Below are 59,910 nucleotides of genomic sequence, written 5' to 3'. Positions count from 1 at the left end.
CTGGGAAGGCTCTGGTCAGCTTTTCCTCCCATCCCCCGCCCGGCGGCTCAGGGGCTTGACCGCGAGCTGCCTGGTCCTCTGGCAGCCCTGTGGGCTCAGAAACTGGCACCATTACCCCGGCCACCCTGGTTGCCTCCGTCCCAGATAGCCGATCTCAGCTTCTCCCTTTCGCCCCTCTGACTCCCAGCTGGGACCTCGTCCCTCCTCCACATTCTTGCACCCCGTTTTAAAACCCAATCTTGCTCCAATTCCTCCTCACTCTCACTGGCCCGCCCAGATCTCCTTATTCCTCCAGGCTTTCCTCCTTTGGGACCCTCCCCCTAGGCCTGGAGCCTCCTCTTCTCCCTCTTTCTCCCACCGTTTCCCGGATTCAGGCATTTGAAACTCCGGGGTCCCATTCTGCAAGTCCTAAGCCCAAACTCCATCTCCCTTCCATCTCTAGGAAGACCGTAACTCCGCCTTTCTGGGGACCCCTTCCCAAACCCACACCCTGCTCTGGCCGGGCCTGGGTCCTCCGCCCTCGCCCCGTACCGCCTTCCTCAAGGACCCGGCCTCTGCCGTCCCCAGCCCACGGTCGCTGCGACTGGGACACGAAGCGTGCAGTTTCCCACTCCGGGACCCTCGGACCCCGTCCTCCGGGATCGCCAGGCCCAGGTGTCCCTGCATCCCCCATAGCCGCCCGAATTCGGGCGTCCCGACTGCCAGGATCCCACCACCCCTGGAGCCCCTCGGGTCCCTTGTCGCCCCAAACCCGGCTCGCAGACACCTCGAGGGGCGCCCCTTCTTCCTCCCAGGACCCTCCTCTAGCGCTCACCTCGCTCAGGGCTGGGCGGACGCTCCGGGCCACGGGCCCCGCAGCCGCATGACCGGCCCCGCGGCTTCCCCCGGCCGCCGCCGCCGCCGCCACCGGGGTCGCCGGTGCCCGCGCCCCCCGCCCCCGCCCCGGAGCCCGGCGTCCCGGCCCCCTCCCGGCCTCCCACCCCCCACCCCCCGCGCCCGCGGCCTCACTCGGCGGACGGAGCCGGGAGCAGGAACCGGCGGCCGCTCATTGGCTACTGCGGAGGAGGGGAGGGGCGGGGAGGGAAGGGGGGAGGGATGCAGCGAGGGAGGGAGATGGGCCTTGAGGATGGGGGAAGCAGAGAGGGAGAGAGAATAGAAACAGAGGCAGAGAGCCCGAGAGGGGCAGAGGCACAAAGAGAGACAGGGCAGAGAGAGAAAGTCACGCCGAGACCTTGAGGCCGAGAAATCCAGGAACTCAGGTCTGGAGACTGAAGGAGACACAGAGACAGAGAGAGACAAGGAGGGAGAGAGACAGAGTTTAAGACCACCCCTCACCACCTAGGCGCAGAGATTCTGAGGCCCGGGAAGTGGAGAGGTCAGAGACCAGAAAGAGACAGAAAGAGACAGGGGGACGCCCAGAGGCCTGGGGCTGAAAGATGCTGAGACCCAGAGACCTTGAGCTTGGAGAAGAGACAGAGGCAGAGAGAGAGAGAGAGAGAGAGAGAGAGAGAGAGAGAGAGAGAGAGAGAGAGAGAGAGAGAGAGACTCTGAGAAGGAGAGACAGCAGGGACAATCCTGGGGGTCCCCTGACGGGGACTGGGGCTCTAGCCAGGCCTGGGGCGGAGCCTGGGGTCTGGACGACTGCAGGAAGCGGGAGGGGGCGTCCCGGGCCGGGGTCTCTACAGCAGCGGGCGGGCGCAGAGAGGAGTCGGGTCCTGCAGCCGCCGCGGAGCCGGGAGCCGGGCCAGCCCACACCCCCTCCCGCCGTGATGTCAGCGGGGCCACTCTTAAAGGGGCAGGCCGCCCGCCGAGGGTCGGAGCGGGGGCTGGGGCCTGCGGGCACGGGATGGGGGTGTCGCGGCGGTGATGGGGGAGAGAGGGGAAGCCCCAGCATCCAGCTGGACCGGGGCGTGGAAACCCAGGAGCCTGCAGGGAAGAAGAAGTGCCCGGGTGCGCAAGGAAGCCTGCGAAGCTTTGGGGCTCAGTCCCCTCTAAACACACAGACAAGGCACTCCGCTCCGCTGGTCTGGCCCTGTCCGGAGACTACATTTCCCATCAGCCCTGGCGGCGAGGAGCCGCACTTGGGGGAAGGGTCTGCCGCGAGGCCTGCTGGGAAATGTAGTGCATCTGCACCGTCTCCGGCACTCCCCAGACTCGCAAGTGGGTCAAGGGAAAGAGGCCCAGAAGGTGCGTCTGCCTGCCGTGTGCCTCCGTCACCGATCCCTAGGCTCACGGGTTCTGGCTGGTTTTGGTTGCTCTGGAGTGGGGGTCTCTTCCTCTGATCGGGTCTCTACGTCTCTCAAGAGGAGGCGAAACTGTCATCTCCCCTCTTGGGAAGGACTTCTCCCCAGTGTCTGAACCTGGGTGTGCATGTGAGCTTGCGTGGCTGCTGTGGCGAACACGGACGCGCTGGGTCTCTGAGCCAGGGTCGCTACCTGGCACTCTCAGTGATCTCCGTGCCCTCCCCCCCCCCCCCCCCCCCCCCCCACTGTGCACTGTCCACGTTGGTGCCCTCTGTGATATTTTCTCTTCCTCTCTGTCCGGGTCTCCTGCCTGTGTGTGTGCGCGCTTCCCTGCTTGCTCCCTTGTTGTGGGTGTCCCCCTCTCACTTTGTAGATCTCCATGCTTTCCTTCTCTGTTTGTTTCTATGGACAGTCACTGTCCCGCCTCCACACCCCCTTCATTCTCCAAGCTTACAAGAAAATATCCAAACACTTCAGCATCAGCATCCCAAATTTATTCTCCAGCAGCTGTGGCGGGGTGGGAGAGGCTAAGGGAAAAGGAGGAGACGAGGAGAGTCCCAGAGAGTGGCAGGCACTGGGGAGGGTTGGGGTCGGTCCGAGCCAGACAGGAGCCATGCACGGCAGGCGGGCTGCGGGGAGCAGTGATGGCTTCGGGATGGGGAAGTCTAGAACAAAAGCTGATTGGGAGCCGCTGGGGGAAGAGTCCTCCATATATCCCAGAAATCCCCAGAGAACAGCAGCGGGACGTACTGGAGGAGGGGGGCATGCCTCCCACTCATCTAGAACTGGGGTGGAGGCGGGGGGCGGGGGGGCCTCAGAGCCTGAGGGTTGTTCTGGAACCTGAGTCTGGAACAGCCAACCCTGTGAGGCTATTTCCCCAGGGGCGGGGTCTGGGGGGAGGCAGAGAACTACCAAGATGGAGTCTCGAACCCCATGGAGTTGGGGATGGTTGGTGGTGTGGTGGTGTCTCTGGACCCGATTGGGGCAGAGTCCAGAATGCTAAGGTCGGGGAGAATATCGGGCTCCGCTCAAGTCTTGAACGCGGGACGGCTGTAGAGGCTGTATGGAGTTTAGAAGGCCAGGAACGCTCGGGAGGGGCGTCTAGAACCCGCGGGGGCAGAGCCGGAATGCTGGGGTGCAGGATCTAGAATGGGGCAGGAGGTGTTGAAGTGGGGGCTGCTGCCGGCACGGCGGAGGGGGCGTTGGAGACACCTAGTGGTGGCGGGTGAGATTACATGACGGGCACAGGCACTGGGCTGGTGGGGCTGCGGGCATCCGGATGCACGAAGTCGGGGTTCACGTAGGTAAACCCCTGGAAATCGGCCTGGTCGATGCTGGCCAGGACTAGGCGGTCTGGAGGGGTTAGCGCTGGCGCCGCCCGCGTGAAGAACTTGTCAAAGTTCTCGCCGCTGCGGCCACACTGTGGGAGACGTCGGGGAGGGAAAGTTAAGCAGCTCCGGGGGTTCCTCGGGTGCCCCTCTGTGTACCCCGGTCTCATCTCCTGCCTCGTGCAGAATCTCTATGCATGCTTCATGGTCTCTGCACCTCCCTTTGTGGGGGGCGGGAGGGCTCTGCAGAGGGAGCCCCACCCCCACATACAGGTATATTGAGGCCCATGGGAACCCCACCCCATCAGGGACCAAGTTTTTGTTGCCTGGAGGGTGACTGACCGGGCGGGGTCTGAAAGGAGGCGGGATCTCCAATCGTTCCAGCCGTTCCCAGTCAATCCAGCGGAAAAAGCCATGTGCACGGATGGTAGGTTCCCCATCAGGCCCTGAGCCCAGCCGCTTCCCTGGGTGCTTGGTCAGGAACTGTGGGAAACACAGAGAGAGACAGACAGATAGACAGACAGACAGACAGACAGAGTCCCTGACAGGGAGACCCAGAGAATGAGGAAGAAATAGACAGAGACAGGCAGATGGAGGAACCAAGAGACACAGGCATGAGACCCAGAGAGATAAGAACAGCCAGGGGAAACAGGCAAAGGGAGGGAGGAAGGGAAAAGAAAGGGGAGAGAAAGAGAGAGAGAGAGAGAGAGAGAGAGAGAGAGAGAGAGAGAGAGAGAGAGAGGAGGAGGAAGAGGAGGAGGAGGAAGAGGAAGGAGGAGGAGGAGGAAGGAAGAAGAAGAAGAGAGACAGAGGCAGAGAGAGGCAGAGAGAAGAGAGGAAGAGGGACAGAGAGAGAGAGGAAGAGAGACAGAGAGAGTGAGAGTGAGAGAGAGCGAGACAGAGAGAGAGAGGGAGAGGGAGACAGGAAGAGGGAGGATACGTGACAATGGGAGTAGACAAAATTCATACCCAGAGACCCAGGGACACAGAAACAGAACAAATCAGGGTGTGAGGTTGTGAGGGGCAGAGAATCCAAGAAAGAGGAAAGATGTGGGGAGGATCCCAGAGGGAGAAGGAAAGGAAGAGAATGAAGGAAATGGAGAAGGGGAGAGGGAAAGGGGGTAGGGGGAGAAAGGGAAGAGGAGAGGGAAGAGGAGAGAGGGGGTAGGGGGAGGGAGGGAAGGGGAGAGGAGACAAGGGGAAGATGGAAGGAATGGGGAAAAGAGGTTGCAGACCCAGAGAAAGGGGCAAATAGAAATTCAGAGGGTGGTATAGAGACCCCAGGTGAGAAGGCAGAAACTCAGAGAAGGGAGGAGACAGAGGAGACCCAGGGGACAGAGATTCAGAGAGACAGAAGGATAGAGACCCAGGAAACACACACCCAGAGGGAGGAATAAAGACCAAATGTGGGGACAGAGACCCAGAGAGAGGGGAGGACAGAAAGCCAGCAGGAGAGGACGGTGAGATGCAGTACGTGTATGAGAGCAGACACAGGAGGGAACAGAGACGGGGAGGTGGGGGGGTTGGACAAAGGCCCGAAAGTGTAGATGGAGATACAGGAGACAAAGAGAAAAGGAAGAAACACAGAGAGCCCCATCGTATGCAGATGGAGGGGAGGTATGAGGCAGAAACCAGAGAGAGACCATCAGGGAGATACAGAGAGAGCAGCTAGATGCAGAAGGTGCTGAGATGGGCTGAAAATCTGCTATGGGCCAGATGCTTGCTTCTGTGTCAACTCCATAACCCCTGAAGAGAGTTAAGCTCACAAAGTTTTGGTGAGTCACCCAAGATCCCACAGGAAGAAAAGCTGCAGAAGTTGGGTTTACCTGACCCACCCAGTTCTGGAAAGACAGACCCTGGACTTTTGGCACTTCCTGCAAGCGGGGAGCTGGGGAGTGGGTGTCACAGAGAAGGATGGGACAGAGGCCATCTCCAGGCCTGGTGGCAAGAGGGCCATAAACCATTGTTCTAACAAAACCTGTGTATTATATCAACTTTTCCAACAGATGGAAATAAAGTGACTTCAGGAATGAGAGCCTTTTTCTAATAGGCACAGAGACAGCAATGGGGTGTGTGGATTGTGAGCCCAGAGAAGCTGGGAGTCAGGGGGCTCTCACCCCCTTGCAGATGGCCACGGCTTCCCGAGAAAGCGACTTGGGGTAGGTGACAGTTTGTTCCATGATGGCCTGAAACAGCTCTTCTTCATCCTCCCCATCGAAGGGAGGCTAGGAAAGTGGAGAGGATAGAGAGTCAGAGACTTGCCCAACTGCCTTTCCTCAAACCTTCCACACCCTCCTCACCCCACCGTGAACATACCTGACCCATCACACCCCCACATACACACCCGACCACACCCTCAGGAAAGACCAAACCAAACCACCAAAGCGTGATCTCTCTCCTTCTCGGGTTCTCTCATTTCCTATCTCAGATGCCACAGAGCTCTGTGCATCTCTGTACTATTCTGCCTCTCTTTATCTGCTATGTAAATCGGCAGGGTGCTAATTATGCAACATGTCAGTTAAATAGAAGAGAGGAAAAACCGCAGGAAACACTCTAAAAGCATTCTCCTGGTTGGATGAGTGGTTCACAGTCTTCTGAGGTTACAAAAAAGTGATACCAAGGCATTCTTTTTTTTCTTTCCTTTTCTTTTCCTTTTTTTTTTTTTAAGTAGAGACGGGGTTTCACCATATTGGCCAGGCTGGTCTCAAACTCCTGACCTCAAGTGATCTGCCCACTTCGGCCTCCCAAAGAGCTGGGATTACAGGTGTGAGCCACCATGCCCGGCCAAGTTTTTTTTTAACTTCTAACTAAAATTTAGCATTCCCTTCAGTTATGAATGCAGGCAGCAGCAGTGCTTGTAGCTTCATTATCAATAGAAATCACAGGTATTTTCTCATCACATGAGAGTTGCAGATATTTCAAATTATTAGTCATTGCTACTTCAAAATTACTGTGAGAGTTCCTTTTCACTTTATTACCATTAGAACCTACTACTTAATGAATTAATAAGAAACTGCACATATGTCCATATTCCAATTTAAAATATTTAGACAACTGTATACATTTAATTTAGTTGGTTGTTAGATTCAATTAAATTTTAAAAGTTTTGGTGACTATCTTTCAAAATAATTGATTTCTTTTTTTTGTTTGTTTGTTCTTTTGAGATGGGGTCTTGCTCTGTTGCCTGGGCTGGAACACAGTGGCATACTCATAGTTTAGTGTAACCTCGAATTCTTGGGGTCAAGTGACCCTCCTGCCTCAGCCTCCGCAGTAACTGGGACTATAGGTGCCCATTACCATAGACAGCTAAGAAGATGATCAAGAGGGTGGCACCCACTCTTTTTTAGCTTTAGTACACTCAGCAATCCAGGAATCCAATCAAGCTGATTTAGAACGTATGTAATTGTCTAAGCTCACACAGCCAGTAAGTGGCAAAGTGAGGATTTGAACGTTGGTTTTCTGTGTATGTATTATTCTATTTTGTGCACTGAAAAACATGCTTCTGAGAAGGGATCCATAGGCTTAACCAGACTGCTACTTTAGCATCTAGGGAGAAAGAATCCATGGTCCAAACAAAACAAAACAAAAAACTTGGTCTACAGTAAGACAACACTTCAGAACCATGGACAGCGCTATTCGGGCACAACCTTCCAGGCTCCTTTCTAACCCGCTCCTCCTGAGATCCAGGTGCCCCACTCTGCCTCTTTTAGCCAAGCCAGCTTCTCCCCACCTTCCCTTACCTGTCCTGCCAACATCTCATAGAGCAGAACTCCAAAGGACCACCAATCGACAGACTTCCCATAGGGCTGGTAGGCAATGATCTGGGGGAGGCGGAAGGCAGGTAATCACGATGCATTCCTTAAGAAGCCTAGGACCCCTCTGGCCTCAACCCCTGGGAGCGCTACCCACTTTAAGTGCTTTCAGCACAAGCTCTTCCCACTCTGAATATTTATTTCATCGGGTGATTTTTTTTTTTTTTTTTTTTTTTTTTTTTGAGATGAAGTCTCGCTCTGTCGCCCAGGCTGGAGTTCAGTGGCGCGATCTCAGCTCACCGCAAGCTCTGCCTCCCAGGTTCAAGCGATTCTCCTGCCTCAGCCTCCCCAGTAGCTGGGACCACAGGCACCTGCCACCACTCCCAGCTAATTTTTTTGTACTTTTAGTAGAGACGGGGTTTCACCGTGTTAGCCAGGATGGTCTCGATCTCCTGACGTCGTGATCCGCCCGCCCCAGCCTCTCGATCTCCTGACGTCGTGATCCGCCCGCCCCAGCCTCTCGATCTCCTGACGTCGTGATCCGCCCGCCCCGGCCTCCCAACGTGCTGGGATTACGGGCGTGAGCCGCCGCGCCCGGCTTGCCAGGTGATTTTTTGTTTCATTTTGTTTTTTTGACAGGATCTCACTCTGTTGCCCAGGCTAGAGTGCAGTGGTGTTATCACAGCTCACTGCAGCCTCAACTTCCCAGACTCAGGTAATTCTTCTACCTCAGCCTCCCAAGTAGGTGGGCTACAGGTGTGTACTACTACACCTGGCTAATTTTTGCACTTTTAGTGGAGAGAGGACCTCACTATATTGCCCAGGCTGGTCTCAAACTCCCGGACTCAAGCAATCTGTCTGCCTCAGCCTCCCAAAGTGCTGAGATTATAGGAGTGAGCCACCAGGCCCAGCCTCCACTCTGAATATTCTGGCCAGGGATCTACCTTTTGGAATATTCTGGAAACAAAGTATACCTACTTCAAACATTCATTTAGCCTCAAATAGAAACACTACCTAAGGGCCAAGTCACTAGCTGCAACCACTTAGAATATTTGTGTCAGAGTCAGGAATATGTGTGTAGTTTTTTTTTTTTTTTTTTTTTTTTTTTTCCTTATTTTCTTTGAGACAGAGTCTTGCTCTGTCACCCAGGCTGGAGAGCAGTGGCAGGATCTCAGCTCACTGCAACCTCTGCTTCCTGGTTTCAAGAAATTCTCCTGCCTCAGGCTCCTGAATAGCTGGGATTACAGGCACCCGCCACCACGCCCAGCTAATTTTTGTATTTAGTAGAGACAGGGTTTCACCATGTTGGCCAGTCTGGTCTTGAACTCCTGACCTCATGATCCACCCGCCTCAGCCTCCCAAAGTGCTGGGATTATAGGCGTTAGCCATCACGCCCGGCTATGTGTGTAGTTTTCAAATTTTCTTTACTTTTTTCCTTTTTGAGATGGAGTCTCACTCTGTAGCCCAGGCTGCAGTGCAGTGGTGCAATCTTGGCTCACTGCAACCTCCACCTCCTGGGTTCAAGTGATTCTCCTGCCTCAGCCTCCTGAGTAGCTGGGATGACAGGCACACATCACCACGTCCAACTAATTTTTGTATTTTTAGTAGAGACAGAGTTTCACCATGTTGGCCAGGCTGGTCTTGAACTCCTGACCTTAACTGATCTGCCTGCCTCAGCTTCCCAAAGTGCTGGGATTACAGGCATAAGCCACCATGCCTGGCCTCAGTTTTCAAATTTTCTACAGATGATTCTGATTACCAGCCAGGTTTTGTGATCACTGACATTGATTATTTGGGCACAAGTCAGGCACGTCCTCCCAAGTAGCTGGGACTACAGGCATGTGCTTTATCCATCTATATGTACGTTCAGAACATCAGCCCCTCCCTTTTAACAAAGTCAGGTAATACCCCACCCACTTAAAATTAAAATACTCGTAGGACAGCATCTGCTGTCCCAGAACCTTAGGGATTTCACCCTTCCCTTTTTCTTTTGTTTTTTTTTTTTTTTTTTTTGAGACAGGGTCTCACTCTTGCCCAAACTGGAGTGCAGTGGTGTGATCTCAGCTCACTGCAACCTCCACCTCCCGAGTTCAAGCAATTCTCCTGCCTCAGCCTCCCAAGCAGCTGGGATTACAGGCACTCACCACCACGCCTGGTTAATTTTTGTATTTTTAGTACAGACGGGTTTTACCATGTTAGTCAGGCTGGTCTCAAACTCCTGACCTCAAGTGATCCACCCGCCTCAGCCTTCCAAAGTGCTGGGATTACAGGTGTGAGCCACCGCGCCTTACTGATCCTGCCCTCTTAAAAAATGCAGCACAGAAGTCCAACCCACTTAGATCAGAGAACCACGTACAACACTTAGGAAATAAGCTTCCATCCAACTGAATACTCCAGGGAGAGCCCTGCCCAGTTAAGAGTATTCAGGACATAGTCTGGACATGTTCAGTGTTGGCAGGGGACAGGCCACACCCACTCAGAGTACACTAGAAATCATTTGCACCTTGTCAGAAGGGTCCAGGATCAGGCCCTACTCGGAATTCCTACGAGCTGGTCCCTCTCTCCTGGCACGTTCACCCACAGGTGCCGCCCACCTTACCTATTTAGAGACCCAGCTGGGCCCACCTGGCAGGCTCAGTGCACAAGCTCACCTGTGCTGCAGGCTGAAGGAACACCTGGCTGGGTAAGAAGGCCACAACTCACGACAAGGCCCGAGGGTCAGGCCTCCCCCCGCGATGAATACGGGACCATCAGCCACACCTCTCTAAGGAATCTCAAAGCGTGGCCAGACCGGCAGGGTTGGGGTTACCTCCGGGGCTATGTAGTCCGGGGTCCCGCAGAAGGTGCGGGTTGTCGTCCCGGGGAAGACGTTCTCCTTACACATGCCGAAGTCAGTGATCTTGATGTGTCCCTCAGCATCCAGCATCACATTGTCCAGCTTCAGGTCCCTGGACGAAGCGGGGCGGGTAGGGTAGGAATTGCAAGAAGGATTGAGTTCAGCAGTCTGGAGCCGCATATTCAAATCCCTCCCCTTCCAGGGGCGTGATTTCCTCCGTGGAAAGTCCTGAGGCTGCTCACCTGTAGATGATGCCCTGATTGTGAAGGAAGAAGAGGCCGATGGCGATTTCTGCTGCGTAGAACCTGGAGGACGGGGTGGGTGAGGACGTCAGAGGGTCAGTGGCTGGACCCTGCCCCCTTCCGCCACCCCGTCCCTTCTCTGTTGGCCGAGACTCACGCTGCATGGGGCTCCTTAAACTTGCCCAGCTGTTGAATGTGGTACATCAAGTCTCCCCCCGTGACGTACTCCATCACGAAATACAGGCGGTCCTGCAGAGGAGTGCATGGGCTTAGAGGCGGGACTCATCCACCCGGGGTAGGAGAAGTTCTTTCCTGATCACTCAGGACAGACGTGGAAGGTTCCGGATGTACCCAACCAGAAACCAGAGCACCTAGCCACATCCCTGGAAGGGCCCTAAGGTGCTAACCCTGCTACCTCAGAATCTCCACCCGTCAGACCACCCCCAACTATCAGACCACCTGTTCTGGCCCCGTCTTCTCAGAATGAAGACTGAAGCCCACCTTTCGCTCGAAATCGGGGACACCAAAATCTCTTTCCACAGCCACTCACACACATATGCAATTCTGGCTTCATACCAAGGCTCAGAGTTGCGGCCGGGTGTGGTGGTTCACACCTGGAATCCTAGCACTTTGGGAGGCCGAAGCGGGATCACGTGAGGTCAGGAGTTCGAGACCAGTTTGACCAACATGGTGAAACCCCCGTCTCTACTAAAAATACCAAAAATTAGCCGGGCGCAGTGGCGGATGCCTGTAATCGACAGAATTGCTTAAACCTGGGAGGCGGAGGTTGCAGTGAGCCAAGATCGCGCCATTGCACTCCAGCCTGGGGGACAAGAGCGAAAATACGTCTCAAAAAAAAAAAAAAAAAAGGGAATCAAAGTTGCTCATATAGAAATTTTAATCCAGGTAGCTAGGCACGTTCACTCAGAGTCCCTGGAAGTAAAGTCACGCCCTCTCAAAATCCTGCAGGTTCTGACTCTGTTCTTACGTCGCAATCCTAGGGAAATGCCCTGTTTCTGATGTGTCCTTCAGTCAGAATCCAAAAGTGATGACCCCGTCACTCGGAGCCCAATTCTGGGCAGGCCCACTAGGAAGGCGCTTTCCTCCACTGTGCTCCTTTGCTCAAAATTCCAGAGCACTGGCTACACCCAATTAAGACCAAGCTCCCCAGGGGAACAGGCATCTGGCCACTCCCCCGAGGAGCCCATCCAGCTGGCCACGCCCCCAAGGAGCTCAGCCACTTCACCTTCGCAGGATCCATCCACCTGGCCACGCCCCCGAGGAACCCACCGCCTGGCCACGCCCCTAGGAGCTCATCCGCCCGGCCACGCCCTTCGAAGAATCTACCTGCCTGGACACGCTCATTCATAATGTCATCTGCCCGGCCACGCCGCACAAGGGGCCAATCTGCCTGGCCACGCCTATTAATGATCCATCGCCTGACAAAGCCCGCCCCGCCAAACCCCCGAAAGAGTTCATCCGCCTGACCACGCCCCGCGAGGAGCCCCACTGCTTGGCCACGCCCTCCGCCTGGCCACGCCCCCAAATGGGTCCCTCCGCTTGACCACGCCCACCGAGGACCCCTCCACCTGGCCACGCCCCCGATTAGTCCCACCGCCTGGCCACGCCCCTCGAGGGGCCCATACGCCTGGCCCTGGCCCCCGAGGAACCCGTCTCCCTGGCCTCGCCCCCTGAGGAGCCCATTCTCCTGGCCTCGCCCACTCAGAGAGTACAAGGTTCTGTTGCCTCGCCCTAAACTCAGAATCCCGACGCAGATGCCGGATCTGTCCAGAACTGGATGAGGCAGGGCCCTGAGGCCAGCCTCCGCCCTCTCCATCCTTACCGGGGTCTGGAAGGTGGAGTGGAGTTGGGTGAGGAAGTGGGGCCGGCCGCCAGGACCCCGGCCCCCCAGCGCCAGCACGCGTTTCTCCACCAGCGTGCAGTCCACGTCGTCGTCCTGGACGATCACGTCCTTTTTCAGGATTTTGATGGCGTAAAGCTCATCAGAGCCCCTGCGCTCGGCCAGCATCACCTATGCACACAGTTCCAAAAGGGCCAGTCCATGCTGGGAACCCAGTGGTACAGGACCTGCCCCCTCCCTTTCAGGGACGCAGGGAAACGGGATCCCAGGTCCTCCCTCCATCTCTTAAGGGGCTGACAGCCCTGACTTGCCGCCCGCCCCCTCAGGGAGAGTGTCCGCATCTGTAAGCCTCTCCTCTCCTGGAACCTGAACAGCCCAACCTAACCATATTTGAAGATGCAGGAGCCCAGTGTCTTCCCAGCCCTACTTCCTCCCTAAGAACTAGAAATCTGACCTCCCCCCAGACATCCTCCCTTTCCCCCGGAACCCCAGGAATCCAACCTTCCCAAAACTGCCTTTTCCTAGAACCATGAGGAAGCTGAAGTCGGAGATGTGCAGACGTCCTGGGCTTGCCCCGAAGAAGCAGCGCTTGGGGTCGGTGGGACTAGGGGAAGGGGAGGGGATGGGAGAGGAAGAGGGGCCCATCCGCACCCGCTGTGGAAAGGAGAAAGTGCCAGAGGCAGTTAGACCTTATACAGCGATAAGGGGATGCCCCCAAGAGAGACAGCACCCAAGAAAGAAAAGGATGAGACTAGCTAGAGAGAGGAAAATGGCCACCCTCCTGCTCCATCCTTGGCTTAATTTTCTCTGACTCCCATAGCCTGGAGGGTTTATTTATTATTTAACACTTAGCTCTCTCTCTCTCTCTCTCTCTTTTTTTTTTTTTAGTAGATGGCTTATATGCTATCTCCAGAAAACCCTGCTATCATTTCCATTTTACAGAAGAGGAAATTAGCCCAGAGACGTTAAGTAACTTGCCCCAAGTCACACAGCGGGTAAAGAGCAGAGCTAGAAACGAAACCCAAGCAGTTCAGCTCTAGAGTCTGGTTGCTCTTAGCCTCTAAGCCAGAATCGCCTAGAGGGTTTGGTAGATTGCTCGGTCCCAATGCCAGATTTTCTAACTCTATAAATCTGGGGTGGGACCTGAGAATTGGTATGCGTAAAAAGCTTCTGGGTGACATGGGTGCTGCCAGTCCAGGGAGCACTCCTGGCTTTCAGCTAAGGTCCCTACTCTACCTTTTCCTGCCTTGGCCCCCCAGGGAGGGGGCCCACGACTAAGCCGCTGTCACAGCTTCCACACTTGTCCCTCCACATGGACGGCTGCCCTTTCTAATGCATTCTCTACTCGGCAGGCACAGGAGCCAATTTAAAAATAAATAAACCAGGTCATGTCTCCCTTATGCTTGTAAACCCTTTAACTTCTCTCTCTGTGTTAAGATTTTGTTCCATGTGACTTGCAGAGCCAGGCTGTGACTGACCCTGCAGGTTGTTGTTCTCTCTCCTGGGGGCTCCATAATCTAGCCACCCTGGCCTGACACACACTGTCCTCCCTCCCTCCTCGCGGCCTCTGGATTTGCTGTCAGGTCTTCCTGTAAAGCTTTCCCCTCCCCTTCCCTCCTAGTTGCCTCCCAAACACCCTTTAGACCTTGACTCAAGCATCACTTCATAGAGGCCACGCCTGACTTTTTAAACTGGGTCAGATGCCTCTCTTACCACCCCTTGGTCACCATGGACAGCACCTTCCTGGCACTTTTATTCTTAGTAATTTACATCTATCTGTGTGACTATCTGCTTTCTGCCTGTGAGCTCCCTAAGGCAGGGGTCTGCTTTGTTCGCTAAGACACAGTAACTCTGCCTACATCATTGAGGCTACATAAATACTTGTTGAGGGCCAGGTGTGGTGGCTCACCTATAATCCCAGCACTTTGGGAGGCTGAGGTGGGCAGATCACCTGAGGTCAGGAGTTCAAGACCAGCCTGGCCAACATGGTGAAGCCCCATCTCTACTAGAAATATAAAAATTAGTAGGACATGGTGACACATGCCTGTAGACCCAGCTACTTGGGAGGCCGAGGCAGGAGAATCGCTTGAACCCAGGAGGCGGAGGTTGCAGTGAGCCGAGATCATGCTACTGCATTCCAGACTGGGCAACACAGCGAGACTCTGTCTCAAATAAATAATACAGAATAATAATAATAATAATAATAATAAGGGCTGTTTCTGTTTGCTGTGTTGTTAGCCCCGTACCTAGCTCAAGGTTTGGCACATAGTTGGTGTTCACTGGTAATATTAAGTGGTGCCTGCTGAACTGTGGGAGAGCACTGTCAACCACAACAGGCACACATTCCCTGCCTCTAGGCCTTTGCCCACCGTCTGCCCTGCTGGGTTTCTTGGGTTTGCACGGGAGGATCATCCCCGCTGATCTCAAAAGACTCTACCTCTTTGGCTCAGAATTTCCTCCCGCTGGTACCCTTGTCTCCTGCAGAGCCTGTTCTCAGACTTAACTTTGCAAAAGGATCACCTGAGAAATTAATTTAGTATGCAGACATTTGAGGCATCAGAGAGACCCTCACTCAGTAGGTCTGCAGAAAGGCCGGGGAATATGCTTTTACAAGCAAGCACTCTAGGAATTCTGATGCAGATGAACCCCCACACAGAACATTAAAAACTCTGGTGAAAGTTTCTGTAAGAGTCCAGGGAAGACTATAGCATGTTGTTGCTGTTGTTGCTGTTGTTGAATCTTGAAGATTCTTGTCTTTCTTTTCTTTTTTTTTTTTTTTTGGGATAGTGTCTCCCTCTGTCACCCAGGCTGGACTGCAGTGGAGCGATCTTGGCTCACTACAACCTCTGCTTCCTGGAATCCAGCAATTCTCCTGCCTCAGCCTCCCGAGTAGCTGGAATTACAGGCACCTACCATCACACCTGGCTAATTTTTGTATTTTTAGTAGAGATGGGGTTTTGCCATGTTGGCCAGGCTGGTCTCAAACTCCTGACCTCAGGTGATCTGCCCGCCTTGGCCTCCCAAAGTTCTGGGATCACAGACACAAGCCACGGCGCCAAGCCTATCATATGCTTATATATTTTGTTTGATATCTTCCTCCCGGTGTAAATCCCGTGAGGAAAGGAACTTTTTTTTTGTTTGTTCTTTCCCTGCTCTCTCTATATCCCCAGTGAGTAGAACCACGCCTTGCACACAGAGACGCTCTGGAAAGTATTTTTTGAAAGGGTAAATGAGGGAGAGAGCATTACTTCCTTCTGCCTGAAAATCTGGTCTCTCCTTTGGGAAATCCCGGCCTTCCACCAGGTCTCATCTCTCTGGGAAGCTTTCTCTGACTCAGGCTGTGCCAGGGACGCCCCAGTGCCTGAGGCTATCTCCATTACAGCAGCATTGCTCCTCGTTGTGAATGTCTGGGTTTGTAACTTTGTCCTCCACTAGAAGAGGAGCTCCCCCAGGGAACGGCCTGATTCTATTCCCAGAACAGGGTCTGGCTTATGACACCCTAGAAAATGGGTATTCGTCTGGGCGTGGTTGCTCACGCCTCTAATCTCAGCACTTTGGGAGGCCAAGGTGGGCGGATCACTTGAGGTCAGGAGTTCGAGACCAGCCTGGTCAACCTGTTGAAACCCCATCTCTACTAAAAATACAAAAATTAGCCAGGTGTGGTGGTGCGCTCCTGAAATCCCAGCTACTCGGGAGGCTGAGGCAGGAGAATCACTTGAATCTGGGAGGCGGAGGTTGCAGTGAGCCGAGACTGCACTACTGCACTTCAGCCTGGGTGACAAAGCGAGACTCTGTCTCAAAAAAAAAAAAAAAAAAAAAAAAGGCATTCGATGAGTGAATGAATGAATGGAGAGATTAAGGTCATCACGCTTGATAGATTTTTTAAAACTCAAGAATCAGCCGGGCGTGGCTCACGCCTGTAATCCCAGCACTTTGGGAGGCCAAGGCAGGCGGATCACCTGGATCACCTAAGGTCAGGAGTTTGAGGCCAGCCTGGCCAACATGGCGAAATCCCGTCTCTACTAAAAATACAAAAAACTTAGCCGGGTGTGGTGGCGGTCACCTGTAATCCCAGCTACTCAGGAGGCTGAGGCAAGGGAGTTGCTTGAACCTGGGAGTTGGAGGTTGCAGTGAGCCGAGACTGCACCATTGCACTCCAGCGTGGGCGATAGAGCAGGACTCTGACTCCAAAAAAAAAAAAGCACCTCAAGAATATCAATTCAGGTGTCACCTCCTCAGGGAAGTCCTCCCTGACCACCCTCCCCGAGGCTGCATTAATGCCTCCTCTAGGCCTCTTCAGTGCCCTGGGCTACCTCTAATTTAGCACATCTTCCTGTATTTTAAGTATCTGTGACTGTCCCTACCTTGGGGAGTTGCTTGAGGGTCAGATTCACCTCTGGATCCTGGATTATTCAGCAAGCACAAGACAGACCTAGCACAAATGTGTGCTCAACTCGTGTGTGTGGAATTGAAGACAGAAGTCAGAGGAGGGATAAGAAATCAGAGACGCAGGCTGAAACTGCCTCCATTCAATGCCTTGGTTGTTCTACTCACCTCATACAATTCCAGGGGGTAGTTACAAGCCTGGGAGGAAAGAAAGAGAGAGTCAGGGTCCCAGGAGAGGCAAGGGATCGCCCTAGAGCAGGGGCTGGTGGCCCCTAGTACCCTCAAGCCATGGCAATGGATAGGAACTATAATTCCCAACAGACCCTGGGGCTCGAGTCCCCTAGAAGAGCAGAGGAGGGAGTCCTAGGGTCTTCTGGGAACTGTAGTCCCAGGACCAGCAGGCACTCAAGGGTGGAAGGAAAGGCCAGCTCTGAACTATGGGAGGCTGGGCTGGGCTCCCCTGAGGAAGCCGGGGTCTGGGTACCTCAAACTTCTGGAGGAGGCTGCAGTTGTCAGCATCGGCCACCGGCACATTGTAATACTCGCCCTCCTCCTGGTTCAGTAACTTGTACCTGACATACAGACGGAGACCAGAGGTGGGCAGCGGGGACGGGGCACCCATGGGAGAGGCAAAGACATTGGAAGGGAGGAAAGAGACACAGAGAGACGGACACAGAGATGGAAGAGAGAAAGAGTGAGATAAAAAGAGAGGGAGAAGGAGAAAGGGAAGGGAGAAGGAGAGAAGAAGAGATACAGAGAGAGAGAGAGAAACAGAGGGGTGTGTGTGTGTGTGTGTGTGCGTGTGTGTGCTGGGAGGTGGAGGGAAGGACAGTGGCCTGGAGGAGAGAGACCACACACAGATGGAGATGGTAATATTCACTCCATCCCCAGGCCCCAGCCCTGCTCCTCACCAGCCATCCACTGGCGCCTTGAGCAGCTCCGAGACGCCAAAAGACATGGCACCCATGAAGTCGTTGCGGGAGGTCCGGTCCCAGTCCCACACCTCCACGCTGAGCCGGCGCTCCACATCCCCAGGCTTCAGGTTGCTGCAGGAAGGTGGGGTGAATGGGGTGCGGGGCCAAGCTCATGGATCCCTTCGGTTCCCCATCCTTGGTGCTGGAGGTGGGGGCAAACCCAGCCAGCTGGGGTTCCTCTCTTGCTTTGTCTGTCTCCAACCTCTGACCTTCCCAGTGGGGCTCTCTCTCCAGCTAGGGCTTTGGGGCCCGAAGTAAACCTAGAGAGCTCTTCCTCTCCCTTCCTCCTGCATTCTCCGCCCCTTCCCATCCCTGTCTCTTGTCTCTTGAGATCTCTCTCTCTCTTGAGTCTCTGCACCTTTCTCTCCTCTCTGGGTCTCTGTCACTCTGTCTTTCTGTCAACTGACCTCTGTCTCCCTGCCATCCCTCGTCTTCTCCCCTCCCTCTCCCTCTGTGTCTCTCTTTGGGTTTCTGCCTCTTCTGAGGCTCTCTCTTCTCTCTCTCATCCCTGTCTAACTCTAAAGTTGGGGGCTTCAATGGAGACTAATTATACAGTGGTTTGGCTGTCTCTGTTTCTGTATCTCCATTCCACTCCCTCAATCACTCTATTCCTTTTTCCCACCATCTTCTTCTGCCCTTTTCTGGGTTCCCTCTATCCTAACCCCTCCCATCAGCTGCTCTCTGGGGGCCACTAGGACCCTCAGAGCATTCTCTGTCAATGATCATTGCCTTCCCTGCACCCCAGACTCACAACACAAAGGTCTCATTCCACACAGGATTTAGCGTGGCTTTCACCGTTCGGGTTTTCTGTTTCGTCAGATTCCGAGGGTCTGGGATGAGCTTCAGTTTCACATAGGGATCAGAGAGACCATTGGGGTCCATAGGAATAAGGTTACGGGCCTCGCCAACTAAACGGGAAGTGAGGAAGAGTATGATGGGTTAGAGATCCAGGAAGGGGCTCCCAGCCCTCCTCCAGTCAGCAATCAGGAGTTTCAAGCTCTCAGTCTCATTTCTCATGACTTCTTACCTCTCCAGTACCCAGAAGAGACGGCATAGAGCCCTTTCCCCAAACAGTGACCCCGAAATCAGACCAGAGCCCTTCTCTCCATTAGGAACCAGAGTTTGGACCCTGGCCATGTCACCAATACTGAACCTCAGGCTACCTCAGAACCAGGTACTCACCCTTCTCAAGATGCTTATACCCAGAAAGCCATTGCTGGGTGCAGTGTCTCACACCTGTAATCCCAGCACTTTGGGAGGCCGAGGCAGACAGATCACCTGAGGTCAGGAGTTCGAGACCAGCCTGGCCAGCACGGTGAAACCCCGTCTATACTAAAAATACAAAAATTAGCTGGGCGCAGTGACACATGCCAGTAGTCCCAGCTACTTAGGAGGCCGAGGCAGGAGAATTGCTTGAATCTGAGAGGTGGAGGCTGCAGTGAGCCGAGAGCGCCCTACTGCACTCCAGCCTGGGCAACAGAGTGAGATCCCGTCTCAAAAAACAACAACAACAACAAAAATAGCCGGATGTGGTGGCGGGCGCCTGTAATCCCAGTTACTCCGGAGGCTGAGGCAGGAGAATCCCTTGAACCTGGGAGGCAGAGGTTGCAGTGAGCCAAGATTGCACCACTGCACTCCAGCCTGGGCGACAGAGCAAGATTCCGTCTTAATAAACATAAAACAAAAACAAGAAAGAAAGCCATTGGCCAGACGCGGTGGCTCACACCTGTAATCCTAGCACTTTGGGAGGCCGAGGCGAGCAGATCACCTGAAGTCAGGAGTTCGAGACCAGCCTGGCTAACATGGTGAAACCCCGTTTCTACTAAAAATACAAAAACTTAGCAGGGCATGGTGGCGGGCGCCTGCAATCCCAGATACTCGGGAGGCTGAGGCAGGACAATCGCTTGAACCCGGGAGGCGGAGGTTGCAGTGAGCTGAGATCGCTGCTCCAGCTTGGGCAACAAGAGCGAAACTCTGCCCCCCTCAAAAAAAACAAAGTCAAAGTCATTAACAGGCGCTGAAAATTGCAAGAGGCCAGGCTGGTGGGGGAGCTTTGAGCCAAAAGGGGTATGGCGGGGTGTGCAGGGCCTTTGGGGTCGGGTCGGAAGTGTGGGCGTGACCATTGAGAGAGGCGTGGCCCCATCTTTGGGGTGGGGCTGGGCCAGCACAAGTGCCTTGGGTCAACCTCGCCTCACACTTGGGGAAGGGGCGGGGCAAGGCGAGGGGGCGGGACCTCACCCGTTATGTGGATCTCATCTGCAGTGGGAGCCCGGATCTCTAGCTGCAGGCGCCCGCGGCGCTCCGTGTGGTCCACACCGCACAGGGAGGGCACGCTACGCACACAGCGCCGGTGCACGTTCATCTCGCAGCCTGCGGGAGAAAGCTGCGGGTAGCACCTCAGGCCCCGCCCCCAAGCCAAACCTCCACACCCCACCCCATCCCGGGCATTTCCCAGAACCCAGACCGGGCGCTTTGGAAGGGCCCTGGCAACGCCCAGTTCACTCACAGGAGCATTTCATGCCCTGGTGCACAAGCCCGTACAGGAGGGAGCCACAGTGGTCGCAGAAAGTAGGGCTGCTGTAGCTATGCAGGCGGAACTTGTGCTTGTTCCGGGGGTCCTGGGAGCAGAGAAGACTGGCTTAGGGGACGTTGGGAGGGTCCTAAAACCCCAGGGGAGGGGCCCTTTTATCTTTTCCTCCTGCCTTACTTTCTAGGTCATCCTGAGGCTCCATCTCCTTCTCTCCATGTACCAATAATCATTGAACACCTGCTGTGTGCCCAGGGACCGTTCTTGGTGTGGGGACCCAGCATTAAACAAATGAAAAAAAAAACCTCTTTGTCACATGGAGTTTACTTCCTAGTGGAGGGAGACAGAATGTAAACATGGTAAATAAATAAAACATATAGTTTGATGGTTGGTAATGGGTGCTCTGGAGAAAAATGAGGCAGGGATGGGGACCACCAGAAGTTGGGGGATTGAAATTTTAAATACGGTGGTCCTGGCCGGGCGTGGTGGCTCATGCCTGTAATCCCAGCACTTTGGGAGGCCGAGGTGGGCGGATTGCCTTGAGCTCAGGAGTTCGGGACCAGGCTGGGTAACATGGCAAAACACTGTCTCTACTAAAAATACAAAAATTAGCCGGACATGGTGGTGCACGCCTGTAATCCCAGCTACTCAGGAGGCTGAGGCATGAGAATCGCTTGAATCTAGGAGGCCGAGGTTGCAGTGAGCCAAGACTGTGCCACTGCACTCCAGCCTGGGCGACAGAGCAAGATTCTGGGTCAAAAAAACAAAACAAAACAAAACAAACAGTGTGTGGTGGGGAGGCCTCGCTGACAAAATGATATCTGGGCAGAACATGAAGGAGGCAGGAGCTTCCAACATCCCATAGTTCCCATCCCCCCAACTCCCACAAGTTATTATTTGAGGACTTGTGGGCCACCCTGAACCCCAGCTCATTCACTGGCAGCTTCTGCCAGTGTCCACATGGTATGCTTTCTCTGAGCTCCAGGTGGAATGGAGAATATGACCTCTCAGTTATAACAGGAACCCAGCAGGCCTAAATAAAATAATTGGTGTACAAAACACAGCTGTGCCTACCATGTTAGATGCTCCCAATACTATTACTCTTCCTGTGGTTATTATTAGGGATTTTATTGCAGTTCCTACATAGCCCTGAATTTAAGTAAGAGCTAGGCCACTTCTCAGTTGTGTGATTTGGGGCAAGTTCGTTCCTAATTTTGAGCCTCAACATCCTCCTCTGTCAAGTGGAAATAAGTAATCTATATTTTGAAGCAATGCTAAATTTTCAGAGTTCCTTAAGCACGAAGGCAGGACATCAGTGAAGCTGCTGCTTTTCCCCTGCCACCCTCTACCCCTGGGACAATATCTGCTTGTTAAATAACTTGATTCTAAGAATCCATTAAAAGGATTATCACAGGGTGAAAATTTAGGCCATTCTTGGATTTTCATTTATGTTAGCGGGGTTTCTAGTTTGAATATATATTTGGGTAGAGGAGGGTGTTGGCAGTTTCCAGGATGCCTTTCAATGTGCTGAGCTTTTAAATATCTTCCACTGACCCTAACTCAAAGGGTTCCTGCTGCACTAAATAAGATGCTGTGTATGAAGGCTCTCAACAGGGTGCCTGACACACAAGCCATCCACAGACAGAGGCTGCTGTTCTTATTCTCAAAAGTGAAGGTCGCTGTTAAAAATGAGACAGCACGGAGGCCCTGGTTACATACATCAGAGTTCAAATCTTGCTTCTATCCCCTACCCAGCTAGGTGGCCTCACCACACCTGCCCCTTTTCAAAGCCTCAGGTTTACCGTCTGAAAAGTGGGGCCATGTGCCCTCCCTGAGGACTAAATGAAATCATACTTGCCAAACCCTTAGCACATCTTAAGCTCTTAATCCATGTCCTTTTTTTTTTGAGATGGAGTCTCACTCTGTCGCCCAGACTGGAGTGCAGTGGTGCGATCGCCGTTCACTGCAACCTCTGCCTCCCAGGTTCAAGCTATACTCCTGCCTCGGCCTCCCAAGTAGCTGGGACTACAGGCTTATGCCACCAAGCCCGGCTAATTTTTTGTATTTTTGGTAGAGATGGGGTTTCACCATGTTAGCCAGGATGGTCTCAATCTCCTGACCTCGTGATCCACCTGCCTCAGCCTCCCAAAGAGTTGGGATTACAGGCGTGAGCCACCGTGCCCAGCCGAGGCATGTTATCTTGTTTTTTTTGTTTGTTTGTTTGTTTTGTTTTTTGGTTTTTTTGAGACAGAGTTTTGCTCTTGCTGCCCAGGCTGGAGTGCAAGTGTGCAATCTCAGCTCACCACAACCTCTGCCTCCTGGGTTCAAGTGATTCTCCTATGTCAGCCTCCTGAGTAGCTGGGATTACAGGTGAGCACCACCACGCCCAGCTAATTTTGTATTTTTAGTAGAGACGGGGTTTCTCCATGTTGGTCAGGCTGAACTCGAACTCCCAACCTCAGGTAATCTGCCCACCTCGACATCCCAAAGTGCTGGGATTACAGGCATGAGCCACTGCGCCTGGCCTGCATGTTACTTTTAAGAAGATCAACTGCTGGCAATGAATCACTTGAACCCCGGAGGTGAAGGCTGCAGTGAGCAGTGATCGCACATTGCACTCCAGCCTGGGCAACAGAGTGAGACCCTGTCTCAATAGTAAAAAAAAACAAAACAAAACAAAACAACCAAGTGCTGCAGAGGAAAGATCTCCTCCTCACTATTCACTTGTTTCCTCATTGGTCATAATAATAATTTTAACAATAACAAAAAATAATATTTTGGCTCTTGCTGTGTGTCAGAAATCATCCCAAATGTCTGACTCACTAAATCTTCAAAACAATCCATAGTGAGCATAATTATTATCTCCACTTTACAGACAAGGGATTCCAGAAGTGCAGAGAGGTAAATTAACTCAGGAAATGTCACAGAACCAAAAATGGTGGAGCTGGGATTCCAACCAGATAGGGACAGGAAAAAGACCTAACTTAACCACATAAGCTGTTGTGTGGATCCAATCCTATACTGTATACAAAATACTTGAGGCCAGGTGCAGTGGCTCATGCCTGTAATCCCATCATTTTGGGAGGGTGAAGCAGGAGGATCGAGTGAGACCAGGAGTTGAAGACCAGCCTGGGCAATATAGTGAGTGAGACTCCATCTCTACAAAAACATTTTTTTAAATTAGCTAGGCGTTGTGGCTTGTGCCTGTACTCCCAGCGACTTGGGAAGCTGGGGCAGGAGGAGAACTTGAGCCTGGAGAATTCAAGGCTGCAGTGAGCTATATCCCATCACTGTACTCCAGTCTAGGTAACAGAGCAGGACCCTGTCTCAAAAAACCCCAAAAATCAGCTGGGTGCAGTGGCTCATGCCTGTAATCCCAGCAGTTTGGGAGGCCAAGGTGGGTGGATCACCTGAGGTCAGGAGTTCAAGACCAGCTTGACCAACATGGTGAAACCCTGTCTCTACTGAAAATATAAAAATCAGCCGGGCATGGTGGCATGTGCCTGTTCTAGTCCTAGCTCCTCGGGAAACTGAGGCATGAGAATCGCTTGAACCTGGGAGGTGGAGGTTTCACTGAGCTGAGATCGCACCAGTGCGCTCCAGCCTGGGCGACAGAGTGAGACTCCATCTAAAAAATACCCCAAAAGCAAACAAAAAACAAAAACAAAAAAATCTTTTTTCTTTTTTCTTTTTTTTTTTTCTGAGACAAAGTCTTGCTCTGTCGCGCAGGCTGGAGTGCAGTGGCGTGATCTTGGCTCACTGCAACCTCCGCCACTCAGGTTCAAGCAATTCTGCCTCAGCCTCCGAGTAGCTGGGATTACAGGCGAAAAACCAAAAAAATCTTGATGAGTGTACCCAACGAGGACTGGATACATCAGACTTAGTCTGGTGTTGGTGGCAGAGGTGAGTGAATGAGGCGGGTCATCAATCACATACACGTGCTGGTAGACAGTGGTGTTCAATATATGTTCTATGAAGTCACATCTTCTATGTAGACTTCTGTTATTTTCGGCTGATAAGCTGGTAGAACGCCTCATGGACTTCTGTGGATCTCTCTCTCTCTCTGCCTCTCCATCTGTACATCATAAAGCTGTCTCCAATCTTGTGTCAAACCCTGGGCGAAACTCTGAACCCACCTGACTTCAAAACAAGCCAGGAAATGTCCAGATGTATGCTGTCCCACTCGGTGGCCACTAACTACATGTGGCTGTTTAAATTTAAGTCAATGTGGCCAGGCGCGGTGTCTCACGCCTATAATCCCAGCCCTTTGGGAGGCTGAGGTGGGTGGATCATGAGGTCAGGAATTCGAGACCAGCCTGGCCAACATGGTGAAACCCCATCTCTACTAAAAAAACAAAAAAATTAGCCAGGCGTGGCAGCGCGTGCCTGTAGTCCCAGCTACTCAGGAGGCTGAGGCAGGAGAATCGCTTGAACCCAGGAAACAGAGGTGGCATTGAGTCGAGACTGTGCCACTGCACTCCAGCTTGGGCAACCAAGCAAGACTCCATCTCAAAAAATAAAAATAAAATGAAAAATAAATGTAAGTCAATTCAAATGACATGAAATGGAATTTCTGTTCCTCAGCCACAGTCGCCCTGTTTCAAGCGCTCACGGGCTACGTGGAGCTGGTGGCTGCCTGTTGGACAGTGCATGTACAGAATGCTTCCGTCACTGTAGACAGTTCTGTTGGTCAATGCTAGATCATCAGCCCCATTTTATAGGGGAGGAAACTGAGGCTCAGAGATAAAGCAGAAAAGGGAACGGGGATGGGCACTCAGGGTTGACTGGTCCTGTGAGCCTCTGATGGAGAGAGAGGGGTTGGGGAGAGGCTGTGTGTCTCTGTGTGCTGCACATCTGTGATGACAGGGGCATCTGTACATGCACGCACATGTGTGCAAGTGTACTGTGGGACTTCCCTGGGTCTCTTCTCAGCATCTCCTAAGCTGTTGTCTGTATCCTCCATTTTCTATTTTAGTCTCTCTCTCCAGGTGTCTTTGTCTCCGTCTCTTGGATTTTCTCTGTCCATCTTTTGGTGCCTCCAAATTCCCCTCTTTCTCCCTGGTTCTTTCTCTGCTCTGTCTCTCTCTCTGCCTCATCTTCAATCTCTCCTGGGTCTCTGTCTTTTTCTGTGACTCTGTTCCTCTTCCTGAGATTGCCTCTGTCTTATGTTGGGATCTCCGCACCTGCATTGGTATTTTTCTCTGTGTGCTCCTCAGCTCTCAATTTTTAAATCCCTTCATCCCTGGATCACACAGCCCACCCCCAGCAGTGCCCATCTTCAGTCTCCTCACCCCGGCCTCCTCTCTGTCCCCCACCTGTGTCCCCAGCCTGTCAGTCCCCCTCGCATTCCCCCTTTCCAGGCCAAGGGCAAGGAATCTGGGCCAGATAGCTCCCCCTATCTCTCCAGCCCCCCTCCCCTCCCAGCCATAAAAATAGCAGGAGAAATTGGGACGGACGCCGAGGGGGTGAGGGCGGGGGCGCGGCCCGAGGAGGAGAACCAGGTGTCCGGGCACTCACGTCCGTCTGGGGGCCCTTCCCAGCGCCTGGACACTCGAAGGTCACAAATTCGTGGCATCGTCGATGAACCACAAAGCTGCAGACTAAAGGTGAAAATCATAGAGACACAGATGGAGGCATGGATCGATCCAGAGGGAGACCCCAGTGGACAGAAAATCGGAAAGAGAGAGCAGAACTCGGAAACAGAGAAAACCAGAAAGAGAGGGATCTCAACACAGAGAGTCCAACAGAGAGAAAATCGGAGGCCAGAGAGAGAAGCAGGAGATAGAAACCCAAGAGATAGGTTCAGAGGCAGAAACAGAGACGCAGAGACTCACAGAGAGACACAGAGCACAGAGTCCAGGGAAGGGAGATGGAAAAAGAGAGAAAGAAAATAAGATCCCATTGACAAACAGACACAGGCCCACGGACCGAGATCAGAAAGCGAGGAGAGAGGCAGACAGATTCAAAGAGCAAAAACCGAAATATCTTCAGACGCAGTCCAGGAAGCAGCAACTTGGGCAGAAGTGAGTCTGGGGGCGCTGTGCCGGCCCGCCCCCCACCCTGACTCACTCTGTTCTCAGCAGTAGCAGCTGGTGCTCAAGGACTCGCCCCCCTCTCCCGCCCCCCAGAACTGCCGGCCCCGCCCGGCCCCCACTCGCCCATCGGTGACCCCACCCGGCCTGCCCCTGCCTAGGACGGCTGGTGTTGTCATGGCGACAGCAGTCTGGGGTGGGGGGGGCTCTGACTTTGCATCTCCAGCCCCCTCCCCCTTCCCCCCTTCAGCTCCCCTTTTCCAAATCTCCCTGTTCCCATGGCAACAGATTCTCCAAATATCTGTCCCCACCTGGAGCCGGCCGAGGGAGGGGCCCCCAGCACCACCTCCGCGGTGGCCCCGCCATCAGAGCTCCCTCCCCACCACAGGCTGTGTGTCTGCCACACCCCCCGCCCCGGGCTCCCCCGCGCCTCTCTGGGGACCAGAGAACACGTGTGTCAAGCAGCCTCAGCTGTGAGGGCCCAGCCTCCACCCGCCTGAGGGTCCCAGGAGCCCTGGTCCCCAGTTCTTACCTTGACATTGCAGGCCTTGCTTTCCGATACCCCTGGAAAAGTCAGGGATCCTAGGTCAGTGCAGAAAGGGGTACCTGGACCCCCAACCTCTGAGAGCCACAGGGGGCCTGCTGTCTCTGACCTTCCTCCCGCAGGGTCCAGGTGTCCAAGCCCCGGCCACCTCCTCTTTCTAGAACCCAGACATTTTGGCCCCCAGCCCTTCTTCCCTTAGACCGGAGTTCAGCCCCCGGTTTCTTCCTCCTTCAGATCCAGGAATCCAGGCTCCCAGCCCCCCAGCCCCTTCCTCCCTCATACCCAAGACTCCAGGACCTCCGTCCTCCAGCCTCCTCCTCCCTCAGACCCAGGACTCTAGGAACCAGCCTCTTCCTTCCTCAAACCCAGGAGTCGAGGCTCCCAGCGTTCCCCGGCCATCCTAGAACCTGGGAGTCGGGGCTACAGCCCCCTCCTTCTTCCTTCCACAGGGGTCGGCGTGACAGGAGTCTGCACCCCTAGTCCCCTCCTCCCCCAGTCCCCGAGCCCCCTTCCCTCACCAGATGAAGTCGGTGCAGTGGCTGCAGAAGGTGGGCTGCTTGAAGAAGCGAGCGGTGAACTTGTGGCTCTTGACTTCGTGGACCACCTTCTGCCTCAGAGCCCCCTTTCTGCAAAACAGGGGCCGGGGTCCTCCCTCTGAATCGCCTCCGCCGGGGCCCAGACCAGCCATGGCCCCAGAAACGTAGCAGGGACCAGGATCCTGCCTTTCTTGGGGGAAACAGGTGGAAGGGAAAGGAGCCGGAGACTCGAAGGATCAAAGGAGCCACAGGGAAATTCCGAGGTGGGCAGGAGAGGGGCAAGGCACCTCCAGGTGCGGAGCGCGCCAGGCAGGGAGCGGCACCCCCGGGTGCGCCGGCTCCGCCAGGGGGAGCGGGCGAGTGGGGAGGAAGAGCCAAAGGCACGGCGCCGGGAGCCGGAGGCACGGGCGGCGGCGGTGGGAGCTCCAGCTCCGGCACCTGCTGAAATGTGGGAGCCCCGGGTAGGGGGAGGCGTTGCCAGGACGACAGAGAGGGCGGGGTTTCGGCTTAAAGGCGCTCCCCTCCCGGAGACACGGGACAAATGTCCTCCCTCCCTGCCCCCTACACGTGCACACACCCACTCCGGGGGCTGGCTGGAGGGAGGGGCATCCTCTGAGCCTGGCTTCCCCCCACTACCCTGCAATCTGTCATCCTGCCCCGTGTTCCTCCCCCACTAGGGTGCCTCGTGTGTCCTGTGGGCGCCCTGGGGTCCCTGTGTCTGCCCCTGCCCCTCTCCTTCCTTCAACAAACTTTATGCTCCACGCTAGGGGTCCAGCAGCCGACAGGGAGGCTGCTGGGGTTCTCGCTTTCTCCGATGCCGGCTGAGTCTTTATTTCTCCCCCTGGCTTCTCCATTATTTGTGTGGCTCTCTCTGCCCGCGAGTATCTTTCTTGTGACCTCTGTCCCTCTCCCTCTATTCCTGGAGCGACCTTTCTCGATGTGTCTCTCTTTCTGCCTCTCAGTGGATCTGTTTTCTTTTCCCTGTCTCCGAGAAATGCTGTTTCTATTTCTTTCTATTTCTCTCTTTCCTCGGCTGTGTGTCTCCATCTGTATCTGTCGCCATCTCTGGGTCTTGGTGTCGTGGTCTTCTCGGGGTCTGACTGTGAGTCAGTCTCCCTCTGTTTCTCCCTCTATGTCTGATAAATTCTTCCTCCTCTGTCTCCCTGAGTCTGTTCCTTTCCCTGTCTTTATTTGTCTCTCTGGCTCTGTAAATCTCTTTTCTCTCTAAGGCTGTGACTCTGTCTCTCCCTCCCTCTGCGACTTGATCTCTTTGGGAGTTCATCTCTGTCTTCCTCTCTGGGGTCGCTCTCTAAATGCTTGCCCCTGTCTCTCCCTCTCTCTCCTCACCTCCACCCCTGTCTTTACAAATGCCTCTGTCTCTGTCTCTCTGCCTTCCTCCGGCTCTGCAACTCGTCTCTGTTTCTGTTTGTTTCTTCCGATATCTCTCTGGTTTCATCTGTTTCTCTGTGCCTGTCCCTCTCTGGCTCTGTGGATCTCTCTCTCTCTCTCTCTGACGCTAAGGGGGTCTCTCTCCTGTCTATGACTCAGTCTCTCTCCCTCCTCTCTTCTCTATCTCTGTCCCTGTCCCTTTCTCTCTGATCCAATCTCTATTTGTCTCTCTGGCTCTGTGAATCTCTTTCTGTTTCTGGGGATCTCCCCGTCCCTCTGTGTCTGTGATTCACTCTCTCTGTGTCTCTGGCTCTCTGAATCTATTTGTTTCTCTGATTCTCTGAATCTCTCTGTGTCTCTGTCTCTATGAATGTCTCTCTATGTCTCTGTGACTCTGAATCTCTCTGTGTCTCTGGCTCTATGAATGTCTCTCTATGTCTCTGTGACTCTCTGTGTCTCTCGCTCTATGAATGTCTCTCTGACTCCCTGAATCTCTCTGTGTCTCTGGCTCTATGAATGTCTCTCTATGTCTCTCTAACTCTGAATCTCTCTGTGTCTCTGGCTCTATGAATGTCTCTCTATGTCTCTCTGACTCTCTGAATTTCTGTGTCTCTGGCTCTATGAATCTCTATGTCTCTATGAATCTCTGTGTCTCTGGCTCTGAGTGTCTCTCTGTCTCTCTGACTCTGAATCTCTGTGTCTCTGTCTCTATGAATGTCTCTGTCTCTCTGACTCTCTGTGTCTCTCGCTCTATGAATGTCTCTCTGACTCCCTGAATCTCTCTGTGTCTCTGGCTCTATGAGTGTCTCTCTATGTCTCTCTGACTCTGAATCTCTGTGTCTCTGTCTCTATGAATGTCTCTCTCTGTCTCTCTGACTCTCTGTGTCTCTTGCTCTATGAATGTCTCTCTGACTCCCTGAATCTCTCTGTGTTTCTGGCTCTATGAGTGTCTCTCTATGTCTCTGTAACTCTCTGAATCTCTCTGTGTCTGTGGCTCTATGAATCTCTGTGTCTCTGGCTCTATGAATCTCTTGCGATGTCTCTGACTCTCTGAATCTCTCTGTGTTCTGTGGCTCTACGAATCCTCTGTTTGTCTCTTTGGCTCTGTGAATCTGTAATTCAGGCTCTCTGAATCTCTCTGTATGTCTCTATGAATCTCTCTGTGTCTCTGGCTCTCTGAATCTCTGTCTCTGGCTCTCTGAATCTCTCTCGAGGGTCTCTAGATAGAGACTTCCCTCTCTGTGTCGCTGTGATTCAGTCTCTCTCCCTCGTCCCTTTTCTGTGTCTGTGTCTCTGTTTCTCTCTGTTCCCTTCTCTGACCCACTCCACGTGTCTATCTGGCCCTGTGAGTCTCTCTCCATCTCTGAGGTCTCTCCCTCGCTCCCTGCGTATCTGTGATTCAGTCTCTCTCCCTCCTCTCTTTTCTATGCCTCTGTCCCTGCCCTCTTCTCTAACCCACTCTTCGAGTCTCTCCGGCCCTGTGAATCCCTCTGTGTCTGAGGGCTCTCCCTCCCTCTGAGTGTCTCTGTGATTCAATCCCTGTCTTTCTCTCTCTAGATCTCGCTGGCTCTGGCATCCTCTCTGTGCGCCTCCTCTCAGGAAGGGGGTCTCTCCGAGGGCCGGCGCGGTCAGTCTCTTCCGGCCTTCCCACCTTTTGGTCGCTCTACCCGCGTCCCCGCCTCTCTCTGGTCTAGCTCTGCGCCTCCCCGGCTGGGGAGCGCTTCCCAGTCCCCGCTCCTGGGAGACGGGCTCTGTTGCCAGGGGCAACCACGGCCCGCCCCGGGCTGCGGGCGCAGTGCCTTCTGGGACTGGTAGTCCGAGTCTGCGGACCAGCCACTCTCGGGACGGGCCGAGAACTCAGTCTCCCCGCGTGCCCCGCGAGGCTGGGCGGGACGCTGCGGCGGCGCCTGGGAGGGACTCTGGACGTCCAGCATATCTTCTCTGGGACTTTTTAGGGGTTCGGGGCGGGTTTCCTGGGATTCCCAAAGCCGAAGGGAAGGTGGGGGAATCCGAGTCCTCTTGTGACCACTCTCCCTAAATGTGGAGACCAGTGACCTTCCAGCCACCTCCAGGTGACCTAGGACGAAGGATAGGCGGCGGCAATGGCCCCGAAACTGACCTAGGAATCCCACCACGTTCTAGTCCAGTGCCCTTGGGTTCTTTACCGAGTTAACCAACGTATCACCCCAGAGTTCTATAGCTATTCTCTCGGGTGCTTTCCAGAAGGGATTCAGGCATGGGATGGGAGAGAAGGGTGGGCGAGGCGTCCTTTAAGAAGACAGCGATGGAGTGGGCTGGAGCTCAAAAGTGGACGCTGCGGAAATGAAAAGCAGGCCTTTCCTCACCCAACGAGAGTGTGTGCCCCAGCTGGCCCTTCCTTCTCCCCTTCCACGGGAACCCTTCCCTCCCTTTCGGTGTCTCTCCCCAATTGCTTTTGCGGATGTAAATGCAGAGGGGCGTGTGCGATCATCGAATTTTCTTTAAAACTTTTATTGTTGTTGTTTTAATAGAGACGAAGTCTTGCTGTGTTGCCCAGGCTGGTCTTGAACTCCTAGGCTTAAGCGATCCTCCCACCTTATCCTCCCAGTGTTGGGACTACAGGCGTGAGCCTCCGCGGCAGCTGATCATGGAATTTTTTTTTTCAGACGGAGTCTCGCTCTGTCTCCCAGGCTGGAGTGCAGTGGCATGATCTCGGCTCATTGCAACCTCCGCCTCCCAGGTTCAAGCGATTCTCCTGCCTCAGCCTCATGAGTAGCTGGAACTACAGGCGCCCGCCATCGCACCTGGCTAATTTTTGTATTTTTAGTAAAGACGGGGTGTCACCATGTTGGCCAGGATGGTCTTGATCTCCTAACCTCGTGATCCACCCGCCTCGACCTCCCAAAGTGCTGGGATTACAGGCGTGAGCCACCCACCCAGCCTGATCAGGGAGTTTCGTAGGGCTTATATATATTTGTGTATTTGTGATTCTCCGGAGGTCGGGGAAAAATGTGTGGGCGGAGGATTACCTAGGTGCCCAGGCAAGAGACTGAAGGCACAAACTGTTTCAGTATAATGAAGAAAATAGTTAGAATAAGAATAGTCATAATACAAATTAGATATAGAGATGATCACGGACAATTATCAATCATTATTATAAATATTATTAATCATTAGCTTTTAACATTACTCTTTGTTGCATTACTAATGTAACCTAGGAATAACTGGCGGGTATAGGGTCAGGTGCCGAAGGGACATTGTGAGAAGTGACCTAGAAGGCAAGAGGTGAGCCTTCTGTCACGACCGCATAAGGGCCGCTTGAGGGCTGCTTGGTCAAGCGATACCGCCAGTGTCTGGGAAGGCACCTGTTACTTAGCAGACTGCAAAAGGGAGTCTCCTTTCCTTGGAGGAATCAGGGAACGCTCTCCTCCACCAGCTTCTTGTGGAAGGCTGGATATGATCCAGGCCTGCCCGCAGTCATCCGGAGGTCTAAACCCCGCCCTGTGGTGCTGTGCTTCAGTGGTCACGCTCCTTGTCCACTTTCATGTTCCTCCCGTACTCCTGGTTCCTCTTTGAAGTTCGTAGTAGAGAGCGGTAGAAGAAATAGTGAGAGTCTTAAAGTCTTTGATCTTTCTGTAAGTGCAGAGAAGAAAACACTGACGTATGCTGCCTACTCTCTCTGCTTCGGCTATCTAAAAGGGAAGGGGCCCCTATCCTGTAATTACATGACTTGCTTCACCTTGTGACCCACTTAGAAGAGCCACCTTCCTTACCCTGCCCCCTTGTCTTGTATGCAATAAGTATCAGCGCACCCAGGCGTTAGGGGCCACTACCGGTCTCCGTGTCTTGATGGTAGTGGTCCCCTGGGCCCAGCTGCTTTCTCTTTATCTCTTTGTCTAGTGCCTTTATTTATTATAATCTCTCATCTCCGCACACGGGGAGAACACCCGCTAAGCCCCGTAGGGATGGACCCTACAGAAATGGACAAGATGGCCTTCTGTGGGACAGAGATTGGTTGCAGTAATTCATTTGATTTTTATGAAGGTCTTCTGTTGCCAGGTATATTCAGAGGCTTAGATTGGAGGGTAAGGAGGGAGCTGATAGTGGGAACGTAGGTGGGATCAGATCATGAAGGCCAGACCCAGGGGCTTTGATAGTGCCTATAGGCAATACGGCATGGGCTACAGAAGGGAAGGGCAGGATCAGATCTGCATGAGGAAGAATCCCTCTGGATCCAGGGTGGGATGGTGGAGGAGGAGGCTGGGGCAATAGCTCAGATGAAACAAAGTGGAACTTGAGCTGGGCCAGGAACCTGGAGAAGAGGGCGGTGGAAATGGTATTTAGGAGGAAGAAACAGAGAGTGTTTGATGAGGGACTGAGGAGAGGGGGGAAGGTACTACCATATGCTTGGGTTCTCAGCTCTGAGAGGCTATTACTGAAATGGGGAGCCTGGGAGGAAGAGGTGATTTGGGAGGAAAGCTCCTTCACTCAAATTGGGACATTGTATTTGTGAGGTGCTCAGGGGACGGACTCTGAGGAGGGCTAGTTCATTTCTATCCCACCCAGCCCTCCTGGTTTGAGGAAGTCATTTAGAAGACCCTGACTCAGCTAGTATCTTCTGATGAGGCCAAAGTTGTCTTGGCCCCAACCCCATTCTCCCACTAGGCCCAAGAATCTGGCCCTTGCCCTTCTCCGAGAACCCTCCCCATTTAGTTATTTATTTTTTTGTAGAGACGGGCTTTCACCATGTTGTTCAGGCTGGTCTCAAACTCCTGACCTCAAGTAATCCGCCCGCCTTGGGCTCCCAAAGTGCTGGGATTACAGGCGTGAGCCACCGTGCTTGGCTGCCCCCCCCCATTAATAAAGTACAAGTCCTTCTTTTATCTTTATATTGATAGTTAAAGGAAAAAGAACATGATGGATACGGGAATGGGGGAAGGGAAAAGGGCTCTATGATTAACAACAGGAACTGATAGGAACCAAAAGCTCCAGGGAATTAAAAAAAAATAAAATATATATTTATACATTTATATATATATATATATCACGTGACGCATGTGAGTCCCAGACAAGCAGGAAGCAGCAGCAGGAAGCAGCTAGCACACAGAAACACCCGTGCGTGTGCGCTACACGTTCAAGCAAAGCCATTCCTCTAGCTAGGATGGCAGCAATCCCCACCCTCCCACCTATGGGCAAAAGAGAACAGCTGAAAAGAAATTTCCCTCTTTAAGGGCCACTCAGTAATTTTTGTCCTCATGACCAGGAAAAAGAAAGAAAAACAAAACAAAACAAAAAAGGCTGATCTTGCCTTGAAAGTGGGCAGTGGCCATTTTCTTCTCTTTGCCAAAGCAGGACACGTTATTTTTAACACAGAGGGCCACATCCCTGTCCCTCACAAATACTTCAGACAGTTGTCTTCAACATCCTGTGGTTCTTTGTCCGACTCCTTTTTTTTTTTTTGAGATGGAGTCTTGCTCTGTCGCCCAGGCTGGAGCGCAGTGGCGCCATCTTGACTTACGGCAACCTCCACCTCCTGGATTGAAGGGATTCTCCTGTCTCAGTCCCCCAAGTAGCTGGGATTATAGGCGTGTGCCAACACGCCTGGCTAATTTTTGTATTTTTAGCAGAGACGTGGTTTCACCATATTGGCCAGGCTGGTCTTGAACTCCTGACCTCAGGTAATTGCCTGCCTTGGCCTCCCAAAGTGCTGGGATTACAGGTGTGAGCTACCACGCCCGGCCCCGACTTTTTTTTTTTGATACCACAGAGAATAGTTGCGATGAAAGGCATCCAGCCCCTGCTTCCTTTAAGGCGGCCTCTAGGCAGTGGGTGTTCTGTAAGCCTGGCAAAAATTCTGGAGCCAATCTCTGGCAAGACTGAGTGCCAGGCGAGGCCTAGGGACCCAGGGTCTGTGCTTAAAGCCTCCTGCCCATTGGAAATTACTGACCTCCAAATATATATATATATATATATATAAAAATATATATACACACATATATATGTATATATATATTTTTTAACTTAAAGGGGAAGTCCACTGCACGTCTTCCTCCACTGGGAGAAAGGGACCCAATCCCCAGCTACCCACTCCCCACCCCCCAAACACACACACACACACGTACACACTGACTAAGGCACAGCGAGGGCGGGCAGGCATGCTTTGGCAATGGGGCCCCTTGGGGAGCTGTGGCATGGACGGCTGCAAGGGGTGTGGATGTGTGAGCTCAGCACCTTTGGAGGTGGGTGGAGGCAGGAAGAGAAAGAAGTCTCAGGGCTCCCAAGGACATAGGAGAAGGTGGTTGGGAAACAGGTAGTTAAGAAAGCCAACAGGAAACCCAGAAAAGAGATTAAAAAAACAGAGTGGGCCGGGCGCGGTGGCTCAAGCCTGTAATCCCAGCACTTTGGGAGGCCGAGACGGGCGGATCACGAGGTCAGGAGATCGAGACCATCCTGGCTAACATGGTGAAACCCCGTCTCTACTAAAAATACAAAAACTAGCCGGGCGAGGTGGCGGGCGCCTGTAGTCCCAGCTACTCGGGAGGCTGAGGCAGGAGAATGGCGTAAACCCGGGAGGCGGAGTTTGCAGTGAGCTGAGATCTGGCCACTGCACTCCAGCCCGGGAGACAGAGCGAGACTCCACCTCAAAAAAAAAAAAAAAAAAAAAAAAAAAAAAAAAAAAAAAAAAAAAAAAAAAAAAAAAAAAACAGAGTGAAGAGGCCGGGCGCGGTGGCTGAAGCCTGTAATCCCAGCACTTTGGGAGGCCGAGACGGGTGGATCACAAGGTCAGGAGATCGAGACCATCCTGGCGAACACAGTGAAACCCCGTCTCTACTAAAAATACAAAAAACTAGCCGGGCGAGGTGGCGGGCGCCTGTAGTCCCAGCTACTTGGGAGGCTGAGGCAGGAGAATGGCAGGAACCCGGGAGGTGGAGCTTGCAGTGAGCTGAGATCCGGCCACTGCACTCCAGCCTGGGCGACAGAGCAAGACTCCGCCTCAAAAAAAAAAAAAAAAAAAAACAGAGTGAAGAAAGAAACAGGCTGGGTGCGGCAGCTCACACCTGTCCTCCCAGCTACTTGGGAGGCTGAGGCAGGAGAATTGCTTGAACCCGGGAGGCGGGGGTTGCAGTGAGCCAAGACTGAACCACTGCACTCCAGCCTGGGCCACAGAGTGAGACTCCGTCTTAAAAAAAAAGAAAAGAAAAAGAGAAACAGCTCAGGGGTGAAAACAGGATGTGGGCAACAGAACAACACAGGAAGGAAACAGCAAGAGGAAAGGGAAGGAAGAAGATGCATCCAAGAACTAGAGTGCAAGGAACTGGGAAGGAAAGAAAAAGGTGGGAGGGAGGGGAGACAGGAAGAGGAAAACATAGGAAAGGCAGAGGCAAGAAGTACTCCATAAAGAAAACTCGGGCAAGAAGAACGAAGAGGTTGGAGAGGGAATGGGAGCCTCTTGGGAGAGTCTTAGACCTTGACAAAAACCAGGCGGGCAGAGTGCACCAGGTCAGCCACATACGCCAGTAGGTTGATGGCTGTCAAGATGGCCACAGCCAGTCGGCGGTCCCAGCCACACACGTAGTAGGCATGGCTGCGGCTGCAGCTTACATCTCTTGAGCGCCGAGGCTGGCCACCATACTTCTCATCGAACTGGTAGAGGGGCCAGAGAACAAGGGCAGTGGCATAGAGGAGGACAGACAGCAAGGCCAGCCCCGACAGGAAGCTAGGGAAGGGGATGGGCAGTACATTGGTGCACTCCCCCAGGTTCAGCAGGATGGCGATGGCCGCTAGGATGAAGCAGATGGCGTACACCGCCACGCACCACTCCAGGGCCGGCTGGTGCTGGTACAGGTAGGTGTCACTGATGAATGCGAAGATGATGCAGGCCACAAAGGTCTCCAGCACCTTCAGCAGCCCGGGCACGGTGGCCATGTAGCCAGTGATCTCGCCGGGCCGGGCCCGGGTCCAGGCCACTTCGGTGGCATAAGCCACACAAGCGATGCAGGAGAAGAAGGTGGCGGCGATGGCGTGGTCCCGGGAACGGCCGTGGGACAGGAACTGGACGTAGGTGGTGGGGTAGATGATGGAGGCGGAGAGGCAGAAGAGGGCCGCATAGCAGGCAAAGGTGATGGGGAAGTTGCGCCAAGACAGGGGGAAGCGAGCCTGGAGCCCGCACAGCTCCACAATGAGGATGATCAGGGTCACCGAGAAGCAGAAGCACCAGGTGAACATAGACCAGTTGCCCATGGACCCTGTCCAGGCGCCAACGCTAGCCACCAGCGAGAAGGCCACGCAGGTAGACACCAGCTGCAGCAGGCGAAGGAGACCCAGGGGCTGTGTCAGGGCCCGAGGGGACCCCACGATCGTGGGGGACCCCAGGCCCGAGGACGACGTCGTGGTGGTTGTGATGGTGGTGCGGGTTACCGTCACTGGCATGGCTGCAAAAAGGGGAAAGACAGTGTCCTTACAAGGTCACAAACATAGGAATCCAGGTCCCTTAGCCATTGCCTACCGCAGGGACAAATTAATATGAGCTCTAGTTAGGGAGTTCCCAAGATGTGGGGCTTCGGGTTTTCTTTCTTGTTTTCTTTTCTTTTTTCTTTTGAGACAGAATCTTGCTCTGTGGCCCAGGCTGGAGTGCAGTGGCACAATCTCGACTCACTACAACCTCCGCTACTCAGGTTCAAGTGATTCTCCTGACTCAGACTCCCGAGTAGCTGAGATTACAGACACGTGCCACCACGCCCGGCTAATTTTTATTTCTAGTAGAGACAGGGTTTTGCCATGTTGGCCAGGCTGGTCTCGAACTCCTGACCTCAGGTGATCCGTTGGCCTTGGCCTCCCAAAGTGCTGGGATTACAGGCATAAGCCACTGTGCCCAGCCTTGGGTTTTCAAATGGGGACTGTCCTCGGCATACAGGGATGAGCCTGTCCCCTCCAGCTCTAGGCTCACTCCTCCCCCACCCGTATCAGAACACAGGAGTCTAGGCCCCTATTTTCCTCCTTCCCAAGATATGCTCTCTTTCGAGACCTAACTACTGTACAATTACACTGTTTGCTTCCCACTCCAGATACCAGGCTTTTCTCTTTCCCTCCTTCCCTCAGGGACTCAGTAACTCAGCCATTTAGCACTCTGTACTCTACAGCACCATCCCTCTGGCCAGGCGTGGGAGTGGCTCATGCCTGTAATCCCAGCACTCCAGGAGGCTGAGGCAGGAGGACTGCTTGAGCCCAGGAGTTGGAGACCAGCCTGGGCAACCTAAGGAGACCTCATTTACCAAAAAAAAAAAAAAATAAAATAAAAAATAAAAATTACTAAAAAAAACAAAAAAAATTAAAAATTAAAAATTAGCTGTGGTGGGAGGATTGCTTGAGCCTGGGAGGTCGAGCCTGCAGTGAGCTATAATGCACCACTGCACTCCAGCCTGGGCAGTGCAGCCGGGGACAGTGAGACCCCGACTCAAAAAAAAAAAAAAAAATTAAAATTACAAATAGGCTGGGTGCAGTTGCTCATGCCTGTAATCCCAGCACTTTGGGAGGCCAAGGTAGGTGGATCACTTGAGGTCAGGAGTTGGAGACCAGCCTGGCCAACATGGTGACACTCGGTCTCTACCAAAAATGCAAAAATTATTTGGGCATGGTGGCATGCACCTGCAATCCCAGTTACTCGGGAGACTGAGGCAGGAATATCACTTGAACCCGGGAGGCGGAGGTTGCAGTGAGCCGAGATCGCACCACTGCACTCCAACCTGGGGAACAGAGCCAGACTCTGTCTTAAAAAATAAAATAAAATAATCTGGCACGGTGGCTCATGCCTGTAATCCCAGCACTTTGGGAGGCCAAGGTAGGTGGATCACTTAAGGCCAGGAGTTCAAGACCAGCCTGGCCAACGTGGTGAAATCCTGTCTCTACTAAAAATACAAAAATTAGCTGGGTGTGGTGGTGGGCACCTGCAATCTCAACTACTCAGGAGACTGAGGCAAGAGAATTACTTGAACCCGGGAGGTGGAGGTTGCAGTGAGCCGAGACTGCACCACTGCACTCCAGCCCGGGCGACATGAGCGAAACTCCATCTCAAAAAATAAAATAAAATAATAAAAATAAATTAAAATAATAATAATAATAATAAAGCATCCTCCTTCTGCCTCCTGCCACAACCCAAGAGTCAGGACAAAATGCTTGTCTTCCACGGGCTCTGAAAACCCCATCTCTCAACTTCCTTTTCTTTCAGTATTCAGAGCTCTGCACCCCAGACCCTGTGAGCAAACTTCCTTCTTCCATCGAACAGTGACCTAGACATTTCCAGCCTCTAAATGGCCCAACCTCCCCAGGCTTCCATTCTCAGGGACCCACATCTAATAAGAGCTCCAACCTCCCAATAAAGGATATCTTCTCATAGAGATCCCAGCCGTGGAAAACCAAGAGATCTCCCCTCCCTTCTGGCAAGGAGCCTAAACTCTCAGCGGCCCCCTCCTCTCCCTACCCCCAACCTTGGAGATTAGGACCTTCACTCTCAGTCTAACTCCCACCTGAGATTTAGGACTGGAGTACTGCAACCCAAAAAAGTTTGGTTTCAGCCTCCCCCTCCCCACTCCCGCACACTGAGTCCATCCACCTCCACCTTCTCTTCCCAAAACCCAGCCAGCTGGTCCCCCAGCTTCTGGGAAATTCAGCTCCCCAGGTTTCCAACTGTCCAGTAGGAACCCCAGGCCCTTCCACTGAACTCTCTAGGCCTCACAATCCTGTTTGTTTGTTTTACTTTTTTTTTTTAAACGGAGTCGCTCTGTCACCCAGGATGCAGTACAATGGTGCAATCTCGATTCAGTGCAACCTCCGCCTCCTGTATTCAAGCGATTCTCCTGCCTCAGCCTCCTGAGTAGCTGGGATTACAGGCTTCCACCACCAAGCCCGGCTAATTTTTGTATTTTTAGTAGAGAAGGGGTTTCGCCATGTTGGCCAGGCTGGTCTCAAACTCCTGACCTCAAGTGATCCGCCCGCCTTGGCCTCCCAAAGTGATGGGATTACAGGCGTGAGCCACCGTGCCTGGCCATCACAGTCCTGTCACAAGGGGTCAGACCTCTGGCCCCGGGCCCTCAGCCTGAAGGATCCCAGATGCCCCAGACTCCAGAAAACCAACTTGTTGCTTTTGTCCTTGCAAAATCTACAGCTTTCACCTCCTTGTCCTAACGGCCCCCAGGAATCAAGTGCCCGTCCTCTTAGAAACCAGGTGCCCCGTTCTTTCCTCAGGGTGTAAACTAGTCTCATTGCAGCCACACCACTAAACCCAAGGCCTCTCCTAGCCCACAGGAAAGTAACTTACTCCTTTCAGATTCAGGCACATTGCAGGGCAGTAGCACAGGCCTTAACTTCTTCCTGGCAGTCCCAGCACAGCAGCTCCCTAAGACAAGGGAGCCAGGGCCTGGCCATGCTTCTCCTCAAATATCTCAGTGTCTGGGACCCTATTCCTCGGAGCCCAAGCTTCCCGGTCTTTCTGCCAGGATCTAGGAGTCCAGGACCCAATCCTTCCTCCCTCAGGCCCAGGAGTCCAGGCCCCCAGTCCCTCCTCCCTCAGACCCAGGAGTCCAAGCCCACTGCCCACTCACCAGCGGTCTTAGCAGAGGAACCCACGGAGAAAGATCTGGTGGTGGAGACGGATTAAGCCACACCTGGAACAGGCTCTAAGAGCACCTGAGGAGGAGGGAGGCCGTCAGCGTCCGTTTGGACAGGCTCCTCCCTCCCGGGATCCGCTGCCCCGCGGGAACAGGAACGTGGCCTGGAGCCGAGCAGGGACCTGGCTGTGACCCAGGGTGAGCCCCGCCCCCTTCCCCTCCCGTTCAGTAAACTGGGCTGCGGTGGATGGAAGCCAGCGAAAGTGCACGCCCCGCGGGCCGGCGTGGGCGCGCGTGTGATCTTAACCCCGCGGGGGCGGGGGGACTGGGGTGCAGGCGGCAGTGGTTAGAGAACCCTGGGCGGCGGCTGCGGGGGCGGAAGGCCCAGCCAGAGCCGGAGTCTCCGCGCCTTATAAGGGCTTCGAGTCGGCCCAGGCATCTGGAATGTGTCGGGGACCAGGAGGCGGTGTCCAGACCCCCGCCCGCCTCCGGGGCTGCCCGCCCTCTCCCGGATTTCCGGGGGGTGGGGACCCCGACTCCCAGGCCCTAGTAGGAGAGGGGTGGAGGCCCGTATTTCTGGATCCCTATAAACATGGGCTGAGAGCCCTGCGAGAGCATCTCTAAGACCGGAGTGGGCAGGAACCCGGGCCTCTGACGGACTCAGGCTCCGGGCCGGAAAGTGCACGCGGTGCTGGAGTCAGGCCCGAGGCCCAGACACGCCTCCCACGGTCTCCCTGATCGCCATTCGGGGCTTGCGGGAGCACCTGGGAGCATTCGGGGCTTGCGGGAGCTTCGGGGCTTGCGGGAGCACCTCCTCGCCCTCACGACCCCCCAGAACCCGGGAAGGAGAAGGAAATCGGGACGGGCTCAGCGTCCCGTGCTCTAGAAGGCGGGCTACTGCCCCGTCCCAAGCAGGAGAGGAGGACGAGCGAGGGCGTCACTCATTCAGTCTCCCGCGGAAGGTGGGCTAGCCGCGGAGGGGGCGCGCCGAGGGGAGGGGAGGGGAGGGGTCCACCCCGCCCTTAAGGCCTCCAGCCATCGCCCGAGATCACAGCTCAGGAATGCGCAGCCAGCGCCTGGAGGGTGTGAAAACACCCCTCCGGGGTTCCTCGCAGAGCACCGGACTCCCCGGGCCACACCCAGCCCCTCAGTGTCCTCCCTCGTCCACTCCAGACGCCACACCCATCGCTCACGCTCAGAATCGGGCCCCGGAACCCCAGCCTCAGCTCTCGGCACCCAGAGATGCGGGACGCAGCCCTGTCCTCTCCTCCTTTCCCAGCTCCTTCTGCACTTTGGGAGCACGGGGCTGGATCTTAACACCCCTCCCTCAGCCTTTCAGGAACCCAAAGTTCCGATGCTGTCTGTCCCCCGGATGGGGAGGGGTCAGTAATTCTGAATTCCTTCCATTCTCATTCCCAAACCCAGGACACCTAAACCCAAGCTCTTCCCTTCCTAAAGGACCTCCACGTACCAGATTCCAGCCTCCAACTAGGGCACCTACGAGTCCCCATCTCTCTACTCCCGCAGACCCAGCCCCTCCTCCCTCAGACGCAGGAGTCCAGGACCAGCCCCTCCTCCCTCTGACCCAGGAGTCCAGACCCCCAGCCCTTCCTCCCTCAGACCCAGGGGTCCAGATCCCCAGCCCCTCCTCCCTCTGACTCAGGAGTCCAGGCCCCCAGCCCCTCCTCCCTCTGACCCAGGAGTCCAGACCCCCAGCCCTTCCTCCCTCAGACCCAGGAGTCCAGGTCCCCTTCCCCACTCTTGCAGACGTATGACCTCCACAGTCCGGGTCCTCAGCCCTCTCCTCTGCAGAACCCCCAAAATCCTGGCCCAGCCCTAATCTTTCTAGGGACCCAGATATTCTGAGACTCAGTCCATTCCTCCCTCTGGCCATAAGTACCCTAGACTCTTCCTCACGCCCTCTGGGGTCCCCACAACCTCACCTCAGGCAACCGGTGGCGGCTGCGGCTGAAGCAAAGACGACAGCTGCAGCCGGAAGGGTCTGAGGGCTGGGTGGGGTTGGCGGGCTGGGGAGCCAGGGCAGGCGGGACGGGGGCGGGGCCGGGGCGGGGCGCAGCTCTGGCTAGGGCGGTGGACAGGGACTTCCCCGAGCCTGGGCTATCCCAGCCCCGCCCTGAGGCGGGGCCAAGAGCGGACCACGCCCCCGGGTAAAAAGTAACGCGGCGCTCCGGCCCCACCCCAGTGAACAGGGTGGAGAGCTGAGGTCACCGTTGCCGTGGTGACAAAACAGGAAGACACAACAGCTGGCGGCGTGGAGACTCCTGGGGGCTGCCCTCCTCGACACAGCCCTAGAGGAGTCTCCAGGGTAGGCCAGGGAAAACCGTTACCATAGAAACCCGCATGTTTAGGGTTTGTTTAGTACAGAGCCCCCCAGCTCAGGTCCCCACCCCCGTCTCACCCCACTCCTTTCTCCCGCTCCCTTCCTGCCCCCTCCTTCCTAGTCTGTTCCGCCCCCACCCCTGTCTTGCTGGATGAAAGCTTAGACACCTGGGTCGCAGCGGATTAGGGGACCAGGCCTCTCAGTTTAATGGGGTTTGTGGGCTAGGATCTCTGTCTCTTGGAGCCCTGAGGGACAGCAGAATTGAGAGCAGTATTCCTGGGCTTTAGGTGGTTCTGGGCTACGATCCCTGACTGCTGGGTCTCCCTCAAGAAACAGAGGCTAGATTCCTGTATTTAAGAATCTTGAAGGGGTAGCAAAATGCTCCCCTAGTACCCACTGGCACCGGGTGCCGCAGGGTAAGGGACTCGGCTGGACGCGGGTCTCAGATATCACAGTGGATAGGGGTGGGGTGTGTTGGGGGCAAAATTCCCGGGAGCTAGCGCGGTGGGAGTTGGGGACCCGGATTCCTGGGCCCCACAGGATGCCTAGGTTGAGGCCGAGATTCTTGACTCAAAAGAACAATCAGGCCCGGGCGCGGTGGGTCACGCCTGTAATCCCAGCACTTAGGAAGGCTGAGGAGGGAGGATCCTTTGAGCCCAGGAGTTCAAGACCAGCCTGGGCAACATGGGGAGACCCTGCTCTATTAAAAATAAGTAAATAATAATAATAATAGAACCATGAAAGCTCAGACTCTTGGATTTTCAGAGCAGGTGTTGCAAGCCTAGCCGCCTGGGTCTGGAAAGCAGAGATATTTTTGGCCTACATTCCTGACTCCTGGATGGAGGGAGGGACTCAGAATTTTAATGAGGATGGGGCTGGAGCTGGGGCTGGGGGCTCTGGATTCCTGGATCCTACAAGAGGGGAAGGGATCCAAGGGGCTGGTGGGCCCGAAGCCCCAGGGCAGGGAAGGGCTGCCGGGTGCATTTTTAAAAGGCGGCTGCGCGGCCCTAAAACGGACTGCTGGAGCCGAAAGAAAAAGAGGGAGCTGAGGGTCGGGATGTCGGGCCCCCGGGGAGAGGCAGGGCGGGGACCCGGGATGCCTGAGTCCCTCCCTCTGGCCGCGCTCACTTACCGCGCTCTGCAGTTGTCCCGGGCGCGGCCTGGCTGGCGGCGGCCGCTGGGCGGGGCCTGGTGGCGGCTGCGGCTGCTCAGCGACGCTGAGCTAACGGGGCGCGTCTGGCGCTGCCGCCGCTGGGCACCTTCCAGGGCCGACAGCTGAAGAGGCTTTGAGGCCGAGACCAGGAGTGGAAGCCGCGCGAGTGGCGAAGGGAGCAGTAGGAAGGGGTCCGGGAGCTGGGGATCCGGGTCTACGTGTCCTACGGAGCGGGGAGGGGCCGGAGGGGGACCTGCAAGAAGGGGGGGTCTGCAGGAGTGGAGAGGGGGTTGGGCAGAGGAAGGTAGAGCCTGTGAGCGCACTTTTGTGCCTCTGCAAAGGGAAGGGGGCACAGACCCTCTTTGTCATTCTGGACCCTGCATAGGGGAGGGAGGTCTCAATGCGTCCAGATCAGGCCTTGTCCAAGGAGGGAGGGCTGTGGACGGATAGGGAGTCGGGACATGGTGTTAGCTGGAGACTGCCCTGGGACGCCTCTAGGTTCCACTCACAGGCCTCCTTGACCCCAAGTGTAGCAGTAAATCTTTCCCCCTTCCTGCCTAAATCAGTCACTGCCTGACCCCATAGTGACACACTCGAGGTACCCCAAACGGCCCAGAGTTGGTCTCCACTTACACAACTTACTGTTATTCCTTGTGGTGGCAGCGGTTCCCCTGTAGACACTAGGGCCCCTCAACATCAGGGTTCAGGGTAGCAGGAACAGGAACCAAACATTTGAAGAGTGAAGGCGGGTCGCAGTGGCTCACCTCTGTCATCCTAAGCACTTTGGGAGGCCAAGGCCCGCAGATCACCCCTGAGGTCGGGAGTTTGAGACCAGCGTGGCCAACATGATGAAACCCCATCTCCATTAAAAATACAAAAAAATTAATCAAGCCTGATGGCACCTCCTGTAGTCCCAGCTACTCAGGAGGCTGAGACAGGAGAATGGCTTGAACCCGGGAGGTGGAGGTTGCAGTGAGCCGAGATTGTGCCACTGCACTCCAGCCTGGGCGACTGAGTGAGACTGTCTCAAAACAAAAAATAACAACAAAACAAAAATTGGAAGAGTGAGTCATTGGGTGTGGTCCTAAGAAATGGCACTCTTGGCTGATGCAGCAGCTCATGTCTCTGATTCCAGCACATTGGGAGGCCGAGGTGGGTGGATCACCTGAGGTCAGGAGTTCGAGACCAGCCTCTCCAACATGGTGAAACCCTGTCTACTAAAAATACAAAAAATTAGCCGGACGTGGTGGCAGGCACCTGTAATCCCAGCTACTTGGGAGGCTAAGGCAGGAGAATCACTTGAACCCAGGAGGCAGAGGTTGCGGTGAGCAGAGATCACACCATTGCACTTCAGCCTGGGCAACAAGAGTGAAACTCCATCTCAAAAAAAAAAAAAAAAAAAAAAAAAAAAGAAAAGAAAAAGAAAGAAAGAAAAATAAAAGAAAGAAATGGCACTCTTGAGTTCCCAGGTTTTGTGATCTGGGATCATTTGGGACGTGCCCCTGGTTCAGAGTGGTTAACTGTGCCATAAACAGCACGCTGACCCCAAAGATGATGACTCCAAACTGGCCCTGTAACCCAGTCTCAAACAGGCTGTGCCTCTGTTCCATGAGGCTGGCTGCTTTGGGGTAACGGGCTACATACACTGCCCCCCACTAACTTCCTAATATGTGGAGCTCCTTGATCAGAAGCAATACTGTGCAGGGTAACATGAGGGTGAATAGGGCCATTCAGTGCAGACACAGATGCTGCTGTTGGCAGAAGTGCAAAGGGCAAGAAAAGCAAATAACAAGCCCAAAGTTGTTTATTCGAGGGCGGAAACTCCCTGCCCAGTCTAGGATGAAAGGGCCCCAGTGTAATCCTCACGGGCCCAGGTATTTGGCTTTTTGGTCTTCCTGGGAAACTGTATCACACTGGAGGCTCAGCACTTGCTACTGCCAGCTAGGTAGGCATTCATCAGTGACGTAGCTGTTGTCGTCCACCTCGGCCACTTTGTTCCTGAGCTCATGGAGCAAGCACTGAGGACGCCAGGGGAAAGAGGCTGATCCAGAGCCACAGAGTGGTCATCCGATCTACCACATGGCATCATAGCATTCTCTGTAATAGAGGTTTTAGGGGGAGAGTTCACTTGGGATAAAGATTACGAACTGGTTTCCACTCCCAACACGTCTGACACCACCAACGTGTGCAGTTTTTCTTGTCTTTTTTTTGAGACAGAGTCTCGCTTTTGTCATCCTGGCTGGAGTGCAATGATGTGATCTTGGCTTATTGCAACTTCTGCCTCCCAGGTTGAAGCGATTCTCCTGCCTCAGCCTCCGGAGTAGCTGGGATTACAGGTGCCCGCCACCACGCCCGGCTTTTTTTTTGTTTTGTTTTGTATTTTTAGTAGAGGTGGGGTTTTCACCATGTTGGTCAGGCTGGTCTTGAACTCCTGACCTCAGGTGATGCACCCATCTCAGCCTTCCAAAGTGCTGGGATTACAGGCATGAGCCACTGCGCCCAGCCACCTGGCTACATTTCTGAGACTATCCTCTAACAACAGAGAAGTTGGTTTGGTTTTTGTTTTTTTTTTTTAATCTCATGTCAATTCTTCTTTTTTTTTTTTTTAGATGGAGTCTCACTCTGTCACCCAGGCTGGAGTGCGGTGGTGCAATCTCTGTTCACTGCAACCTCTGCCTCCTAGGTTCAACTGATTCTCCTGCCTCAGCCTCCCGAGTAGCTGAGATTACAGTCATGGGCCACCACACCCAGCTAATTCCATATTTTTGGTAGAGACGGGGTTTCACCATGTTAGCCAGGCTGGTCTCGAACTCCTGACCTCAGGTGATCTGCCTGCCTCGGCCTCTCAAAGTACTGGGATTACAGGCGTGAGCCACTGTGCCCGGCTGTCAATTCTTCTTTTCCTCTTTTTCATCTCTAAAGACATTCTTCTCATAACCTTACTGCTGCTATTACAATTCTTCTTCTCTTTTCGATAGTCAGTGTTCCCACTCAAAGAATATTTCGTTGGATTTAAAATACACACACACACATATCATATATATGCATATCTATATGTGTGTGCATTTATTATCTCACTGTTTCTGTGGAGCTTGGCACAGTTTAGCTGGGTTCTCTGTGAGGCTGTAATCAAGGTATTGGCCAGGACTGAGTTTTGGGTTTTGTTTTTTTTTGAGATGGAGTCTCCCCTTGTCGCCCAGGTTGGAGTGCGGTAGCCCTATCTCAGCTCACTGCAACCTCTGCCTGACGGGTTCAAGCGATTGTCCTGCCTCATCCTCCTGAGTAGCTGGGATCACAGGTGCATGCCACCACACCCGGCTAATTTTTATATTTTTAGTAGAGACAGGGTTTCACCACATTGGTCAGGCTGGTCTTGAACTCCTGACCTCAAGTGATCTGCACACCTTGGCTTCCCAAAGTGCTGGGATTACAGGCGTGAGCCACCATGCCCGACCCAGCACTGAGTTTTGATCTGGAGGCTCAAATGGGAAAGGATCTGCTTCCAAATTGACTCAGCTTGCTGCAGAATTTATTTCCTTGTGACTTTAGAACTCATCAGGGGCGGGGCAGAGTGGCTCATACCCGTAACCCCAGCAGTTTGGAAGGCCAAAGCGGGCAGATTGTTTTGAGCTCAGGAGACCAGACTGGGCAACATGGCAAAACGATGTCTCTATAAAAATACAAAAATTACCCAGGTGTTAGTGGTACATACCTGCAGTCCCAGCTACTGGGGAGACTAAGACTGGAGAATCCCTTGAGCCTGGGAAGCAGAGATTGGAGTGAGCCGAGATCGCACCACTGCACTCCAGCCCCGGATGACAGAGTAAAACCCTGTCTCAAAAAAAAAAAAAAAAAAAAAAAAAAAAAAAAAGGAATTTAGCCGGGCGCGGTGGCTCACGCCTGTAATCCCAGTACTTTGGGAGGCCCAGATGGGCGGATCACGAGGTCAGGAGATCAAGACCATCCTGGCTAACAGGGTGAAATCCCATCTCTATTAAAAATACAAAAAATTGGCCGGGCACGGTGGCTCAAGGCTGTAATCCCAGCACTTTGGGAGGCTGAGACGGGCGGATCACGAGGTCAGGAGATCGAGACCATCCTGGCTAACACCGTGAAACCCCGTCTCTACTAAAAAATACAAAAAAAACTAGCCGGGCGAGGTGGCGGGCGCCTGTAGTCCCAGCTACTCAGGAGGCTGAGGCAGGAGAATGGCGTAAACCCGGGAGGCGGAGCTTGCAGTGAGCTGAGATCCGGCCACTGCACTCCAGCCTGGGCGACAGAGCGAGACTCCGTCTCAAAAAAAAAAATAATTAAAATTTAAAAACTCATCAACTCATCAGTGCGTGCTCCTTCAAAGTCAGCCATGAGAGACTCTAGGGTGTGTCAGCTAGCAAGAAATCTACAACATATAAGCACCACCTTTGCCATGCCCTATTGGTTAGAAGAAAGTAACACATTCCTCCCACATTCAAGGGATGGGGATGATACAAGTGTAGAACGTTTCTTTTTAGGAGGAAGAAAATTTTCTGGAGACATAAAGTAGTGATTGGCCAGGCGCAGTGATTCAGGCCTGTTATCCCAGCACTTTGTGAGGTTGAGGCAGGCGGATCACTTGAGGCCAGGAGTTCAAGACCAGCCTGGCCAACATGGTGAAACCCTGTCTCTACTAAAAATACAAAAATTAGCCAGGCACGGTGGTGCGCGCCTGTAATCCCAGCTACTCTGGAGGCTGAGGCAGAAGAATTACTTGAACCTGGGAGGCAGAGTTTGCAGTGACCCGAGATCACGCCACTGCATTCCAGCCTGGGCGACAGAGTGCCTGAGACTCTGTCTCAAAAAACAAACAAACAAAAAATAATAACCACCTAGCAGCAAAGCCTGTGAATGCATTTCTGCTTCCTTTTTTTCTTTTTTCAGCAGGGTCTCACTCTGTCGCCCAGGCTAGAGTAGTGCAGGGCAGATCACCTGAGGTCAGGAGTTTGAGGCCAGCCCGACCAACATGGAGAAACCACGTCTCTACCAAAAATACAAAATTAGCTGAGTATGGTGGCTCCTGCCTGTAATCCCAGCTACTCGTGAGGCTGAGGTGGGAGAATCGCTTGAACCCAGGAGGCGGAGGTTTCAGTGAGCCGAGATCGCACCATTGCACTCCAGCCTGGGCAACAAGAGAGAAACTCTGTCTCAAGATAATAATAATAATAATAAAATTTAAAATTCGGTTTCTCAGTCTCACTAGCCAGGTTTCAAGTGCTCTTTGTGGCTATGGCGCGGGTAGCACAGCCTTCATTTTGTGTGGCCTCCTTAGGCTCAGAATAGAGCTCTGTGTTTTGGAGTGTGTCAGCCTGTATTAGCATTCAGACTCCAGCAGTAGAGTAAAAAATAATACAACGTGAACAACTGGGGTTTATTCTAGAAATGCCAAAATGGGTTTTTTTGTTTCTGTTTTTGTTTTTTTGAGACAGAGTCTCTCTGGGTCTCCTAGGCTGGAATGCAGTGGCATGATCACAGCTCACTACAGCCTCAACCTCCCAGCCTCAAGCGATCCTCCCTCCGTAGCCTCCTGAGTAGCTGGGACTACAGGTGTGTACCACCATGCCCAGCATGGTGTTTTTTTGTAGAGGCAAGGTTTTGCCATGTTGCCCAGGCTGGTCTTGAACTCCCGGGCTCAAGCAATTTTCCTGCCTCAGTTTCCCAAAATGCTGGGATAAGGGCATAAGCCACTGCACCCAGCCCAGAATGGTTAATATTCAAAAAACATTAATGCACCTTTATCATATTAACAAAGTACAAAAAAAATCAGCACGATCATCTTATACGTGCTAAAAGAGTGTTTGACAAAATTTAGTATTGATGTTTTTTGGTTTTTGGTTGGGTTTTTTTTTTTTTTTGAGACAGAGTCTTGCTCTGTCACCCAGGCTGGAGTACAGCAGCGTAATCTTGGCTCACTGCATCCTACACCTCCCAAATTCAAGCGATTCTCCTGTTTCAGCCTCCTGAGTAGCTGGGATTACAGGCACTGGCCACCATGCCCAGCTAAATTTTTTTTTTTTTTTTTGAGACGGAGTCTCGCTGTGTTGCCCAGGCTGGAGTGCAGTGGCGTGATCTTGGCTCACTGCATCCTACACCTCCCAAATTCAAGCGATTCTCCTGTCTCAGCCTCCTGAGTAGCTGGGATTACAGGCACTGGCCACCATGCCCAGCTACATTTTTTTTTTTTTTTTTTTTTTTTTTGAGACGGAGTCTCGCTGTGTCGCCCAGGCTGGAGTGCAGTGGTGTGATCTTGGCTCACTGCAAACTCTGCCTCCTGGGTTAAAGCCATTCTCCTGCCTCAGCCTTCTGAGCAGCTGGGACTACAGGCACACGCCACCATGCCCGGCTAATTTTTTGTATTTTTAGTAGAGACGGGGTTTCACTGTGTTATTCAGGATGGTTTCAATCTCCTGACCTCGTGATTCGCCTGTCTTGGCCTCCCAAAGTGCTGGGATTACAGGCATGAGCCACCGTGCCCAGCCCCAGCTAAATTTTTTGTATTTTTAGTAGAGACAGGGTTTCACCATATTGGCCAGGCTGGTCTCAAACTCCTGACCTTGTGATCCGCCTGCCTCGGCCTCCCGAAGGGCTGGGATTACAGGTGTGAGCCACCTCAGCTGGCCCTGTGAATTTTTTTTTTAGAAAAACACTGAATAGTTGGACGTGGTCATGTACACCTGTGGTCCCAGCTACTTGGGAGGCTGAGGTAGGAGGATCTCTTTAGCCCATGGGTTCGATTCTGCCATGAGCTATGATTGCACCACTGCACTCAAGCCTGGGCAACAGGGTGAGACTCTGTCTTAAAAAAAGAAAGAAAGGCCGGACATGGTGGCTCAAGCCTGTAATCCCAGCACTTTGGGAGGCCGAGACGGGCGGATCACGAGGTCAGGAGATCGAGACCATCCTGGCTAACACGGTGAAACCCCGTCTCTACTAAAAAATACAGAAAATTAGCTGGGAGAGGTGGCGGGCGCCTGTAGTACCAGCTGTTCGGGAGGCTGAGGCAGGAGAATGGCGTAAACCCGGGAGGCGGAGCTTGCAGTGAGCTGAGATCCGGCCACTGCACTCCAGCCTGGGTGACAGAGCAAGACTCCATCTCAAAAAAAAAAAAAAAAAGAAAAATTAAAGTACAGTGGCAAGGGCAAAAGTGACACTGGTCAATGTCAGGAGGGCAGTGCCCAGTGGTGGTGGTGGCAATGGGGGCTTCCCCACTGGGGTGTGGCCGCATCTGACATTAGGAACATTCTTGCTGTCTATTCTTGGCTTCCTGCCACATTCCTGAGCCTGATTCCGTAGCCTTTCCATGCATCCTTTGCGGGTTTTTTTTGTTTTTTTTTAGACAGTCTCGCTCTGTCACCCAGGCTGGAGTGCAATGGCACGATCTCAGCTCACTGCAACCTCTGCCTCCTGGGTTCAAGCAATTCTCCTGCCTCAGCCTCCCGAGTAGCTGGGATTACAGGCATGCACCACCATGCCCGGCTAAATTTTTTTTGTATTTTTAATAGAGAGGGAGTTTTTACCATGTTGGCCAGGCTGGTCTCAAACTCCTGACCTCAGATGATCCACCCTCCCCAGCCTCCCAAGAGTGCTGGGATTATAGGCGTGAACCACTGCACTCGGTTCTTTTGCTTTTACTCGAAGTCCTTCAACACATTCCTCCTCTGTTTCTTGGATCCAGAGACGACGTCTGTGGTCTGCAAACAAGAGCCACCACAGCCAGAGGCTCTCCCTGCTGCATGGCAAGAGACCCTCAGGAATTCCCCTTCATGTAGCCCAAAAGGAGTTTTCATGTTCATGAAATGATTTGCATTTTCCTCGTGATGCAGATTGGATTAACAGATGGTGACTTTTGTCATCCTTAAGCAAAATAGACTCAAGTCTTCTGTTTTGAAGACGTAGGCTGCATTTTTGGGGGAACGAGGAAGGAAATCTATTTGATTTGTAAAACTCCCCTGCTGAATGTACTTCTCAGACTGGAAATAGATCAAGACTCCATCTTATAGGGGACTGGTGAGATGAACAATGGCAGATTCAATAACGCAACCGTGTCTGTATCTTTTTAAAAGGATGAGGAAGATCTGTTTACCTAAATGAAAAGCTTTCTAGGAGGTAGTCCTAAGTGAAAAAGGCAAGATGCAAAATGATGCATGGGGATGCAATCTTACAGGTGAGAAAACACAAAAACAAGGATATTTATATGGTTTACCTATTTGTCCCCTCCAAATCTCATGTAGAAAATTGATCCTGGGCTGGGCACGGTGGCTCACACCTGTCGTCTCAGCACTTTGGGAGGCCAAGGTGGGTGGATCACCTGTGGTCAGGAGTTCGAGATCAGCCTGGCCAACATGGCGAAATCCCCTTTCTACTAAAAATACAAAAATTAGCCGGGTGTGGTGGCGAGCACCTGTAATCCCAGGTACTCAGGAGGCTGAGGCAAGAGAATCACTTGAGCCTGGGAGGCGGAGGTTGCAGTGAGCCGAGATTGCGCCACTGCACTGCAGCCTGGGCAACAGAGTGAGAATCTGTCTCAAGAAAAAAGAAAATTTATTCAGAATGTTGGAGGCCTGTGGCCTTGTGGGAGGTGTTTGCATCATGGGGGCCCATCTTGCATGAAGAACTTGGTGCTTTTCTCAGGGTAATGAGTGAATTCTTGCTCTATTTGTTCCCATGAGAGCCGACTGTTAAAACGAGCCTGCCTGCAGGACAGCTCATGCCTGTAATCCCAGCACTTTGGGAAACCAAAGCAGGAGGATTGCTTGAAGTCAATAGTTCAAGACCAGCCTGGGCAACGTAGCAAGACCCTGTTGCTACAAAAAAATTTGGCACCTGACCTGTACAATTTTTCTATTTTAGACATATTGGTTGGGCGCAGTGGCTCACGCCTATAATCCCAGCACTTTGGGAGGCCGAGGTGGGCTGATCACCTGAGGTCAGGAGTTCGAGACTGGCCTGACCAACATGGAGAAACCCTATCTCTGCTAAAAATACAAAATTAGCAGGGCATGGTGGCGCATGCCTGTAATTCCAGCTACTCAGGAGGCTGAGGCAGGAGAATCTCTTGAACCCGGGAGGCGGAGGTTATGATGAGCCAAGATCGCGCCATTGCACTCCAGCCTGGGCAACAAGAGCAAAACTCCATCTCAAAAAAAAAATAAATAAATAAACATATTAATGTATTAGCTGTATAAAATTATATCAGACTGGGCATGGTGGCTTACACCTGTAATCTCAGCACTTTGGGAGACAAAAGCAGGGGATCACCTGAGGTCAGCAGTTTGAGACCAGCCTGGCCAACATGGTGAAACCCCATTTCTACTAAAAATACAATAAATTAGCCGGGCACGGTGGAGGCGCCTGTAATCCCAGCTACTTGGGAGGCTGAGGCAGGAGAATTGCTTGAACTGGGGAGGCAGAGGTTGCAGTGAGCTGAGATCATGCCATTGCATTGCAGCCTGAACAAAAAACGAAACTCAGTCTCAAAAAAAAAAAAATTATATCTATATTACATGATTCAATGCATTTAAAATTCTTAGAATAGGCTGGGCGTGGTGGCTCATGCCTGTAATCCCAGCACTTTGGGAGGCTGAGGCGGGTGGATCACTGGAGGTCAGGAGTTCAAGATCAGTCTGGCCAACATAGTGAAATCCCTTCTCTACTAAAAATACAAAATTTAGCCAGGTGTGGTGGTGGGCGCCTGTAATCCCAGCTACTTGAGAGGCTGAGGCACAAGAATGTCTTGAACCTGGGAGACAGAGGTTGCAGTGAGCCTCAGCTGCTACAGTCCAGCCTGGGCAACACAGTGAAACTCTGTCTCAAAAAAATAAAAGTAAAAGTAAAATTCTTAGAATAATGCCTTATATCAGTACGTATATATTCACACATTTATATGTGTGCGTGTATATATATATATGCCATGGATATTTCCAAAAAGACACAGAAGACATCAATAAGAACAGAAGGGGAGGAACGCTGGGAAATGGGAAAACTGGGATGGATGAGAAGCTTACAGTCTGCCCGGAAATATATTACCAAGTCAAAACACATCACTGTTGATGTATTTTATTACAGGGTCTCACCCTGTTGCCAGGCTGGAGTGCAGTGGTATGATCACGGCTCACTGCAGCCTTGACCTCCTAAGTCCGAGAGATCCTCCTACCTTAGCCTCCTGAGTAGCTGGGACCACAGCTGTCTCCCTTGGCTAGGGTTTTATTTATTTATTTATTTACTTACTTATTTTTTAGAGACAGAGTCTCGCTCTGTCACCCAGACCGGAGTGCAGTGGCACAATCTCGGCTCACTACAACCTCCACCTCCCAGGTTCAAGCGATTCTCCTGCCTCAGCCTCCTGAGAAGCTTGGACTACAGGCGCATGCCGGCACGCCCAGCTAATTTTGTTTGTATTTTTAGCAGAAACGGGGTTTCACTATGTTGGCCAGGCTGGTCTCGAACTCCTGACCTTGTGATCTGCCCGCCTTGGCCTTCTAAAGTGCTGGGATTACAGGCATGAGCCACCACGCCTGGCGGGCTTTATTTATTTATTTTTATTTTTTTGAGACAGAGTCTCGCACTGTCACCCAGGCTGGAGTGCAGTGGCGTGATCTCGGCTCACTGCAACCTCCGCCTCCCAGGCTCAGACCATTCTCTTTGCCTTAGCCTCCCAAGTAGCTGGGATTACAGATGCCTGCCACCATGCTCAGCTAATTTTTTTTTTTTTTTTTTTTTTTTTTGTATTTTTAGTAGAGACAGGGTTTCACTATGTTGGCCAGGCTGGTCTTGGACTACTGACCTTGTGATCTGCCCGCCTCGGCCTCCCAAAGTGCTGGAATTACAGGCGCAAGCCACCGCGCCTAGCCGGGTTTTATTTTTTTATATTTTATTTTATACATTGTAGAGACAGGGGTCTCCCTATGTTGTTCAAGCTGGTCTCGAACTCCTGGCCTCAAGTGATCCTCCTGCCTCGACCTCTCAAAGCTCTGGTATTATAGGTGTGAGCTACTGCACCTGGCCTGTGTAATTTTCTTATTTTAGACATATTAATATATTAGCAATATAAAATTATATTTATATTACATGACTCAATGCACGTGAAATACTTAAAACAATGTCTTCTATCAGCACACAGATATATATATGTATATACACACACATTTATATGTGCATATATATATCTGTGTGTGTGTATACATGCAATGGATATTTCCAGAAAGATACAGAAGAAGTCAGTAAAAACAGAAAGGGAGGAACACTGGGCAACTGGAAAACAGGGGTGGCTGAGGAGGCTTGCGTCTACCCTGAAATATATTACCAAGTCAAAACACATCACTATGGATGTATGTATTTAAATGAGGTATTTATACTCTTTCGGGCAAGGAGCCCAGTGATAACAAATGGCTGCAGATGCTTTTCTCTGTCAAGCTTCGAGGAGAAGATGAGATGGAGCCCAGCCCTGGGCCGAGGTCTCCAGCCCCATTTCACAGATGTAAATAGCAGGCGTCCCCCACACAGTCTGAACACTTGGAGGCCAAGATTGATTTCTCCCAGGGCCCACCATCCTAAAGCATGGATTGATTTAGTGCCTCTTGCTGGGAAGCAAAATTCTGGGAGCCACGGTGGGATCCTCCCTCCCTCCCTGCAGGAGACTGGGGCCCTTTCAGGCAGCAACTTAGACCAGTCAACGTCTGCCTTAGGCCAGGCGCGGTGGCTCACGCCTGTCATCCCAACACTTTGGGAGGCTGTGGCGGGCAGATCATCTGAGGTCAGGAGTTCAAAACCATCCTGGCCGACATGGTGAAACCCCGTCTCTACTAAAAATACAAAAATTAGCTGGGCGTGGTGGTGCGTGCCCATAGTCCCAGCTACTCCGGAGGCCAAGGCAGGAGAATCCCTTGAACCTGGGAGACAGAGGTTACAGGTCTGATATTGCACCACTGTATCCAGCCTGGGCGACGGAGTGAGACCCTGTCTCAAAAAGAAAAAAAACAAAACACAAAAAAAAAAACAAAAAACAACCTCTGCCTGCCCTTAGGGCCTAGCATGGGCCCCTGCACACAGGACGCTTCTATAAAAATAGCTCATTTCAGGTAATCTAGGGCAGAACCCAGGCTTTTACCACTTGTGGTTTCTCTTTCTAAATGTGTAGTTAAAAGCTGCAGGCCAGACCTGGTGCATGGTGGCTCATGCCTGGAATCCCAACACTTTGGGAGGCTGAGGTGGGAAAATCACTTGAGGTCAGGAGTTTGAGACCAGCTTTGCCAATATAGCAAGACCCTGCCTCTAAAAAAAAAAAAAAAAATTTTTTTTTCAATTAGCCAGGCAAGGTGGTTGTGCCTATAGTCCCAGCTACTCAGGAGGCTGAGGCAAGAGGATCACTTGAGCCCAGGAGTGCGAGGCTGCAGTGAGCTGTGACTGCACCACTGCACTCCAGCCTGGGCAAATTGAGCAAGATCCCCATCTTAAAAAAAAAAAAAAAAAAAAAAAGACCGGGCACAGTGGCTGATGCCTGTAATCCCATTACTTTGGGAGGCTGAGGTGGGTGGATCACCTGAGGTCAGGAGTTCGAGACCAGCCTGACCAACATGGAGAAACTCCATCTCTACTAAAAATACAGAATTAGCTGGGCGTGGTGGCACATGCCTGTAATCCCAGCTACTCAGGAGGCTGAGGCAGGAGAATCGCTTGAACCTGGGAGGCAGAGGTTGCAGTGAGCTGAGATCGCGCCATTGCACCCCAGCCTGGGCAACAAGAGCGAAACTCCATCACAGAAAACAAAAAAGAAGAAGAGGAAGAAAAAGAATAAGAAGAAACCAAAACACATACACAAACAAAATAACAGGTGCAGGACAGTTAAACAAAAACAGCTCAAGAGCTGTGCCCTGCAGCGGCGCATTCACGTGAGGGTGCCCCCTAGAGGACTCTGAGGGTAGAATGCATTCATCCTAAATGGGTGTAAGAGGGTCATTTTTCTTCATCCAAAGCAAATTTCCTACTGTATGTTATGCCCAGGGGACATGGCCAGTGAACAAAACATGCAAACATTATTGCTGCTGCTCTGTGCACACATGCAAGAGAGACAATGAGTCAGCAAACATGCACATAAGTTGTTTTTGTATAGCAAAATGTACCAGAACATAAAAAGATATAGGGGACTGGTGGCCAGGCGTGGTGGCTAATGCCTGTCATCCCAGCACTGTGGGAGGCTGCGGCAGGTGGATCACCTGAGGTCAGGAGTTGAGACCAGCCTGGGTGACATGGTGAAACCCCGTCTCTACTAAAAAATACAAAAGTCCCAGCTACTCAGGAGGCTGAGGCAGGGAAATTGCTTAAACCTGGGAGGCGGAGGTTGCAGTGAGCCAAGATCGCCCTATTGTAATACAGCCTGGGTGACAGGTGGAAACTTCATTTCATAATAATAATAATACGGCTGGGCGCGGTGGCTCACGCCCTGTAATCCCAGCACTTTGGGAGGCCGAGGTGGGCAGATAACGAGGTCAGGAGTTCGAGACCAGTCTGACCAACATGGTGAAGCCCCATCTCTACTAAAACTACAAAAATTAGTCGGGCATAGTGGTGCCCGCCTGTAATCCCAGCTACTCAGGAAGCTGAGGCAGGAGAATGGCATGAACCTGGGAGGCGGAGGTTGCAGTGAGCTGAGATCACGCCACTGCACTCCAACCTGGGCGAATAATAATAATAATAATAATAAAATTATAATTATAATAATAATCTCAAATAATAATAATAATGGCTCAAGCTAATAAAAGAAGGTCTGTCAATGTACCTGTATCACCTTCTCTGGTGCATTATTAAAAAAAAAATAGATATAGGGGACTGAGGTGAGCTACTTTAGATGGAGCGGTCAGGGAAAGGCCTTTTGAGGGGAGGACTCTGAGCTACTGGCTGAAGGATAAGACAGAACCACCACCCAAAGCATCTAAGAAAGGCTGCCGGTCCAGACACAGGCGCCTTGAGTGGTACACAATACGTGTGCTCATCCGAAAGCAATGAGGCTAGTGCCGCTGAATTCAGAGTGATTGAGAAACTGCGGTAGGAAATGAGGCAGATAATGTGGTATTGTCACAACCATGGAAATGCAGGCTGATGACACAGAATACTACAGATTTCAGAAACAGATGCGCTCGATCTGTGCACAAAGTCACATTGCTTTTTTCCAGTCGAGAACAGACATTTTTGTGGAGCTGTGTTCGGTCCACGACCCCAACCTTATGCCATACCCCAAATACATTTCTAGATGGTTCACGTGTCTAACTGTGAAAGATAAAACTATAAATATTCAAGAGCAAGGCATTGGGAAACATCTCTGGGATATCAGGATTGGCAAGGATTTCTTTTTTTCTTTTTTTTTCTCTTTTTTTTTTTTTTTTTTTTTTTTGAGACAGAGTCTCACTCTGTTGCCCAGGCTGGAGTGCAGTGGCATGATCTCAGCTCACTGCCAGCCTCTGCTTCCTGGGTGCAAGCGATTCTCCTGCCTCAGCCTCCCAAGTAGCTGGGACTACAGGCGCCAGCCATCATGCCCGGCTAATTTTTATATTTTTAGTAGAGATGGGGTTTCGCCATGTTGGCCAGGCTGATCTCAAACTCCTGACATCAAGTGATCCACCCGCCTCGGCCTCCCAAAGTCCTGGGATTACAGGTGAGAGCCACCGCACCTGGCCAGTAGTGATTTTTTTGTAAATAGACAAATGAAAAGTGTATGTGTTGGCCAGGCTCAGTGGCTCATGCCTGTAATCCCTGCACTTTGGGAGGCCGAGGCAGGTGGATCACGAGGTCAGGAGATCAAGACCATCCTGCCAACATGGTGAAACCCCTTCTCTACTAAAATACAAAAGATTAGCCAGGCGTGGTGGTGGGCGCCTGTAATCCCAGCTACTTGGCAGGCTGAGGCAGGAGAATCGCTTGAACCCGGGAGATGGAGGTTGCAGTGAGCCGAGATCATGCCACTGCACTCCAGCCTGTCCACAGAGCAAGACTCTGTCTCAAAAAAAAAAAAAAAAGAAGAAGAAGAAGAAAAAGAAAAAAGAAAAGTGCATGTATATATGGTGTACAACATAATGTATTGCTACATGTATACATTGTGGGGTGGCTAAATCAAACTGTTTAACACGTGCATTACCTCATATACTTATTTTTTTGTGGTTTGAGCACTTACAATCTACTGTCAGTGGTTTTCAAGATATGGTTCATTTTTTTTCTTTTTTTTTTTTTTTTGAGACGGAGTCTCTCTATTGCCCAGGCTGGAGTGCAATGGCACGACCTTGGCTCACTGCAATCTCTGCCTCAAAGGTTCAAGTGATTCTCCTGCCTCAGCCTCCTGAGTAGCTGGGATTACAGGCATGCACCACCACGCCCAGCTAATTTTTTTTTTTTTTTTTTTTTTTTGGTAGAAATGGGGTTTCACCATGTTGGTCAGGCTGGTCTTGAACTCCTGACCTCATGATCCGTATGCCTTGGCCTCCCAAAGTGCTGAGATTACAGGCGTGGGCCACCATGCCCGGCCGAATATGGTTCATTATTATTAATTCTAGTCGCCTTCTTGTTCCATGGATCTCAAAACTTATGCCTCCTGTGTATCCGAAGCTTTGTATCTTTTTGTATTGTTTTGTTTTTTGAGACAAGGTCTCACTTTGTCACCCAGGCTGGAGGGCAGTGGTGTGATCATGGCTCACTACAGCCTTGAACTCCCTGTGTTCAAGGGATCCTCCCACCTCAGCCTCCCGAGTACCTGGGATTGCAGGTGCACACCACTACGCCCAGCTAATTTTGTATTTTTTGTAGAGATGGGGTTTTGCCATGTTGCCCAGGCTGATCTCAAACTCCTGAGCTCAAGCAATCCTCCCACCTTGACCTCCCAAAGTGCTGGGATTACAGGTGTGAGCCACTGTGCCTCGCCTGAAACATTGTATTCTCTCACTAAGAACTTCCCATTCCCTGGCCTGGCTCGGTGGCTAACACCTGTAATCCCAGCACTTTGGGAGGCTGAGGTGGGCGGATCTCCTGAGGTTGGGAGTTCGAAACCAGCCTGGCCAACATGGTGAAACTCTAATAAAAATACAAAAATTAGCTGGGCATGGTGGTGCATGCCTGTAATCCCAGCTACTCGGGAGGCTGAGGCAGGAGAATCGCTTGAACCCGGGAGA

At 52.6% G+C, this 59,910-nt stretch overlaps 2 protein-coding genes across 4 annotated transcripts; both read right to left on the bottom strand.

Annotated features, from left to right (window-relative positions):
• Nucleotides 1-2,720: 2,720 nt before the first annotated feature.
• On the bottom strand, nucleotides 2,721-27,748 carry PRKCG (protein kinase C gamma). 2 transcript variants are annotated; one of them, XM_010380707.2, is made up of 18 exons: nucleotides 27,244-27,748; nucleotides 26,714-26,745; nucleotides 25,667-25,749; nucleotides 20,129-20,240; nucleotides 19,861-19,992; nucleotides 18,374-18,530; nucleotides 17,560-17,694; nucleotides 17,133-17,220; nucleotides 16,817-16,846; nucleotides 12,764-12,916; nucleotides 12,245-12,433; nucleotides 10,559-10,650; nucleotides 10,402-10,464; nucleotides 10,133-10,271; nucleotides 7,312-7,392; nucleotides 5,689-5,796; nucleotides 3,914-4,054; nucleotides 2,721-3,663 (listed from the first exon to the last, which is right to left on the bottom strand). In XM_010380707.2, the coding sequence occupies exons 1-18, from the start codon at nucleotides 27,411-27,413 to the stop codon at nucleotides 3,475-3,477; spliced, it is 2,094 nt and encodes a 697-aa protein (XP_010379009.1). In that variant the 5' UTR covers nucleotides 27,414-27,748; the 3' UTR covers nucleotides 2,721-3,474. The 2 variants fall into 2 exon arrangements, with proteins under 2 accessions (XP_010379009.1, XP_030769364.1); XM_030913504.1 differs by lacking the exon at nucleotides 16,817-16,846 and adding an exon at nucleotides 14,982-15,025 and having other exon boundaries at nucleotides 2,723-3,663; nucleotides 12,764-12,825; nucleotides 17,095-17,220.
• Nucleotides 27,749-35,760: 8,012 nt separating this feature from the next.
• Nucleotides 35,761-43,912, bottom strand: MYADM (myeloid associated differentiation marker). Of its 2 annotated transcripts, none has more exons than XM_010380711.2 (3): nucleotides 43,706-43,912; nucleotides 40,227-40,311; nucleotides 35,761-37,061 (listed from the first exon to the last, which is right to left on the bottom strand). In XM_010380711.2, exon 3 carries the CDS (start codon nucleotides 37,057-37,059, stop codon nucleotides 36,091-36,093), a length of 969 nt encoding a protein of 322 aa, XP_010379013.1. In that variant the 5' UTR covers nucleotides 37,060-37,061; nucleotides 40,227-40,311; nucleotides 43,706-43,912; the 3' UTR covers nucleotides 35,761-36,090. The 2 variants fall into 2 exon arrangements, with proteins under 2 accessions (XP_010379013.1, XP_010379011.1); XM_010380709.2 differs by lacking the exon at nucleotides 43,706-43,912 and adding an exon at nucleotides 42,176-42,307.
• Between the last annotated feature and the right edge of the window lie 15,998 nt (nucleotides 43,913-59,910).

Source organism: Rhinopithecus roxellana, chromosome 12, assembly GCF_007565055.1.
Source record: "Rhinopithecus roxellana isolate Shanxi Qingling chromosome 12, ASM756505v1, whole genome shotgun sequence".
NCBI classification, from domain to species: domain Eukaryota; kingdom Metazoa; phylum Chordata; class Mammalia; order Primates; family Cercopithecidae; genus Rhinopithecus; species Rhinopithecus roxellana.
This window is presented reverse-complemented; position numbering and strand designations above follow the sequence as displayed.

What these genes read in the sequence shown, in the direction of transcription:
- MYADM (XM_010380711.2), bottom strand. Translation starts at nt 37,059, where the DNA reads ATGCCAGTGACGGTAACCCGCACCACCATCACAACCACCACGACGTCG.
- PRKCG (XM_010380707.2), bottom strand. Translation starts at nt 27,413, where the DNA reads ATGGCTGGTCTGGGCCCCGGCGGAGGCGATTCAGAGGGAGGACCCCGG. An exon ending in CCAGGGCATGAAATGCTCCT is followed by an intron (nt 19,993 to 20,128) that starts GTGAGTGAACTG and finishes TTTCTCCCGCAG; the next exon opens with GCTGCGAGATGAACGTGCAC. An exon ending in ACTCCACCTTCCAGACCCCG is followed by an intron (nt 10,651 to 12,244) that starts GTAAGGATGGAG and finishes ACTCCTCTGCAG; the next exon opens with GACCGCCTGTATTTCGTGAT.